This window comes from Taudactylus pleione, unplaced genomic scaffold (assembly GCF_031769625.1).
Source record: "Taudactylus pleione unplaced genomic scaffold, aTauple2 ptg001106l, whole genome shotgun sequence".
NCBI classification, from domain to species: domain Eukaryota; kingdom Metazoa; phylum Chordata; class Amphibia; order Anura; family Myobatrachidae; genus Taudactylus; species Taudactylus pleione.
The window spans coordinates 1771243-1843331 of NW_028285507.1; positions in this window are offsets into that span (position 1 = coordinate 1771243).

Sequence of the window (72089 nt, forward strand, 5' to 3'; positions counted from 1 at the left end):
TCGCTCCGTCTTAGCTCCTCCTCCACTTTCTCCAGCTGATTCTGCAAAAGCCTGATGAGGGGAATTTCCTGAGTCAAGCTGGCAGTGTCTGAACTGACTTCACGTGTGGCAAGTTCGAAGGGCTGGAGAACCTTGCACAACATGGAAATTATTCTCCACTGCGCTTGAGTCAGGTGCATACCCCCTCCTTTGCCTATGTCATAGGTGGATGTATAGGCTTGAATGGCCTTTTGCTGCTCCTCCATCCTCTGAAGCATATAGAGGGTTGAGTTCCACTGCATCACAACCTCTTGCTTCAGGTGATGGCGGGGCAGGTTCAAGAGTGTTTGCTGGCGCTCCAGTCTTCGGCACGCAGTCGCTGAATAGCGAAAGTGGCCTGAAATTTTTCGGGCCACCCAAAGCGTCTCCTGCACGCCCCTGTCGCTTTTCAGAAAATTCTGCACCACCAAGGTTATTGTGTGAGCAAAACATGGGACATGCTGGAATTTGCCCAGATGTAATGCCCGCACAATATTGGTGGTGTTGTCAGATATCACAAATCCCCAGGAGAGTCTAAGTGGGGTAAGCCACTTGGTGATGATTTCCCTCAGTTTCTCTAAGAGGTTGTCGGCGGTGTGCCTCTTACTGAAACCGGTGATACACAGCGTAGCCTGCCTTGGAATGAGCTGGCGTTTCTGAGATGCTGCTACTGGTGACGCTGCTGTTGTTGCTGCTTAAGGTAATACATCTACCCAGTGGGCTGTCACAGTCATTTAGTCCTTAGTCTGCCCTGTTCCACTTGTCCACATGTCCGTGATTAAGTGGACATTGGGTACAACGGCATTTTTCAGGACACTGAGGACACTTTTTCTGACGTTTCTGTACAGTCTCGGTATCGCCTGCCTAGTGAAGTGGAATCTAGACGGGATTTGGAACCGGGGACACACTACCTCCATCAATTGTCTAAATCCCACTGCACTAATGGCGGATACCGGACGCACGTCTAACACCAACATAGCAGTCAAGGCCTCAGTTATACGTTTTGCTTCAGGGTGACTGCTGTCGTACTTAAAGGACTGTTGGAGGGTCAATTGTTTAGTAAAAATAGTGGTGTTCCTACTTCCTCTCTAGGATGATGAATGACTCCCAGCAGCAGCAACAGCAGCAGCAGGAGGTGTAGCAATGCAGGATCCTCCGGAGGAATCCCGGATAGGAGAGTCAGTCATGCCAGTGACATGGCCTGCAGGACTACTTCCGATCCTGACTAAGGAGAAAATTGACGAGGAGGGAGTTGACGGTGTGGTTTACAGGCACTTGGATACAACAGGACAACGGGATTTAGGTGTCCCTGGACTGCTTACGGTCTTAGCCAAAGTTTCTGAACTTGACAGTAACTTTTTATGAACGCGCTGCAGGTGCCCTATAAGTGAGGATGTTCCTAGGTGGTTAACGTCCCTACCCCTACTTATTTCACCTTTACATATGGTACATATGGAAGACAGTTGTTGTCTGGATTTGGATAGAAATATTGCAAGACCAAAGAGGTGGAATGTTTGGTCTTCTGCCCAGGCATGACCGTGATTGGCTTTTTCATCCCACGGACAACAACTGTCTCCCCCGGAGCCTGATTTAAATAAACCACATCACCATCAGAATCCTCCTCGCCAACTTCCTCCTCAGCGCCAGCTACACCAGTATCCTCATCCTGTTGTACTTCAACAGTGACATCTTCAATTTGCATATCAGCAAGTGGACTGTGGGTGCTCCTTTCAGCACTTGCAGGGGGCGTGCAAATGGTGGAAAGAGCCACCTCTTCCCGTCCAGTGCTGGGAAGGTCAGGCATCGCAACCGCCACCACACTTGGACTCTCCTTGGGGATTTGTGATATCTTCTTAGAACGCACAGTTCTTCACTGTGCTTTTGCCAACTTAACTCGTTTGATTTTTTTAGCGGGAGGAGGGCTTCCATCATCTTGTGAAGCTGAACCACTAGTCATGAACATATTGAAAGACCTTAGCCGTTCCTTGCCACTCCGTATCGTAAATGGCATATTGGCAAGTTTACGTTTCTCCTCGGATGATTTAAATGTTTTTTTTAAGGTAATTTTCCTGAACTTTATCATTTGGGATTGTATGTGCCCTCTACTATGACATTGGGCATCGGCCTTGACAGGCAACGTTGATGGCATGCTATCGTCTATGTCATGACTAGTGGCAGCAGATTCAGCACTAGGAGGAAGTGGTTCTTGATCTTTCCCTATTTTATTTTTATCGGAGAAAGTTTGGTCCTCCATTTATGTTATATTGATATATACGTGCGGCTAAGGCGCACACAAACACAGAAAATAATTTTTTATTTTTGTTGGAGACTAGTGCACTTTGTGGGTTACACCACCCTTTAAGAAATGAGCCAGCCGGCTCTTTACTTATGGGACACAGGCACACGCTTGGCGCTGCTCCTTTGTTGATGCACGTGCAGCTACAGTGCACACAATTCACTAAGACAGAAAAAAAAGAAGAATTTTTTATTCTTTGAGGAGCGCACTTTGATGGTCACACTACCCTTTAACAGACAGACGCACTCTTGGCGCTGCTGCTTGGAGGATGCACGTACAGTGCAGACAATTCACAAACACAGAAGAAAATATTTTATTTTTGTTGGAGTGGACTTTGGGGGTTACACCACCCTTTAACAGACAGCTGCTGCTTTGAGGATACAGGTACAGCTACAGCCCACACAATTCACAAAGACAGAAAAAAAGGAGAATTTTTAATTTTTTGTGGAGTGCACTTTGAGGGTTACACCACCCTTTAATGGACAAGCCAGCCGGCCCTTTACTTATGGGACATAGGTGCACGCTTGGCGCTGCTCCTTTGTTGATGCACGTGCAGCCACAGTGCACACAATTCACAAACACAGAAAATATTTTTTTATTTGGTTTGGAGTGCACTTTGGGGGTTACAGCACCCTTTAATGGTCAAGCCAGCTGGCCCTTTACTTATGACACAGGCGCACGCTTGGTGCCACTCCTTTGTTGATGCACGTGCAGCCACAGTGCACACAATTCACAAACACAGAAAATATTATTTTATTTTTTTTGGAGTGCACTTTGGGGGTTACAGCACCATTTAACGGTCAAGCCAGCCGGCCCTTTACTTATGAAACAGGCGCACGCTTGGCGCTACTTTCTTGATGCACGTGCTGCTACTGCGCACACAATTCACAAACACAGAAAAAATATATATTTTTTTTGCACTTGGGGAGAACACCCCTGATTATTATTATTATTATTATTATTTTTATTATTATTATTATTATTATTATTATCGTTTATTTATATGGCGCCACAAGTTTTCCACAGTGCCTTACAAATTACATAAACAAATAGATTGATTTACAGTGACTTACAGTACAGTACAATACATTACAGGACATGGATAATATACATTGCTACATTCATGACCATAACACCCAGATAAGCAACAATGCAAAGCAACCAAGTGTTAGGTGCCCTGGTAGAGAGTAAGAAGTAGATGAAGGTATAGTAAGGAGATGCAAAAGAGGGTAGAGGGCCCTGCTCATAGGAGCTTACATTCTAAGGGGGAGGGACAGACAAACAGGTGTGACACAGATGGGGTAGGCATGGAGGAAGGAGTATGTAGCAGCAAGGTAGGATGAGAGCTGGAAGGCTGTGATGAAGTAGTGGGTCTTGAGAGCCCGTTTGAAGGATTGTAAAGAGGTGGAGAGTCTGATGGGAAGTGCGAGAGAGTTCCAAAGGTGGGGAGCAGCACGGGCAAAATCTTGGAGGCGGCAGTGGGAGGAAGTAATCAGCTGGCATTAAAGGCGGCATTTGTTGAATGAAGAGGGCGGACAGGAGAGTGAAGGGAGATTAAATCAGAGATGTAAGTGGGAGAGGAATGGCTGAGGGCTTTGTAAGTGAGCGTGAGAACCTTAAATTGGGTTCTAAAGGGGAAGGGGAGCCAGTGGAGGGCTTGTAGGAGAGGGGAGGCAGATGCAGAGCGTTTTGAGAGGAAGATGAGCCATGAAGCAGCATTAAGGACAGACTGGAGAGGAGAGAGATGGGATTTGGGGAGGCCAGATAGGAGGAGGTTACAGTAGTCCAATCTGGAGATGACCAATGAGTGTATGAGGGTTTTAATGGCATCCTGGGTGAGAAAGGGTCTAATCTTGGAAATATTTTTAAAATGAAAGCGACAGGACTGTGAGAGATTCTGGATATGTGGTTTGAAGGAGAGGGTGGAGTCCAGGATAACTCCAAGACAGCGCACTTTGGGGCTACAGGAGATAGTTGTGCCATCTGATGGACAGAGCACCCCCTGGACAACACTACAGCACCCCTTTAGGACTGGGACACTGCACAGGACTTTGGAGTGGACACAGCCCCTATGGACAACTGACTGCACAACACAGTCCAGCCAGCCCCTATGGACTTTGGAGGATTGGACAGTCCCTATGGACAACAGCAGCACAGCACAACACAGCCAGCCCCTATGGACTTTGGAGGAGTGGACACAGCCCCTATGGACAACAGCAGCACAGCGCAGCACTACACTACACTACACAGCCCAGCCAGCCCTAACTCCCACCCTCCCTCTTCACTGTCCACAGCCGAGTGAGAAAATGGCGCCGACGCGGGTACCTTATATAGAATCCAAAACCCGCGAGATCCAGAAGGCGGGATGATGACGTTTAGCCTCGATTTCAGATCCGAGTCAGGCGGGAAAAGTCGAGCCTGACTCGGATCGGGGGGGCTCGGGGGGGTTCAATTTCAGAAATCCAAACCCGCTCACCCCTAATACATATACACATAGACTCACATACATATGCACATATACACACATATACATATACAATATACATATATGCAATTTTGTACGCTAACACCGTGGTACACATGCACTGCACGACTAATTAGCGACTTAGACACAGGAGCTGATGAAAACATTGACCATTTGCGCGAATATCCGCACTGCGTCTGCCTCAGATTCATTCTCTAAAATGGGACACACAACAGGCGAAGTGGGCGGGGCTAGAACAACCTGTCCAACTGTTTCAGTGTTAACAGCAATACAGAATATTTGAGCTCATCCATTTGTGCTATGTGGTAAGGGTAGGCGAATATGTACTGTATATATTGAAATATTTTATTTTAGCAACAGAATAGCGATGGGAGGCTCCTATCAGGCTCAGTTGTTTCTGATAAGCCCCCGCTTGTACGCACAATAGTCACAGACTACAAAGATTCCTTATCTATGGGTCTGATTCAGAGATCGATGCAGTACAAACGGGTTTGGACACAGCGACTGTGCGTACGTATGCTATGGCCTCCTGCCAGCTTCTGTGATCCGCTGCTGCGCCCGAGGACAAAGCCTGGGATCATCTGCGGAAACATCGGCCATCTGAGTGACCCTCGGGTAACGCAGGATGGACTGGTGTATGCACTCTGCCGGAGCCAGGAGATCGGTGTGGGAAGACCCTAGCCTCGGGACACGCCTACAAAACAAGGACAAAGTGCCCCCGTTTAGTAAAACGCTTATTGTTGCCGCCCCTGTCCCATCCCCAAATGGCTGCAGCATGTCAATGAGACTGTGGCTTCAGGGGCACTGCGAGGAGACTGCACGTGCGCTGTAATGATCCTGCATGTAATGATCCTGCGCATGTACAGATCTCTCACCATCAGTATTATATGCAATCCATCGGGTTTGCGTGCAGCACTGAATGAGCCCCTATATCGCTCATCACAGGTCAATTGCAATATTTTTTCCCTTTAACCTCCTAGGCTAATTTGTCCTCTTATAGTTACTTTCTTATTCAGCAGTCCAACAATCTCGCACCAGTCACCTAGCGCTCTCTTTTAAATTAACGCTGTTTTTTTATTTCAGCCATTTGTAAGCTTTCAGAAGTTGATGTTGCGCTGAGCACCTGGATTAGACGGGGAACTGCTGTACTTCATTTCACTTCTTTTGATTCTACTGGGGAATAAATTTAGTTTAGCGCCGTTTCACTTAGGGTTCAAGTCTTTAGGCGCCAGTTAACAGCGCTAGATGGAGGTTTACTGTATTTCTACAAATATACATGTTCATAATTGTTTCATTTAAAATTTAATTTTCAATGAAAATCTGCTCAACGAAGATGAAGATAACAGCGTGCCAGTATTCAGGCCGGCGATATTCACGCTGGCGACATTCAGGTTGCTGATATTGAGGCTGGCGATATTCAGAATAGCGATATTAAGGCTGGCGATATTTGGGCTGGCGATATTCAGGCTCATGGCATTTGATCTGACTGCACTGAGCTGGTTACATGGCTCTTTAAGGAAGAAGGTAGTTTTTAAGGTATTTTTATGCCTTGCTGATACCTTATTATTAATACAGTTGATACAGTATTCTAAAAGACAGAATGCAGAAGTCAATCTTCATTAAGTGCGCACGCTTGGTACCTTTATAAAACGCTAGTGAGTTCTCTCTGTTTTGTTGAGCTGGAAAAGGTAAATTGCCATTTGACATAATTGCCTCTCATGATAAATATTCTTATATTTGACATGTGCATTGAGCGGTCTAATAAATAAACGGTGTTGTCAGGCTTTAAAAATACAGATAAAAAACCCCATCTATTAGGCGTTCTGTGCTGGAAACTTATTTCACGTATTCAGCAGACTTCAAGACCGCTGAAGATTTAAAGGGGCTGTGCCAGAGATCTGACGCTTATGGCAGCCATAGTTACGCAGATTTACAAATTATTTGTGAATAATAAGCATAAACTAAAGTTGGTTCAAACCTATGTACTTCTGAGCTGGAAATAGAATCTGATACGTATGAGATGAGTTTGTGACACCTGGTTTAGTCAGAATTGTCCTAGCACTGTCCCTTCCTCTACTGACCATAATAGAATTTGATAGGCGAGATCAGAGCATCTGTTCTTCTGTTCAGTCATGTGCAGAGTGGCTCCAGGTCTACTAGTACCCTGAAATGCTGTCAAACCCCGAAAATGCGAGTTTGACTGCATTTCTCATATGCACCAAGCCCCGGAGTGCGATGCCTAGTTTCTTGTTGACTCTTTGTACCTGTGTTAAGTCCTGGCGGCATCCTAGTACCGGGTAAACTTACTCCAACTGGGAAAGGCAGCTGTTGTAGGTGAATACCATTATTACTTTATTCTTTAGGAGGTATGTGGTGATCTAGGCGTGCATAACAATACCCAATTAGATAATCAGAATTCTCACAGCAGCACAGAGTATTTGAGAATAGAAATATGCTGCTAGTTGTGGGAAGCAGTGACTTGTCTCATTCTGTGATTGTGGTGACGGGGTTGCATGTAGTGTTTGGGTCATGGAGGAAATGAAGGTAACAGAAGGCCACAGCCTGAGTGTTAGATAGTGGAAAGAACAGAGGGCCTGATTCATTATGGATCGCAACTGCGAATGCAATAGTGATTACACACGCAGTTCAGCTGTGATAGTATGCTAATTCATTGCGATCGCAATGCCGCTGCAGCACCACATAAGGACGCCCCCTTTACCTTACACACATCCGTAATGTTTAGCAAAACTGCGAAACCATCGGTACAATCGAGGACCATCACAGCCTCATGCACACTTGCACAAGCTCTGACCTAACTCAGAAATTGCTAACCTCGTCGCACGCTATTCAGGCCTCAGATTGCGTAGGGCATCGCAGCGGTGTTCAAGCGCACTGGCACGCCTGTGTTTCCCCGACCACCCCCCCTGTCACCACCCACAAATGGCACTTCCTGTCAATCACTCTGCGATGAGTCTGCATAGCCGCTGTGATCGCCGTCCCGACTGCAGTGGCCAGTTCGCGCATGCGCAGTACGCAACAATCGGCCGATTGCGTGCGTATTATCAGTTTTGTTCCTTGCTGAATCAGGCCCAGAGTCTTCAATACTTCAATACGACATCATCTCGGCCCTCCTACTGCGCAACGGGTGATTTCAGGAAAGCTCCTGTTTTATCTGTTCTCCTGCTGGGCTAGCAATACTTTGGGGCGTATTATCAAAAACACATCCCCCCCAAAAATACAGTAATAAGCGTGTGATAAAATGCAGGTGCAGCCTACTTTCCACACCTGGGAGCCGCCTCTGCAAACGGAAAGGGCGACATGATGCGCAGGGATGTGGACAAATCTTTAGGAGGTGTACGGTAAGCGTCACGTCAATGCCCACCCCCCTCCCTTTAGTATCAACCCATCGAAATAAATAAATTTTTCCCTTTTTGTTAAAATACTCCTCAGCTTAGCCTCATCCATTTGTACTAACCGCCGAGCACGGCAACTGCAACAAAGACAGCCCCCATGTAAAGTCAGTGTCATCCTCTCCCAACATCTAGCAGTAAAAGCAGTGGAGAAGTTACCCATAGCAACCAATCAACTTGGAGGTAGCATTTATCAAGTACTGTACATTCTATAAAATGATAGGTAGAAGCTGATTGGTTGCTATGGACAATTTCTGCACTTCTCCACCCTTTACACTGCGTGACACATCAACCCCTTAATACTCAACTAGCCCAAATGTACATTAGCCTAGGCTTGTGCCTAAAGACAGGGAGAAGATCACAGGGGTGCCCCTACTATAGGGAAACCAAGCAGCAGGGTGGTTAGCACAGGGCTAGTGCTTCTATGGGCCCCTTCATTCTAGAACATGCCAGCAGTGCTCTAGAAATGGCTGGGATTTTCCTGACCTGCATGTGCACTATGGGTTAGATAAATGCGAGAGAGGTACCAACCAATTAGCTTCTGTCATTTTTCAAACACAGGAGCTGATTGGTTGGTACTTTTCCTCTCTCCACTTTATCTTTCTCTCTCTAGGCTTTGATATATCTCCCCCTATATGTCAAAAAAATACTCTAAGTGATACTCAGCTCCCCAGGCAACACCGGTCTGGAGCAGTAAGGACAAAATTACCTCTTCACCAGGCAAGTCCCTACAGACGTGAGCATGCATGAGTGGACTTTCTGTTCACGTCTGTAGGGACAGCCAACGCCGATCCTTCATGCCCATAATTAAGCTGTAGTGGTCTGGTCATAGAGGTCTCCTCCACATTGCCATCATGCACATGAGATACTCGTCAGCATTGGTGGGTTGGCTTGAGGGCTCTCAGAATGACCAGGTGTATCTGCCTCACCAGGAAGAGCTACAGAGTTTTCCGGACCTATTAATGCTGTAGTGAGTAATGGCATAATGGAGACAGATTGCTAAAATACATTTACTGTATTGCAAGTTAAATGTAAAACCAGCTAAAATGCATATAAATGAGGACGGTAATTGGTGCAGTCAGATTTTAATGCACAAAAGAAAAATAAAACATTTTGAAATTTTGGAACTTACACAAACTCCTACAGTACATAAACGATGTAAAACAAACCAATGCTGGGGCTGGGTCTGGTCATTTGTGCAGTACAAGACATGAACATACAGTATATGGTGCAGCAGTAGCTGCCATACAGCAATTTTCCACAGTTCTCTAGTGGAGTTAGGGCCTGATTCAGAGCCGGGCGCTATTTGCGCTCGTTCATTCAGAAAAAGGGGCTGGCTATTTAAATTGAGCGCTCGCTCTTTGCGATTTGTTGATGCCTCTATGTCTGAGTGAGCGAACTAAACATGCGCTCGCTATTTTGTAAAGACGCCCCCTGGCCGCTCGCATCACACGTCATCTCCGCTATTTATTTGATTAATCGACTACATCAAAAGTAGGGGTGAGCGGGTTCGGATTCTGAAATCCGAACCCCCCCGAGCCCCCCCGATCCGAGTCCGATCCGAGTCAGGCTCGACTTTTCCCGCCTGACTCGGATCTGACATCGAGGCAAAACGTCATCATCCCGCCTTCCGAGTCTCGCGGGTTTTGGATCCTATATAAGGTACCCGCGTCGGCGCCATTTTCTCACTCGGCTGTGGACAGTGAAGAGGGAGGGTGGAGTTAGTGCTGTGTAGTGTAGTGTAGTGTAGTGCTGCTGTTGTCCACTACTTCAAAGTCCATAGGGGCTGGCTGTGTTGTGCTGTGCTGCTGTTGTTAATAGGGGCTGTGTCCACTACTTCAAAGTCCATAGGGGCTGGCTGGACTGTGTTGTGCAGTCAGTTCTCCATAGGGGCTGTGTCCACTCCAAAGTCCTGTGCAGTGTCCCAGTCCTAAAGGGGTGCTGTAGTGTTGTCCAGGGGGTGCTCTGTCCATCAGGGGTGCTCCCCCCAAGTGCTAAAAAAATAATATATTTTCTGTGTTTGTGAATTGTGTGCGCAGTAGCCGCACGTGCATCAACAAAGTAGTGCCAAGCGTGCGCCTGTGTCATAAGTAAAGGGCCGGCTGGCTTGACCGTTAAGGGTGCTGTAACCCCCGAAAGTACACTCCAGTCCAAACCAAAAAAAAATTATTTTCTGTGTTTGTGAATTGTGTGCGCAGTAGCCGCACGTGCATCAACAAAGTAGTGCCAAGCGTGCGCCTGTGTCATAAGTAAAGGGCCGGCTGGCTTGACCGTTAAGGGTGCTGTAACCCCCGAAAGTACACTCCAGTCCAAACCAAAAAAAAAATTATTTTCTGTGTTTGTGAATTGTGTGCGCAGTAGCCGCACGTGCATCAACAAAGTAGTGCCAAGCGTGCGCCTGTGTCATAAGTAAAGGGCCGGCTGGCTTGACCGTTAAGGGTGCTGTAACCCCGAAAGTACACTCCAGTCCAAACCTAAAAAAAAATTATTTTCTGTGTTTGTGAATTGTGTGCGCAGTAGCCGCACGTGCATCAACAAAGTAGTGCCAAGCGTGCGCCTGTGTCATAAGTAAAGGGCCGGCTGGCTTGACCGTTAAAGGGTGCTGTAACCCCCGAAAGTACACTCCAGTCCAAACCAAAAAAAAATTATTTTCTGTGTTTGTGAATTGTGTGCGCAGTAAGCCGCACGTGCATCAACAAAGTAGTGCCAAGCGTGCGCCTGTGTCATAAGTAAAGGGCCGGCTGGCTTGACCGTTAAGGGTGCTGTAACCCCCGAAAGTACACTCCAGTCCAAACCTAAAAAAAAATTATTTTCTGTGTTTGTGAATTGTGTGCGCAGTAGCCGCACGTGCATCAACAAAGTAGTGCCAAGAGTGCCCCTGTGTCATAAGTAAAGGGCCGGCTGGCTTGACCGTTAAAGGGTGCTGTAACCCCCGAAAGTACACTCCAGTCCAAACCAAAAAAAAATTATTTTCTGTGTTTGTGAATTGTGTGCGCAGTAGCCGCACGTGCATCAACAAAGTAGTGCCAAGCGTGCTCCTGTGTCATAAGTAAAGGGCCGGCTGGCTTGACCGTTAAAGGGTGCTGTAACCCCTGAAAGTACACTCCAGTCCAAACCAAAAAAAAATTATTTTCTGTGTTTGTGAATTGTGTGCGCAGTAGCCGCACGTGCATCAACAAAGTAGTGTCAAGCGTTCGCCTGTGTCATAAGTAAAGGGCCGGCTGGCTTGACCGTTAAGGGTGCTGTAACCCCCGAAAGTACACTCCAGTCCAAACCAAAAAAAAAATTATTTTCTGTGTTTGTGAATTGTGTGCGCAGTAGCCGCACGTGCATCAACAAAGTAGTGCCAAGCGTGCGCCTGTGTCATAAGTAAAGGGCCGGCTGGCTTGACCGTTAAGGGTGCTGTAACCCCCGAAAGTACACTCCAGTCCAAACCAAAAAAAAAATTATTTTCTGTGTTTGTGAATTGTGTGCGCAGTAGCCGCACGTGCATCAACAAAGTAGTGCCAAGCGTGCGCCTGTGTCATAAGTAAAGGGCCGGCTGGCTTGACCGTTAAGGGTGCTGTAACCCCCGAAAGTACACTCCAGTCCAAACCTAAAAAAAAATTATTTTCTGTGTTTGTGAATTGTGTGCGCAGTAGCCGCACGTGCATCAACAAAGTAGTGCCAAGCGTGCGCCTGTGTCATAAGTAAAGGGCCGGCTGGCTTGACCGTTAAAGGGTGCTGTAACCCCCGAAAGTACACTCCAGTCCAAACCAAAAAAAAATTATTTTCTGTGTTTGTGAATTGTGTGCGCAGTAGCCGCACGTGCATCAACAAAGTAGTGCCAAGCGTGCGCCTGTGTCATAAGTAAAGGGCCGGCTGGCTTGACCGTTAAGGGTGCTGTAACCCCCGAAAGTACACTCCAGTCCAAACCTAAAAAATAAATTATTTTCTGTGTTTGTGAATTGTGTGCGCAGTAGCCGCACGTGCATCAACAAAGTAGTGCCAAGAGTGCCCCTGTGTCATAAGTAAAGGGCCGGCTGGCTTGACCGTTAAAGGGTGCTGTAACCCCCGAAAGTACACTCCAGTCCAAACCAAAAAAAAATTATTTTCTGTGTTTGTGAATTGTGTGCGCAGTAGCCGCACGTGCATCAACAAAGTAGTGCCAAGCGTGCGCCTGTGTCATAAGTAAAGGGCCGGCTGGCTTGACCGTTAAAGGGTGCTGTAACCCCTGAAAGTACACTCCAGTCCAAACCAAAAAAAAATTATTTTCTGTGTTTGTGAATTGTGTGCGCAGTAGCCGCACGTGCATCAACAAAGTAGTGTCAAGCGTGCGCCTGTGTCATAAGTAAAGGGCCGGCTGGCTTGACCGTTAAGGGTGCTGTAACCCCCGAAAGTACACTCCAGTCCAAACCAAAAAAAAAATTATTTTCTGTGTTTGTGAATTGTGTGCGCAGTAGCCGCACGTGCATCAACAAAGTAGTGCCAAGCGTGCGCCTGTGTCATAAGTAAAGGGCCGGCTGGCTTGACCGTTAAGGGTGCTGTAACCCCCGAAAGTACACTCCAGTCCAAACCAAAAAAAAAATTATTTTCTGTGTTTGTGAATTGTGTGCGCAGTAGCCGCACGTGCATCAACAAAGTAGTGCCAAGCGTGCGCCTGTGTCATAAGTAAAGGGCCGGCTGGCTTGACCGTTAAGGGTGCTGTAACCCCCGAAAGTACACTCCAGTCCAAACCTAAAAAAAAATTATTTTCTGTGTTTGTGAATTGTGTGCGCAGTAGCCGCACGTGCATCAACAAAGTAGTGCCAAGCGTGCGCCTGTGTCATAAGTAAAGGGCCGGCTGGCTTGACCGTTAAAGGGTGCTGTAACCCCCGAAAGTACACTCCAGTCCAAACCAAAAAAAAATTATTTTCTGTGTTTGTGAATTGTGTGCGCAGTAGCCGCACGTGCATCAACAAAGTAGTGCCAAGCGTGCGCCTGTGTCATAAGTAAAGGGCCGGCTGGCTTGACCGTTAAAGGGTGCTGTAACCCCCGAAAGTACACTCCAGTCCAAACCAAAAAAAAATTATTTTCTGTGTTTGTGAATTGTGTGCGCAGTAGCCGCACGTGCATCAACAAAGTAGTGCCAAGCGTGCGCCTGTGTCATAAGTAAAGGGCCGGCTGGCTTGACCGTTAAGGGTGCTGTAACCCCCGAAAGTACACTCCAGTCCAAACCAAAAAAAAATTATTTTCTGTGTTTGTGAATTGTGTGCGCAGTAGCCGCACGTGCATCAACAAAGTAGTGCCAAGCGTGCGCCTGTGTCATAAGTAAAGGGCCGGCTGGCTTGACCGTTAAAGGGTGCTGTAACCCCCAAAGTACACTCCAGTCCAAACCAAAAAAAAATTATTTTCTGTGTTTGTGAATTGTGTGCGCAGTAGCCGCACGTGCATCAACAAAGTAGTGCCAAGAGTGCGCCTGTGTCATAAGTAAAGGGCCGGCTGGCTTGACCGTTAAAGGGTGCTGTAACCCACAAAGTACACTCCAGTCCGAACCAAAAAAAAATTTATTTTCTGTGTTTAGCCGCACGTATATATCAAATCGATATAACATAAATGGAGGACCAAACTTTCTCCGATAAAAATAAAATAGAGAAAGATCAAGAACCACTTCCTCCTAGTGCTGAAGCTGCTGCCACTAGTCATGACATAGACGATAACATGCCATCAACGTCGTCTGCCAAGGCCGATGCCCAATGTCATAGTAGAGGGCACATACAATCCCAAATGGCAAAGTTCAGGAAAATGACCTTGAAAAAGACATTTAAATCAGCTGAAGAGAAACGTAAACTTGCCAATATGCCATTTACGACACGGAGTGGCAAGGAACGGCTAAGGTCGATCCCTAGTATGTTCATGACTAGTGGTTCAGCTTCACATGACGATGGAAGCACTCCTCCCACTAAAAAAATCAAAAGAGTTAAGCTGGCAAAAGCACAGCGAAGAACTGTGCTTTCTAAGAAGATATCACAAATCCCCAAAGAGAGTCCAAGTGTGGTGGTGGTTGCGATGCCTGACCTTCCCAGCACTGGACGGGAAGAGGTGGCTCTTTCCACCATTTGCACGCCCCCTGCAAGTGCTGAAAGGAGCACCCACAGTCCACTTGCTGATATGCAAATTGAAGATGTCACTGTTGAAGTACAACAGGATGAGGATACTGGTGTAGCTGGCGCTGAGGAGGAAGTTGGCGAGGAGGATTCTGATGGTGATGTGGTTTGTTTAAATCAGGCTCCGGGGGAGACAGTTGTTGTCCGTGGGATGAAAAAGCCCATCACGGTCATGCCTGGGCAGAAGACCAAACATTCCACCTCTTTGGTCTGGCAATATTTCTATCCAAATCCGGACAACAACTGTCTTGCCATATGTACCATATGTAAAGGTGAAATAAGTAGGGGTAGGGACGTCAACCACCTAGGAACATCCTCCCTTATACGGCACCTGCAGCGCGTTCATAAAAAGTTACTGTCAAGTTCAGAAACTTTGGCTCAGACCGTAAGCAGTCCAGGGACACCTAAATCCCGTTGTCCTGTTGTATCCAAGCGCCTGCAAACCACACCGTCAACTCCCTCCTCGTCAATTTCCTCCTTAGTCAGGATCGGAAGTAGTCCTGCAGGCCATATCACTGGCATGACTGACTCTCCTATCCGGGATTCCTCCGGAGGATCCTGCATTGCTACGCCTACTGCTGCCGCTGCTGCTGTTGCTGCTGCTGCTGGGAGTCGTTCATCATCCCAGAGAGGAAGTAGGAACACCACTACTTTTACTAAACAATTGACCCTCCAACAGTCCTTAGCGAGGAGGATGAAGTACGACAGCAGTCATCCTGAAGCAAAACGTATAACTGAGGCCTTGACTGCTATGTTGGTGTTAGACGTGCGTCCGGTATCCGCCATTAGTGCAGTGGGATTTAGACAATTGATGGAGGTAGTGTGTCCCCGGTTCCAAATCCCGTCTAGATTCCACTTCACTAGGCAGGCGATACCGAGACTGTACAGAAACGTCAGAAAAAGTGTCCTCAGTGTCCTGAAAAATGCCGTTGTACACAATGTCCACTTAACCACGGACATGTGGACAAGTGGAACAGGGCAGACTAAGGACTATATGACTGTGACAGCCCACTGGGTAGATGTATCACCTTACGCAGCAACAGCAGCAGCGTCACCAGTAGCAGCATCTCAGAAACGCCAGCTCGTTACAAGGCAGGCTACGCTGTGTATCACCGGTTTCAGTAAGAGGCACACCGCCGACAACCTCTTAGAGAAACTGAGGGAAATCATCGCCCAGTGGCTTACCCCACTTAGACTCTCCTGGGGATTTGTGATATCTGACAACGCCACCAATATTGTGCGGGCATTACATCTGGGCAAATTCCAGCACGTCCCATGTTTTGCTCACACAATAAACTTGGTGGTGCAGAATTTTCTGAAAAGCGACAGGGGCGTGCAGGAGACGCTTTGGGTGGCCCGAAAAATTTCTGGCCACTTTCGCCATTCAGCGACTGCGTGCCGAAGACTGGAGCGCCAGCAAACACTCTTGAACCTGCCCCGCCATCACCTGAAGCAAGAGGTTGTGACGCGGTGGAACTCAACCCTCTATATGCTTCAGAGGATGGAGGAGCAGCAAAAGGCCATACAAGCCTATACATCCACCTATGACATAGGCAAAGGAGGGGGTATGCACCTGACTCAAGCGCAGTGGAGAATGATTTCCGTGTTGTGCAAGGTTCTTCAGCCCTTCGAACTTGCCACACGTGAAGTCAGTTCAGACACTGCCAGCTTGAGTCAGGTCATTCCCCTCATCAGGCTTTTGCAGAAGCAGCTGGAGAAAGTGAAGGAGGAGCTAAGATGGAGCGATTCCGCTCGGCATGTGGGACTTGTGGATGAAGCCCTTCATTCGCTTTGCCAGGATTCCAGGGTGGTCAATCTGTTGAAATCAGACCACTACATTTTGGCCACCGTGCTCGATCCTAGGTTTAAAGCCTATGTGGTGTCTCTCTTTCCGGCCGACACAAGCCTGCAGAGGTGCAAAGACCTGCTGGTGAACACACTGTCAGCTGAAGCGGAACGTGACACGTCAACGGCTCCTTCTTCATTTTCTCCCGCAACTGGGGCTGCCAGGAAAAAACTTAGGTATCCTAAGCAACCCGCTGGCGGTGATGCAGGGCAGGCAGGACCAAGTTTGGACATCTGGTCCGGACTGAAGGACCTGGCAACAATTTCTGACATGTCTACTGTCACTGCATATGATACTGTCACCATTGACAGAATGGTGGAGGATTACATCGGTGACAGCATCCAAGTAGGCATGGCAGACAGTCCATACCTGTACTGGCAGGAAAAAGAGGCAATTTGGAGGCCCCTGTACAAACTGGCTCTATTTTACCTGAGTTGCCCCCCCTCCAGTGTGTACTCCGAAAGAGTGTTTAGTGCAGCCGGGAACCTTGTCAGCGAAAGGCGTAGGAGGTTGCTTCCACAGAATGTGGAGAAGATGATGTTCATCAAAATGAATTATCAGCTCTTCCAGGGAGACCAGCCTCCAGAAGGTACAGAGGGACCTGTGGTGGTGGATTCAAGTGGGGACGAGTTAATACTTTGTGAGGATGAGGATGTACACACTGAAGAGGGTGAGGAATCGGTGGATGAGGAGGATGAGGATGACATCTTGCCTCCGTAGAGCCAGTTTGTGCAGGGACACATTAATTGCCAGCTTGTTTTGTGGGGGCCCAAACGAACCAATCATTTCAGCCACAGTTGTGTGGCAGACCCTGGCGCTGAAATGATTGATTTGTTAAAGTGTGCATGTCCTGTTTATACAACATAAGGGTGGGTGGGAGGGCCCAAGGACAATTCCATCTTGCACCTCTTTTTTTCTTTGCATTATGTACAGTTTGGGGCCTAGTTTTTCTAACTGCCATCCTGCCTGCCACTGCAGTGTCACTCCTAGATGGGTCACGTGTTTGTGCCGCCCACTCGTGTCGCTTAGCATAGTCATCCAGCTACCTCGGTGCAACCTTTTGGACATAAAAACACTATTGTGAGGTGTGAGGTGTTCAGAATAGACTGGAAATGAGTGGAAATTAAGGTTATTGAGGTTAATAATAGCATAGGAGCAGAAAAACCTACAAATTCTGTGATTTTAGCTGTTTTTATGCTTTTTTTCAAAAAAATACAGATCCAAAACACAAAACCCAGAACCCAAAACACGGAAGGGTGGTTTTGGCAAAACCAATCCAGATCCAAAACACGAAGAAAGATCCAGATCCAAAACCAAAACACAAAACACGAAAAGTGGCCGGTGCACACCCCTAATCAAAAGGCGTCTGAACTGCTCGCAGTGCTTGTGGTAGGATTTTCCTACCGCAATCATGCGAACAGTTCAGGCTAAGAAACAACCAAGCGACGTGGTCGATGACGCTGCTTTGTTAATTATGCACACCCTTTAAAAGCCCGTTTTGACCGTTTGGCACGCCTGCGTTCGGATCACCACTCCCCGTTTTCAAGCACCTTCCCCTGTTACCACCCACAAACGCCTCATCCTGTCACTCAAATTAGCAGGCACTCGCTATTTTGCGAGCGCTCGATTTCCGACCGCAATGACTGGTTGGCGCATGCGCATTATGACCCACACGTATGCGCAGATGTGCGAACATCGCTCGGAGCGAACGAGCTGCCGCTTACGAGCATGTTCATACTAATCGTACGTGTTCTGTATATATTGTGCATGTATAGAGCTTTATTTTTTTTATTTCAGAACGTTTGGCATTTTATCTGATGAACATGTTAAGCACATAGACCGTGTTCTAATTTTACACTTCAGATCTTATAGAAATTCATGACAAGTCGCACAACAGCAATCTGAAGAGTAATTGAAGATTAATCTCCAATTCATCTTTGTTAGTTATCTGATCCTGATGGTCTTAAGACAACATAATCTTCATAAGCTATTTGAAAATTGATAAAAAATTTAAAAGATTATTCCATTCATCATTTTTCCCTTACAGTATACAGAATAATAATGAGCCCGAGCACTATTCTGGCAGAAAATCAGAGTGTAGAGCATTTCAGATATACAGCTTTTTTATATGGGTACCTGCGTGTGCACACGCGTGTGCTACTGCATGTGTGCGTGTTTGTTCATTTGTGTTTATGATGTACTGTATGTTACAATGGCTAGGATGTACTAAGGTTTTGGTGACCATTCTGCCAGTCACTGTAACCTTACTGATCGCATATGTACTAATATAAGCGATTAGTATCTCAAAGGACAGCTCTTGCGATAAGAGCTGCCCTTTGCGAAGCTGCCGAAGCCAGGTGATGGGGTCTCTGTGGGACCCCGCCCCCTCCGAGCCCTGGGAGCTTCCTGCTGGTCACCTGTACAGGAAGCCCCGGGCTCCTCCTCCTCCTGCACCGGAAGGAGATTAGGAGGAGGAGGAGGAGGAGGACCCAGGAAGAGTGCGGGCCGGCGACCATGGAGAACAGGTGAGTGGGGGCCAGCGCTGGGCGACGGCGGGGCGGCAAGACGACGGCGAAGCGTCGGGAGCCGGATGTGGTAAGAAGCCCATAGGCTTCTATAGGGTAACACCAGGTTTTTCTGGCGTTACCCTCTGCACCGATAAAAGTGTGGCCGAGGCTTAGTACATATGGAAATGTGGTAAAACCCCCAAAAGCGGGTTCTTTACTGCATTTTTCCTTTAGTACATCCCGGCCAAAATGTGTACAGTATGTGCGCAAATATGGAGCATTTTTTTTTATTAATGGATGTGTGTGCTAGTAGACTTATTTAATGCTGAATTCTGTAATGTACAGAGAACCAACGTAAGGACTGGCAGAGCGATATAGGCGTAGAAGATCCCTCAACAAGGACTATTAGTCCACCAGCTCCATTCACTGTAGTCATATGTTCACCCCAGGCCTTTTTAGATGGGTGCTTTTGTAACAGCTACCGGCACCCAGGGACAACCCCGCCCATACGCGCTCGCCCCTAGCACATTCGCTGCCTCAGCGGCCCAATCGGATTCCTCCCGCTCGCAAGCGCATAGCACTCGCAAGCGGGTTGATGGTGGCCCAGTGCGCACGCGATGGTCTTGACCATCGCGACCATCATCCTGTCCGCTCGCAATAGCTGTGGGTTAGATTTAGGGCTCCCGGGGGGAACTTAGGGTTAGGCTAGGGGGAGGGAGGGTTAGTCACCCCCCTAGGAGGTTAGGGTTAGACACCCCCCTGGGAGGTTAGGGTTAGGCTAGGGGAAGGGGGGGTTAGGTTAGGTTAGGCACCCCCGGGGGGGACTTAGGGTTAGGCTAGGTGGAGGGAGGGTTAGGCACCCCCCTAGGAGGTTAGGGTTAGGCTAGGGGAAGGGGGGGTTAGGTTAGGCACCCCCGGGGGGACTTAGGGTTAGGCTAGGGGGAGGGAGGGTTAGGCACCCCCCTAGGAGGTTAGGGTTAGGCTAGGGGAAGGGGGGGTTAGGTTAGGCACCCCCGGGGGGGACTTAGGGATAGGCTAGGGGGAGGGAGGGTTAGGGTTAGGCACTATGGGGGGGTTAGAGTTAGGCACTTGGGGGGGAGGTTAGGTTAGTTAGTACTTACCTGGGGACGATCGGGATTTCCAGCGCTGTCGGGCTCCCGCTGCCGGGATCTCTTCATCTGCCGGCCTGATGCTGCCGGGATTCGGGTTATTTACATACCGATTCCATTCAATTTGTGGCGATGATGTCATTTCGCCAGGTGGAAAAGTATCGCCATATTCAATTTAAAAGTTTTTCCTCCTAGGCGGAAAGTCAATGCAATGTAATAGGCGGAAAAATTTCGCCTATGTATAGGAGGCGGAAAAAAGTGCAGAATTGGGGTTTTGGAGTGCAACATTGCGGGAACCCCGCTGCAGCCGTCAGACAGTCCCCCTATGGTAAACTGTGTCAAAAAGTTATTTTTTTAAATATAAGAACACCCCAATAAAACACTTTGAATTTGGAGGCGAAAAAAAAAAAACATTGGGGGACAAAGTTAAAAACTAGTGAACGACTCTGGGGGGGTCCCCAAGTACGCCCCAGGTGTCTTTTTCATTGCAGGTGTTTGCGGCAGGTGGATTTTTCATGATTTTTTCAACTTAACTTTAGCAACTTTAAAATATGCTGGCCCCCATTATCAAGTACCCCAAATTTGCTGGGATAAGTTATTATCTGCCAAAAATCCTCCTGAATACTATTCTGCATCACTTATAGAAAAACGCTATTTAACAGCTATTGAGCCCGTTTAAAAACACCAAATATCTTCAGCAAGCCAAATCGGGGGGTACCATAGCGAACCCCCATATCAGGGCATCTTTTGGGGAGTGTCAGGCTGATTTCCCCAAACCTGACAGTACTTTCCGCTTGTTTAAGTTTCGCCGGGTCCCGTTTTCGGGTACTTTCAAATTGAATACGGGGATACGCGGGCACGTGTGCGATACTTTTTTGCCTGCAAAACACGCGATGTAGGCAAAAAGTCTGGGAGGCGGAAAAGTATCGCTGGTCCTTAGTTTGAATCGTGACAGTTAGGAACTGATTGGCTGGTACTTTATATCTTTTCACTTGATCTCCATCCAAGGCTTAGTAAATAGGCCCCTGAATCTCTGACCCACAAATCCAAGACAAAAAGAATCCCAATGCTGCACCTTATAGGGGAGAGCCCATTCTCCGCACCCCTTCTATGTTGGGAAGAGTACTGAAATGGGGGGTTACCACATGACAAAGCCCTCTCTCTATGGGGTCCCAGCCACAAGCCCCTTACACCCCTTCAGCCCTATACAGTCTTTTGTCTCCTATAAAATCTGGAATTGTGTGAGCAGAACTTTGTATATTCCGAATTTCCTGCAGATCACAGTGAAAAACATCAGATTTCATATCTGCTTCATCCTTAGTTACAGCGACACATAATTTATGTTTAAGTAGCGCGGCTCTGTGCGAGCCAGTGCTTCCAATTCCATCTTGAAACGTTTTCAAAGTGCCAAAAAGCTGCATTTCAAGATCTATTCACATTTGCTGTTTTTAAGTATCACTTGGAATAGACGGGGAGCTAAGCAGCTGTATTGTCTGGCTGCTAATTAAACAACAAATAACATAATAAGTGAGAATCCAGCCAACAAGCTCCCGATTTCCTCCTGATGTCTTTGAGAAATGCTGGCTAAGGCCGTCCAGCGAGCGTTATCCCATTGTGCAGAGCCAGCTGCCGGAGCAGACCTGCCAAGGACGGGGAAAGTGGCTTAGCCGTGTAGACGTGAGCAGGCCAGGTAGGAGAAAGTGCATCTGCTGTTAAATAAAACTGAATTTAGCAAAACTATGAAACTGTTTTTCTTTTTTTTCTTTTTCAGGAACAGCTGCTCATGTATATGTGTGGTGCAATAATCATGACACCATGGGGGTCACTTACCGGGTGCGAATACATCCCAAAACATGATCAGGGCTGAGTATAAGTGTAATTACACTAGATAAGTATATTTTTACACATACAGTACAGTAGCACATCTCAGTACAGTAGCACACTGACCTCAGTACAGTAGCACACCTCAGTACAGTAGCACACTGACCTCAGTAAGGTAGCACACTGACCTCAGTACAGTAGCAAACCTCAGTACAGTAGCACAATGACCTCAGTACAGTAGCACACCTCATTACAGTAGCACACTGACCTCAGTACAGTAGCACACATCATTACAGTAGCACACTGACCTCAGTACAGTAGCACACCTCAGTACAGTAGCACACTGACCTCAGTACAGTAGCACACCTCAGTACAGTAGCACACTGACAGTACAGTAGCACACCTCAGTACAGTAGCACACTGACCTCAGGGCCTGATTCAGACCCGCTCGCGAGCGCTATGCGCTCGCAAACGGGTCGATGATGGCCCAGTGCGCATGCGATGACGGAGCCGGGTCCGTCGTGCGCATGCGCGAGACCCGGATAGCGACAGGCAAACCGTCGCTCCGGTTCTCGTTACAAAGGGGGCGTGCTGTCGATGTTGAGTGACAGCACGGCCCCTTTGTTGGGCGGGCTGGGGGAGTGGCTGCCCAAACGGAGGCGCTCCCATGTGAACGCCTCCATTTGGGGCCGGCCCCACTGACATCACGAGTGATGTCAGTGGGAGAGATTTCGGCTCTGTGAGAGCCGAAATCTCTCTGGGGCTTGCGGCAACGAGACCCTACCACAAGGGTCTCGTCGCAAGCCCTATGGTCACGATGGTGTTGACCATCGCGACCATCTTCCTGGTCGCTCGCTATAGCTGTGGGAGGCCGCTCTAAAAAACAAGGAGGCCAGCAGTGAATCAGAGCGAGCCCTCTGTCAGATAGTCCGGCTCTGAATCAGGGCCTCAGTACAATAGCACACCTCAGTACAGTAGCACACTGACCTCAGTACAGTAGCTCACCTCAGTACAGTAGCACACCTCAGTACAGTAGCACACTGACCTCAGTACAGTAGCACGACTCAGTAGAGTAGCACACTGACCTCAGTACAGTAGCACACCTCAGTGCAGTACAGTAGCACACCTCAGTACAGTAGCACACCTCAGTAAAGTACAGGAGCACACCTCAGTACAGTAGCACACCTCAATATGATTAAAAAAAAAAGAAAAGGTTTTGCAATATGTGGTACACTGTGAGATTAGTAGATGCTATGCATGAATGTATATTTGTACCAGGGTTCTGGCTAAGCCTGTATACTACAGGGGATTTGTGTAGTATATTAGAACGGCTTAGCTCACGTACAGTAAGAGCTTATTTATTAGTTCCCTGGAGTGAATGGAGTAGAGACGGCATATATACATATTTGAATACATGCACTGAGTAATATTTTTCAGCCATAAACTTGCGACTGTCCGATGATGGGACCAGGGCGGCCGCTGGAATTTTAGAGGTGGACACTGGACAAAGAGGTGGCCAAACCACAGAAATACCCTTTCTTATGCCACGGCTAAAAGCTGGGTTATTGGCGGGTTAACCCCGGTTGCTGCTAGGTGGAAAAGGGACTGGGGTTGGATTCCCGGGTAGTTGGCAGGGTGTAACGTGGGAACGACCCGTGTAACCCTGCAGTGTAAATGGGTAACCTCGGTCGTCCGGCACAGGTCCTGTTTACAAGATGGAGAATTCTGGATTTTCCGGCGCTTGGAGATGATGTCACCTCCAAGCGCCAGCAGACAAGTTCCACTGCACCCGCGTGCAGTGTGAACAGCGCCGATCCTGGATAATCTGGGTCGGCCCCGCGGTCTGAATGGGGTATGTCCCAGGTCTGACCCAGTTTGGAACCTTGTTCCAAATACCAGGTCAGACCCGGGATATTAGTGTAACAGTGGTATAACAGTGTGCCATGGGTGCTTAGTTGCAAAATACGACTAAAATGGCCACCGAACAGACGCGTCTACCTGGAGGACCCTGACTTGTGAGCGCTATAACCTTGGTGTAAGTTGTACGTGGGTGATGGCGATGGAGCCTGCTGCTGATTGGTTGAAAATGCCTCAAACACACCCATTTATGCAAATATATTTAAACATCTGCAAACGTGTTTTACAAGTCAGAACAGAAATAAAGTCATGAATTTACACAGATAAAGTGTGCTGCATACTAGTTCTGAAGGCAGAACATTCAGTATGTTGACATTCACTATGTCGGCAGTCATAGACACCATAATGTCAATAGTTACAACGTCTTCACACATAATGTCGGCATGTCCAGAATGTTGACAACTTCCAACTCACAAAATGTTGACACTGACAAAATGTCGACACATCAACTGGTACATAATATCAACAGCCAATTTTAAGCCTAACTCTAATGCTAACCCTAAAATTGACATTGTCGACATTTCGATTGTGTCAGCATTTCAAGTGTCAACATTTTTCAGATGTTGACATTTAACAATTTTGCATGGGACATTATGGTGTCGACATTTCATTACTTGTTTACATGTACTGTATACCAAAACAAAATGTAGAATGTATTGTTGTTTAAATAAATATTATTAATACTATTATTTTTATTATTTCATTTGTATTATTATTGTTACTATTATCATTATTATTATTACTATTATTATTATTGTTACTATTATTATTACTATCATTATAATTTGTTTTATTATTATTATTATTATTATCATTATTATTATTACTATTATTATTATTGTTACTATTATTATTACTATCATTATAATTTGTTGTATTATTATTATTATCATTATAACTATTATTATTGTTACTATCATTATAATTTGTTTTATTATTATCATTATTATTATTATTATTATTATTATTATTATTATTATTATTATTATTATTATCATTATTATTATTACTATTATTATTATTATTGTTACTATTATTATTACTATCATTATAATTTGTTGTATTATTATTATTATTATTATTATTATTACTATTATTATTACTATTATTATTAGTAACCTCGCTACTCATTAAGTGTAGGGCTATAGTAAACAGCCACACAAACACAAGTTAATACAATAACACCAATTAGTAACCCTATATTTTACTTTGCTTTTAATGATCACATTAATTGGCAGCATCAAAAGGTTTGTAACCAAGACAAGAAATGTAGAGATTATTAATTTTTAGTACAAATGATTTACGGAATAAATGCGCTCTTATAATGATTACCTACTTGTTTTCCTCAAGTGTAAAATGTTAAGTTCATTACAGATTACTTTGAAATCCACTTCTGCGGAGATATTAGACACACGAGTATCTTGAAGGGATAGGAGAACACTTCACTCTCGCTGCCATTGGCTAATTACCCATAAATTGTGATATTGTAGAACATAGGTATTTTAGGATTCCCAGCATGAACTGTCTTATCCTTAGCTATGTGTTTAATCGGCATTTATGTGCGAGGAAAATATCAATGATTGTTCTCAACCATATACCCCAAGGTCATGATATGCGATGTCATTGATCTATGTATTAAATTACTTGTTTGTATCTGGACTCCGTCCTCCATGCCCACCATTTGCTGCTCATTTGCCCCTATGTAAATCCCCATGACTCTTATTTATCACATACTCAATCACTGCTGGATAAAATGTGTCAGTGGGATTCTCCTTTATCTAGACATGACGATGCCTTAAATAACATGATGCGAATGGCTCCAGTTTTCTATAACCCATAGCAACTAGAAGACTCATCAAGGCCAACATTACAGAACAGGATTACATCATGTGTGATACCTTTACCATGTGTTTGAACAGGTGGCATATCATGCGGTCTGCATGTAGATGTGTCTGCTTGTACTGACCTTACTAATAATACTATTAGGGCATACTTTCCTACACTCCTGGAATGACCAGGAGGCTTCCGAAAATCAGGTGGAGCTCCCAGGTGCCCAGAAAAGTGGGCAAGTCTCCCGGCCACCAGCTGCCCGCTGTCACGACCAGGGTTTCTCGGCATGGTGGTCGACGGGTAATATCTGTGAGGTCACTGTGGCGGGGGACATCTGGCGGTGGCGTTGGTGCTTGGCATGGGGCATTGGCTGCGCATGGTTCTGTGCGGGCACATTGTCACTCTGGCTGGTGGTTTTGTTCTGCTCGGCATGGGTGCTGCCATCTTGCCTCCGGCCATGTGATTCAGTTGTCCAATCCTGGTGGGTCATGTGCTCTCTCCGGCCAGTCACGGTGCAGCACTTGGTATTTAGGAAGGTCCAGAGCCTCCCTTCTTTGCCAGTGCAACGTGTTTCTCAGCAGCAGCTCAGAAAGAGACTTCCTGAGCTCGTTACCTGCCTCCTTGGAAATGCTACCTAGCCTGTTACCTTACCTGCTCCAACCACTGGACTTTCCCTGCACCCTCCCTTTACCTTCCTCCTGCCTGAGTACCTGAGTCGGCTGCCACCCTGCACCTTGCCTCCACACCCTGCTGGACTCACTTCAGCCTGCAAATTAATTTCAGCCTCACCACACCTGCATACTGGACTGTTCCTGCCTGTCACTATCTGGACATTCTCCCATTTGCTTCACTACAGTTCCAAAAGTGCACTTTAGTGCTATACCTGGAGTTTTACTTTTGCCATATTCATGTCTACTAAGTCACTCATTAAAAGTTCCACATTTTCATTTAAATCTGCTTCTGTGTCTGCTCCTGTCACCATCCCAGGTCCACAACAAAACCAGAACCTCACACCCACATACCTCTGGACACCCCCGCACCCCCCACAGTAGCAGGGGGGGCTTAAGCGCAACTCGCACTGAACCATATCATTGTGGCCCCACCCCCTGCTTCACAATGCCAGTAATCTCGGCCTTGTGCACCAGGGAAGGGCCATGCCACTCGCTCTGCCCCTACTGCCGGGTAATGTCCCCAGCAATGCCCCCATAAGCAGCGTCACGCCCCCCCCATTGTGACGACCTGGCCGCCCCCTCCTGGACGGGGCAGCAAGAATGTTGGCAAACGTGATAGCCTGTGATTTGCGGGAGCTGACAACATTCCGGACAGTTAGTCACTAGTCAAATCAACATGGTTTTGCCTTTAAACCATACTTGCCTACCCTCCCGGAATGGCGGGTAGGTTCCCGTAATTCGGGTGGTGCTTCCGGCCACCCGGAAAGGTGGACAAATTCCAAGGGGATGGGGTCATTACATTTGGCTGTATGACGCCTTCAATATACATTATGAAGGCACATGCAGAACACACAATCGTATACAATGGCTGAGTACATATGGCTACTTCTTTTGGTTGTTTCTCTATTCAAATGGCAACACACAGGGAAGATTGTGGGATAAACTTTAATGTGACCAGAACAGGTTTTACAACCAATGCACTGTCACAGCTTAAGAAACACAGCACCACCGACTGTTCCTCAAGTAACACCTATCCTGCAGGTTTTGCTATACTCCAGTATTGGTAAGTTCACTGAAACGACACAGTCCCAAACCACCAAGTAAATATTTAGCTTCAGAATGTTCTGCTGTGGTACAAATCTTCTCTTCCTCTGCAAATTTTACTTTTCCATGAAACTTCCTTATTTGAAACGATTAAACTTTCAGAAGGTCACAAAGGATGAGAGGTTGGATATGGTATTGTGGAGCAGTAGGCTTTGAGAAATTGCTTGAAGGATTGAAAGTCAACGGAGACTCTTGTCAGGCAGGTTATGTAGTTCCGTAAGTGGTGATCAGCACAGGAGAGGTGGTTACCAGAGAGGAGGAGAGGTATGGGTGAGTCCGATCAAAGATGGCAAGAGGGCAAGTATCTTGTGATTAGGTCAGAGATTTATGAAGGGAAGCTAGGATGAGGAGCTTGTATTGAATTCTGTCAGGAAGTGTTGTTCCGATGTAGGGATGTGCAGAGGATGTTGAATGGCAAGAATCAAAACCAGTGTTGTGGGCTATAGAATGGATTGTAGGGGAGATACATGGGTGTAGGGAAGGCCAGATAATAGGGGGCTCCAGTAGTCAAGGTGGGAAATAATTAGAGAAATGTGAGTGGGAAAAGGGCATAGCTGTCAATGTTTTGAAAGAGGAGCTAAAAAGAGAGTGCAAAAGGACTGGAGTAAAACAGCTAGCAGAGTCTAGGTGGATGACACAATGAGTGAGGAGAGCTCAGCATCTGGGAAGAGAGGGAGGTCATAGCCGCCCAAAATGCTCATGATGAGGGGGTGGGTGTGTTACAGAGGGCAATCGCCATAATCGCCCCCCTCTGGATCTGCTATGGGCAGGGCCGCCATCAGGGGGGGACTACCGGTATTCGAGTCCCGGGCCCGGACACTGGCAGAAAGGGAGGGGCCCCGGTGCTGCTCCTGCAACTGCTGCATAGTCCCCCGCAGTGCCCGCACTACCCCCTTGAGTGAAAAGGGAGTGGGGCGCTGCTACCAACCTGACGAACGCCTTCCTTCACGATTCCCCTACTTCCCCCTTCAGTCAGCTTGAAATGGGGGCGGAGCCAGTGTCAAACCCATAATGCAAGATGCCCGCCACCCATTAGCAACCATGTGCTGTGCAGAAGTGTAAGTAATAAATATTTTTGTGTTTGTCCGTGTTAGTGTGTATATATGTGTATGTACTGTATATGTCTGTGTGTTAGTGTGTATGTACTGTATATGTCTGTGTGTTAGTGTGTATGTACTGTATATGTCTGTGTTAGTGTGTATATACTATATATGGGTATGTACTGTATATGTCTGTGTGTTAGTGCGTATATATGTGTATGTACTGTATATGTCTGTGTTAGTGTGTATGTACTGTATATGTCTATGTGTTAGTGCGTATATATGTGTATGTACTGTATATGTCTGTGTGTTAGTGCGTATATATGGGTATGTACTGTATATGTCTGTGTTAGTGTGTATATATGGGTATGTACTGTATATGTCTGTGTGTTAGTGTGTATGTACTGTATATGTCTATGTGTTAGTGCGTATATATGTGTATGTACTGTATATGTCTATGTGTTAGTGCGTATATATGTGTATGTACTGTATATGTCTGTGTGTTAGTGTGTATATATGGGTATGTACTGTATATGTCTGTGTGTTAGTGTGTATATATGGGTATGTACTGTATATGTCTATGTTAGTGTGTATGTACTGTATATGTCTGTGTTAGTGTGTATGTACTGTATATGTCTATGTGTTAGTGTGTATATATGTGTATGTACTGTATATGTCTATGTTAGTGTGTATGTACTGTATATGTCTGTGTTAGTGTGTATGTACTGTATATGTCTGTGTTAGTGTGTATGTACTGTATATGTCTATGTGTTAGTGTTTATATATGTGTATGTACTGTATATGTCTATGTGTTAGTGTTTATATATGTGTATGTACTCTATATGTCCGTGTTAGTGTGTATGTACTGTATATGTCTGTGTTAGTGTGTATATATGGGTATGTACTGTATATGTCTGTGTTAGTGTGCATATATGGGTATGTATTTCTTTATGTGTTAGTGTGCATATATGCGTATGTATATATCTGTATGTGTTAGAGTGTACATATGTGTATGTATGTTTGTGTGGATGTAAGTGTATGTACATATGTTAGCGTGGATATATGTATATGTGTTATATATACATGTACATGTGTGTTATGCTGCATATATTATATGTGTATGTGTGTGTTTAACAATATATATATATATATATATATATATATATACACACACACACACAGTATATATATATGTATATATATATATTTATTTTATTTTAATTATTTTATTAGAAACCCCCTCCCTCTCCCTCAGAAAATCCTGTATTTTCCCCCTGCACTTGTTTAATAAATTTTCTTTTCCTTTGGCGTTGGGGTGCATGACATCACACCACTGGATGGGAGATGTCAGATGAGCCGCGGCGTGTGAGGAGCAGCGCCAGCCAGCCCTGGAGGAGAAGAAGTCAGAAGGAAGAAGCACAAGGCGATAAGGTAAGTCATAATTAATTAGACCTAGCAGTAGCGGGAGGGGGGGCCCAGGGGCCCTGCCTATTTTGTCAGTCCTGGGTCCCACAATATCTGATGGCAGCCCTGGCTATGGGACACAAAGCAGCAGGTTGGAGAACAGGGGACAGTGTTAGTTATATAGAAGACTATAGAAGGAGCAGGGACATTAGAATTGGGGAAGATCATGAGCTCTACTTTGGATATTTAGTGCATTACAGTAGGTAGAATTTACAGTAGGTGGAATTCTGACGTCCTGCTGGAGATGGCTGAGTGGCAGTTGGAGACTCGGGATAGGAGAGAAGGAGAGAGGGTGGATCTGTGTGTCATCTGCATAGAGTTGGCAAAGGAGGCCAAATGAGTATATTAGTTCACCAGGAGAAGGGGTATAAAGAAGGCTGAGAACAGAACCCCAACAGATGGAGGAAGTGGAAGGGAAGTTGCGTCAATTGTAGATACATTGAAGGAGAGTACAGAAACGTACAGTAGGAGGTAAGCCCGGGGAGAACAAAGCCGTGAAGACTAAGGAAATGAGGGGTGTTGAGGGGAACTGGATTAAACTGTATTAAATGCAGCAAAGTATGGGAAAGCTACTCTTTTATTTAGCCATAAGTAGATCATTGGTCAATTAGTAATGGTAGAGAAGAAAGCTGACACCCAATAGCAGAGGGTTAAGAAGAGAATGAGCAGAAAGATAGTGGACAAAGAGGTTGTAAACAAGCCAATCAAGTAGTTAGGAAACAAAAAGGGATGATGGAAATTGGGTGGCATCTGGTTAGAGAGGTAGGGTTAAGACTGTACTCAACAAATCCAGGTCATGAGGGCAGCCAAGTTTATGGACCTGTCAACTAGATTTTCCAGTGGTGGGTGGAATCCTCTGATGCTCAGCGGTCCCAGCAAACCCAGTGGTCCTGGCATCCCTAACGGTCTCAGGTCCTAGCATTTCCAGTGGTCCCAGCATCCTCGGTGGTCCCAGCATTCCCGATGATCTCAGGTCCCAGCATCTTAGCAGTTGCAAGCTTAGGAAACCCTGGCAGTCCCAGGCTCAGGCATCCCTGGTGGTCCCAGGCTCAGAAATCCCTGGTGGTCCAAGGCTCAGGTAGTCTGAGGTACAGGCATTCCCGGCGGTCATAGGCATCGCCAATGGTCCTAGACTTAGGCATCCCAGGTGAGCCTAGGCTCAGGCATCCTCAGTGAAGATGGCGTTACACACTGCATCCAAGCTCCAGAGTGCATTGCATTCCGGGGCTTGGTGCATATGAGAAATGCAGTCAAACACGCATTTTCGGGGTTTGACCGCATTTCTCCCTTTGCTGAATCTCTGCAAATTTGTGAGAACATATAAAAATACAGGAGGGAATGTGATGAAAATTGATAATTGTGAGCAAAATATAAGAAAAACTCCAAAGTTCACTTAATCTGCGACTCCTCAGTATTTATTGTGCAATATAGTATGTAGTATATATAAGATGAAGGTAATAGCTAATCTACATCGGTTCTTACCTCTCATCAATCAGCGTCACATTTTATCTAAGATCCTCGAGCTACATATAAAACATTTATCTTTATTTTTGTGTTAATTTTTCTCAATCTCTCCAAGGACAACAGCTTATTCTGGAAAATGAACTTACTGCATGTTGTACCGACCCGATTTATCCTGAACTTGTTAAAAGGAAAAAAAAGTTAAGTAGATATTGTCATTTTTTTCTGCTAAAGTGGCTGCTGGAAAATACGTTGACCTTGATTTCAGAAGATACATTTTTTTCTCACAGATACTAATGTGTCTGATATATTCCACATAAGAAGCGACTGTACGAGAATGCAGAAAATGTGCCCTGACAATTACCAGGGTGGACGATTACTTTACATCCAGTCCTTCGCTAGCTTTTTAAACAGATTAGTTAAATGCAGAAAAATAAGTTGCTGTATTTTTACAGTGACTGGAGCTCATTTACTGACAGTAGGATATGAAAATCGGAAGAAACCCACAAAAAACACTGTATTGAAAAACAAAACATTACCCTACCCATTCCGTGTTTACCCATTTATTGCTCATTCATGTAGCATCCCGGATCCTGGCATGGAAAAAAAACCAAACAAACCCTCCCATAGGACGACACAAGACTTGCGCTGAAGGAAACAGCAACGCGGATGACAGCATTTTAAAGCTGTCATTGTATACAAAAGCCATGTCTTCGCTCTGATAGGTCAGCTTGTGATAGAAGAAGCTCTGATTGGTAAAACGCACTGGATCTTAACCAATCAGAATGGCTTCTTTCACGGTCTGACCAGTCAGAGTGAAGCCACTGAATTTGCATACAATGACAGCAGGTTGGGTACCGGATGCTGGCGCTCAGGTTACCGGCAGCCACCAATCAGTAGAGGCTCCAGAGGCGGGGCTGCAGCACAGTCCAAAATTCAAATAGGGGAGCCACACCAACTGCCAGTGAGTCCTGGCTGGCGGTGTTTGGCAGCGTTTAGGGTGGCAGTTGGTGTGGCTCCCCTATTTGAATTTTGGACTGTGCTGCAGCCCCAACTCTGGAGCCGCCATTGGTCACAATCCCAACTCTGGCATCCCGACAGAAAGAGGTAAGTATACTACCCTTCCCCTACACCTAACCCACCATCCCCATAGCCTAAACCCAAACCTCCCCCCCCTGCAGCCTAAACATTACCCTCCCCCCTGCAGCCTAGCACTCTCCCTATAGCCTAACCCTAACGCTCCCCCTAACTCCAATACTTACCGTCAGGATGCTGGTGCCGGGATTCTGACTGGTGTTAGGATTCCCGCGCCGGAATTCTGAGGGCATAGCGACAACAGGGTTAATAACTACATCCCAATGACAGCCTTAGATGCTTCACTCGTGATGAGGATCCATTGGACAAGTCTTGTGTCACCCTATATTTTTTTATTTTATTTTTGCCAAGCCACGATCAGGGAACAGAGGCGCCTCTCCCAGCCGTATTATTTGTGGGAGCCTGAGGACAGGTGCAATTACACGATGATGGTGATGGGTCGAGACACCCGCACTAGCGATGCCCCTTGTGATTGGCTGACTGCGAATGTCCTGCTGAAGCTGATCGGTCCCTTCTATGTTGCTTATGCATATATTATGAGTATTTCACAGCACGGTGCAGAAAAAGTTGCTTTTGAAGATTGTATCACGGTAACTGGAGATGTGCGGTTCGGATTTCCTGAAATACAAACACAACTGAATTTAGGGGTTTCCAAGTCGAATCGAGTCCCAGTTTGGAATCACTTTAGGGTTCCGTGTCCCAGCTCGGGTCTGCTGTCACTTTGGGACTCTGATTTCAAAACCAAACTCGGGTTTTGGATTGCATGTAATCAGGCCCAAGTCACATGGTTTTAGCTGTTTTTACCTATTGTTTTTTTTATCTATTTTTAGTGATTATTATTGAGGGATCCAAATCCAAATCTGAACCAAAACTCGAAAGTGGTTTAGAAGAATTAGAACCAAAACCCGTGGGTCTGGGCAAATCTCTTCATACATATAATATAGTTATATAATTTGTTCCCCTACAAAACTGGATTCATGCAGAACTTTGACAAAACTTTGCACTTATCCCTGAGTTAGACAAGTCATTTGTCACTGCGCCTTTTATCCCTATACTATATATGTCTTTGCATTTTCTCTTCTTCTTTGTGAACCTTTAATGCATCTAATAGGGCAGCTTTCTCTTTACCTCCCTCTGCCAACCCGCACCGCCTATACTGTATGCTCTGCTGCTTTTAAGTACTTAAAAAATGTTTTGGGATTCGATTTGCATTCAGTTCTATCTGCGCTAACCTGTTTTACATATTATTTTGTTACCTTTTTTTTTTTTTTAATGCTGCTGTATTAGCATATAGCACATAATAATGTATCACTTCGAACACTTTCTTATACAACCGCAATAGTTTATTTTCATTTCTTCAACTTCAGTTTCCTTAATGTCTTTATCTGCAGCAGGTACTGTACTTATTTATTATGCTTTCTGAAAGTGTGTAATTTGGACTCTTTGCCTCTGCTGGTGAGTGCACTGTCCCAGTCTATCAGCTTTAATGCTTCTCTAAGGAGATTAATTGCAACTCAGCTCTCTGAAATGTTTTCTTTTTTTTGCTTTCAGGTAATATGTTATTTACTACATTACATAAGAGTGTGTGTAGCTACTGCAGCTGTATCCAGCTATGAGTTAACCTTGTCAGGTATTTCATTGGTTGCCTTGTGCTGTTTATATGAACTTGTGAGGATGCTGGGCCAGTCTCCTGATGAAGTCTCATTGACGAAGTGCATAGGGGCGGGGCCTAACGTCAGCTACAGGGACGTGCAGTCAGGGTAGGCAAGTGAGGCAGAGCCTCCCCTGTCATACATGAGATTGTATATATAAATGATTAGAATAATACAAAGAAGATATTTATAACTTATAAACATCCTCTTTGTTTATTGTAATAATTTTTATAGCAACACTCACCAGCTTTATGGAGCTCCCTGGTACTGCAGGGAGATAGGAGATGAGGCAGCAACAGCTCAGCCTCGCTTCTGTATAGTCACACACTGCTTGCAGAGCTGGGAGTGGGGCCACACCAAGGGCAGTAAGCGGCACAGAAAGAGAGCTAATAGAGGCATGCCTGGGAGTATGGGGGGTGTGCCTTGAGCCCTGATGGACACCTTGGATCTGTCATGTGACCAGGAAGTGCACTGCAGTGTTTAGAGATTGGAGCTCAGTCAGCAGCAGCAAGAGAAGGCACAGTGCTGCAGGTAGGATAATCAACGTACACTGAAGCTTAGTGTAGTGAGGGGAGAGTTACAGTGAGTAGGGGGTGAGACAGGCTCCCCGCACTCAGACCTACAGTATCTCCATGTGTGCCTTCCCATCCACTAACCTCACCGCACCTCACCTGTCAGCTATGATTCCTGTGTGAGAAGCCTGGTGTTCATGCCAATGGTATCATTTTTCAAGCTTGCGGTGGTTTATAAACGTCACCCTGGGTAAGCATGCCAATTTCTGTTTTTGTCCTGATTGCTTATTAAATATTCCAACAGTTTATGCCCTATGTGGGTGAACCAGAAGGCTGTTGACATCTCACCATTAGTGGGGCTACACTGCATCTTTTTAAAGAGTTATGTAAGCACATTATTTATGTCAATAACTCTTAGTAGTATGTAATGTGTGGCCATTGGCCCCCGTTTTGGGTGTTTTTTTTAGTGTGAGGGTCTGATTTCAGATTCCATTCTTTACATTCAAGAAGATTCCCACATCACTGCCTTTACTCCCACAGGAAGAGTTTTGCATGTAAGTATTTATTATTATTATTATTATTATTATTATTATTATTATTATTATTATTATTATTATTTTATCATCAATAATATTTATTGAAATGTTTCAAAACAGAAGGGGGAAGGATACAGAACAAAAAGAAGGGTGGGGCAGAAAAAGAACATATCGGGGGATGTAGACCATAATACTAACAACTTAAAATACAATAAACAAATCTGTAAAAAAAAATAAGAATACAAATTATAACAATAGAGTGTAAAAATGAATCATAATCACAAACATAGAGAGTATCAATCAGGGGAATCGGTTTCAATTAGGCTAAACGGTAAAGGATCTGACAAAAGATGGGTTATTGACAAATTGCGCCCCTCTCCGTCAGTTACATGCTTCGGCCACGCCATCCACTGCATTATTGGGGAAGATTTACAGAGAACGCATCAGTCTTAGGGCCGTATTCAATATTGGAGCGAAAAGTCAGTGCAGGACTTTTTGCTCTACATTAGAGGTTTTACAGGGATAAAGTATCGGGCGCGCGCCCACTTTATCTCCGCATTCAATTAGAAAGGAGCGAAAACAGGACCCGGCGGAAAGGTAAGTATCGGGGAAAAATAGGGAATTTTTGGGAAATCATCCAGGTACCCCCTTAATGATGTCCTGATATGGGGGATCACTATAGGTACCCCCGTTGTAGCCTGCGGAAGGTAAGTATGGTTTTTAAATAGCCACGGCAGGTGTTTTTTTTCGCCTGGGAAGAAGGGGTGAAGAAGAGAACTTAGTTTTTTTTTTTTACAAAAAAAAAGTAGGTGCATCAAATTTGGGGTACATGAAAATGGGTGCAAGCATATTTTTAAGTCCCTAAAGTGCATTTTTAAAATTCTTCAAAAATGCACCTGCTGCTACCATCCGCATTCTTTAAAACACCTGCCGCAAATTTGGGAACCCCCCCTGAATTAATTTTGTTAGGTTAAAACTTTTTTACCCCAAAATTTCACTTTTTTTTTGCGGTGTCCCTATTTTTTTTTTTTACTTTTTTTATGCAGATGATTTGTAGGGACCATTCCCAGGGGTGCAGGCTATTTTATTTAAGCTTGCACCCCTAAATCCCAAGTGTTATCAGAGGCATGCCTCCCAGGGATGAACCCCATCAGATCAGGGTGTATCAGTGAAGGAAGGAGAGGAATAAGACGAGTTACAATAAGCGTAGCATAGAGTTTAATGTCTCCATTAAGGAGTGCAATAGGGCGATAATTTGGGGGATGGGTACAGAATGCCGGCATTGGGAATCCTGGCAGTCAGAATCCCGACGCCATCATCCTGCCAGGGTTAGCATTTATTATTATTATTATTATTATTATTATTATCCTTTATTTATATGACGCCACAAGTGTTCCGCAGCGCTTTACATAGTACATAGAACTAATAGGTGAACAAGAAACAAGTAACTTACAGTACATTACAGTGCAGGACAAGGACACAACTTATATACATTGCTGAAATAGTGATTAAAGCACTCACAATAAGCTGTCGGGAGTTGGCAGAGACGTGTTAGGTGCCCTTATGGGGAGTAAGGAGTAGAAGAAAATGTAAAGAGAAGCACATGAGGGAAGAGGTCCCTGCTCATGAGAGCTTACATTCTAATGGGGGGGGGGCAGACAGACAGGCGTGACACAGAAGGGGAGGGGCAGACAGACGGGTGACACAGAAGGGGAAGATAAGGAAGAAAGAGCATGAGGTGGGTTAGGATGAGTGCTGGAAGGCCTTGATGAAGTAGTGGGTCTTGAGTGCCCGTTTGAAGATTTGTAGAGAGGTGGAGAGTCTGATGGGGAGAAGGAGAGCATTCCAAAGGTAGGGAGCAGCACGGGCAAAATCTCGGATGCAGGAGTGGGAGGAAGTAATCAGTTGGCAAGAGAGGCGGCATGCATTAGTTGAGCGAAGTGGGCGGGCAGGAGTGTGAAGGGAGAGAAGGTCAGAAATGTATGCGGGAGAGGATTTGGTGAGGGCTTTGTAGGCGAATGTAAGAACCTTAAATTGGCATCTGAAGGGGAAGGGGAGCCAGTGTAGGGCTTGAAGGAGAGGGGAAGCAGATGTAGAACGTCTGGAGAGGAAGATGAGCCGAGCAGCAGCATTAAGAACAGATTGTAGTGGAGAGAGGTGAGAGACTGGGAGGCCAGCTAGGAGAAGGTTACAGTAGTCCAATCTGGATATGACCAGTGAGTGGATGAGGGTTTTAGTGGCATCCTGGGTGAGGAAGGGTCTAATCCTGGAGATATTTTTTAGATGAAAACAGCAGGACTGCGAGAGGTGCTGAATGTGTGGTTTAAAGGAGAGGGAGGAGTCTAGGATAACTCCAAGACAGTGCACTTTGGGGCTAGAGGAGATAGTTGTGCCATCAATAGATAATGAAATTGTGGAAAGTGATGTAGTGGAAGAGGGTGGGAAGATGATCAGCTCATTCTTAGACATGTTAAGTTTAAGAAAGCGCTGGGACATCCACGAAGAGACAGCAGAGAGACAGTTGGAGATACGGGTAAGGAGCTCAGGGGTGAGCTCAGGGGTGGAAAGGTAAATTTGAGTATCATCTCCATACAGATGATATTGGAGGTCAAAGGAGTTAATGAGTTCACCTAAAGAGGATGTATATAGGGAGAAAAGGAGAGGTCCAAGAACAGAACCTTGGGGAACTCCTACTGTTAGTGGAAGTGGAGGGGAAGAGGAGTCATGAGAGGACACAGCAAAGGAACGCGATCAGAGAGGTAGGAGGAAAGCCAGGAGAGGGCAGTGTCACATAGACCGAGAGAGTAAAGGATTTGCAGGAGGAGGGGGTGGTCGACAGTGTCAAATGCAGCAGAGAGGTCAAGGAGAATGAGCAGAGAGTAGTGGCCCTTGGATTTGGCAGCAAGGAGGTCGTTGCTGACTTTCGTGAGGGCAGTTTCAGTAGAGTGGAGAGATCGGAATCCAGATTGAAATGAGTCAAGGAGGGAGTGGGAGCAAAGAAAGGTGGTAAGGCGGTTGTAGACAATACGCTCAAGGAGTTTGGGAGCAAAAGGGAGAAGAGAGATGGGTCGATAGTTGGAAAGTATGTTAGGATCAAGGGTAGGTTTTTTAAGAATGGGGGAGACAAGAGCATGTTTGAATGCAGAAGGGACAGTGCTAGATGATAGGGAGAGATTAAGGAGGTGAGCCAGATGGGAACAGGCAGAAGGAGACAGGTGGGAGAGGAGATGGGAAGGGATAGGGTCAAGAGGGGAGGTGGAAGGAGGGGAGGACCGGATGAGGGCCATGATTTCCTCTCCAGAAGCAGGGGAGAAGGATGTCAGAGTTGGTGAGACAGAAGGGGAGGGGTGGTAAGGGCAAGGAGGGGGAGGAGTGCTGAGGGTCTGATGGGATATGATGTCCTCACGTATGGAGTCAATTTTAGATGTAAAGTAGGTGGCAAAGTCAAGGGCAGAAAGCGAGGAGGGAAGGCAAGGAGGGGAAGGGCAGAGTAGGGAGTTGAAAGTGGCAAAGAGACACCGGGGGTTTGAGGACAGGGAGGAGATGAGGTTCTTGAAATATGTTTGTTTGGAGAGAGACAGGGCAGCACTGTAGGAAGAAAGAATAAATTTGAAATGGAGGAAGTCAGCCTTAGAGCGTAACTTTCTCCACTGACGCTCTGCAATTCTTGAACACGTTTGTAGGTATCTGGTGCATTTGGAATGCCAGGGTTGTGGTGTGGATCTGCGAGGGTGAGTGGTTATTGCTGGAGCAACAGAATCAAGAGCAGAAGTAAGGGAGGAATTGTACAGGGAAGTAGCTTGTTCAGGACAGGAGAGAGAAGAGAGTTCAGCAGGGAGGAAAAAGCAACAGTGTCAATAGCCTCAATGTTACGCTTAGTAATGGTAGCCTTAGGAGTTAGAGGAGGGGAAGGAGAGAGGGATAGGTTAAAAGAGAGAAGGTGATGGTCAGAGAGGGGGAATGGGCAATTGGAGTAATCAGAAATATCACAACCACACTTTGTCGGTCGGTATCCTAACCCTCCTCCTCTCCCTCCCCTAACCCTCCCTCCCAAATGCCCAACCCTAACTTGCCCTCCTAGTGTCTAACCCTCCCCCTAACCCCACTACTTACCTTCGAGATTCCAACAGGTATTGGGATTCCAGCGCCGGCATTCTGACCGCCGGCATTTTAACTGCATCCCTAATTTTGACAGTAAGACGGATCCTTCCCTGGATTAGGAAGAGTCACCACACGAGCCTCCAGCATTTCAACTGGGAATGTCCCTAAATCGTTAGATCATTAAACACAGAAGTTAGTGTAGGAATCAAGGGCCCGATTCAGACCCGGACGCTAAGCCACGGACGCATGCTATGGGCAATTTTCGCATGTCTGCACATGTGAATATATCGCAGTGCGCGTGCACGAGCCAGTCATTGCGATCTGTAATCAAGCGCTCTTAAGACAAAAACTGAGTGCTACTTCGAGTGACAGATAGCGCCGTTTGTGGGTGGTAACAGGGGAAGGTGCTTGTGAACGGGGCAGTGGTGGTGCGAACGCAGGCGTGTATGGCCATCAAAACTGAGTTTTATGGGTGTGCATAATTAGCATGGAAGTGTCATTGTACATGTCACTTGGTTATATTTCAGCCTGCAGTGATCGCAGTGCTTGCGGTGGGGTAGGGTCGACCTCAAGGGCTGCATGCAGCTCCGATGGCTCTCGATGGTCAAGATTTAAGAAAGAAAATTAGGCGTCTTTATACCGGCGTGCGCTCACTCTGCTGTCGCTCTCTAAGACATACAGGGCGTCCTTACACCAGACTGTGCGATCCTGGAATTTGCATACCCGGCCCCTTTTGGCAGCGAGAGAGCGCAGCTTAGCGTCCGGATCTGAATCGACCCCTAAGTGCTCCTGAAATGTCTTTTTTTATTTATTTTTTTAAAACTCAACTAGATGCAAAAGCATTATGACTTCCATGTGCTCTGTAATGTGCTGGTGTTAGTGAGCTCTTTAATCCTGCTCTTCAAGTACTAATTGAGACATTCATTTACAATTGTTTACAATGGTCTTTTAGTAGCTTTCACTGTAACTGGTATCTAATTGAATCATTGCCTGCTTTGTATACTTAGGGTAAACCTGGCTCACAAATAGCCGATAGACTATAACTCTCACTGGCTGATAGAGCATGTTGGTTGTCATGTAGATATGACTGCAGAGCCACAAACCTATGGCTATGGAATAAGGTCATTAAAATAAAACAACATGAATTAAAAACACTGTTTTCAAATTCTTGCCAGCAATGGTGTAAGGGGCATTACTGTGTGTGGCATAATGTTATTAGGGGCATTACTGTGGGTGGAATAATGTGTTATAAGCAGCATTACTGTGTGTGGCATAATGTTGTAAGGGGCATTGCTGTGTGTGGCATAATGTTATTAGGGGCATTACTGTGTGTGGCATAATGTTATTAGGGGCATTACTGTGTGTGGCATAATGTTTAAGGGGAATTACTTTGTGTGGCATAATGTTATTAGGGGCATTTCTGTGTGTGGCATAATGTGTTATAAGGGGCATTACTGTGTGTGGCATAATGTTACTGTGTGTGGCATAATGTTGTAAGGGGCAATACTGTGTGTGGCATAATGTTCTTAGGGGCATTACTGTGTGTGGCATAATGTGTTATAAGGGGCACGCCAAATTACTGCCTTACCTCGGGTGACAAAAATCCTACTTTCAGCCCTGGCTTAGGATGCGCATGCTCGGTGAGGGTTTACGACAGCCATCTTGGTAAAGGTGGCTGCATGGCTTAAATACATGAGCAGGAAATAGCACTGGAGCACACTACTCTCTAACACGAAATATTGCTTGGTGAATCTTCAGACACCCTGCCTCAGAGCCGCACTGCATATTATTATAGTTTATTTATGTGGCACCACAAGTATTGCGCAGCATCTTACAAAGTACATAACCAAAAAGTGACTTACAGTACAATACAATGCAGGACAAGGAGATGGATAATATACATTTCTATATTAGCAACCATAACACCCAATATGCAACAGAGCATGAGCAACCAAGTGTTAGGTGCCCTAGTTGAGAGTAAGAAGTAGATGAAAATAAAGTAAGCAGAAGCGCAAGAGGGTAGAGGGCCCTGCTCGCAAGAGCTTACATTCTAAAGGGGAGGGGCAGACAGACAGGTGTGACACAGTTGGGGTAGACAGGGAGGAAGGAGCATGTAGCAGCAAGATAGGATGAGGGCTGGAAAGCACTGATGATGTAGTGGGGTCTTGGGAGCCCGTTTGAAGGATTGTAGAGAGGTGGAGAGTCTGATGGGGAGAGGGAGAGAGTTTCAGAGGTAGGGAGCAGTGCGGGCAAAATCTTGAAGGCGGGAGTGGGAGGAAGTAATCAGTTGGCAGGAGAGGCGGCATTTGTTGAACGAAGAGGGCGAACAGGAGAGTGAAGGGAGATAAGGTCAAAGATGTAAATGGGAGTGGAGTGTGTGAGGGTTTTGTAAGTGAGAATCTTGAATTGGGGTGTGAAGGTGAAGGGGAGCCAGTGTATGGCTTGTAGGAGAGGGGAGGCCGATGTAGAACGTTTGGAGAGGAAGATGAGCCAAGTAGCATTGAGCACAGACTGGAGAGGAGAGAAATGGGAGTTGGGGAGGCCAGATAGGAGGAGGTTACAGTAGTCCAATCTGGAGATCACCAGTGAGTGTATGAAGATCTTAGTAGCATCCTGGGTGAGATAGGGTCTGATCCTGGAAATATTCTTGAGATGGAAACGACAGGACTGTGAGAGGTTCTGGATATGTGGCTTGAAGGAGAGGGAGGAGTCCAGGTTAACTCCAAGACAGCGCACTTTAGGGCTAGAGGAGATAGTTGTGCCATCAATTGATAAAATAAATAGTGGGATGATACAATAGTGTATATGTGCCATTATGGCCTTGCGATGACAGTTACAGTGTGGATTAGGACCAGGGCCAGCACTAGCCCAAATTTTTGGGTATGCGGGTATATTTTTTGGTGCCCCCCTATGCAGTGCCCCTTTACAGTGCCCCCGGTAGTGGTCCCCCATGTGCAGTGCCCCTTGTGCCCCCAGTAGTAAGCCCCTTATATAGTGGCCCCAGTAGTAGTCCCCCTATGAAGTGCCCCCAGTAGTGGTACCCCCTATGCAGTACCCCTTATATTGTGCCCCCAGTAGTGGTCCCCCCTGTGCAGTGCCCCTTGTACCCCCAGTAGTAAGCCCCTTATATAGTGCCCCCAGTAGTAGTCAAGCCCATGCAGTACCCCCAATAGTGGTACCCTTTATGCAGTGCCCTTTAAACAGTGGCCCCAGTTGCAGTTCCCCCTCATATGCAGTACCCCCAGTATTGCCCTTTATATAGTGCCCCCAGTAGTGGTCCCCCCTCTTGTAGTGCCCCTAGTAGTAGTCCCCCCAGTGGAGGTTCCCCCCTATGCAGTGCCCCCAGTAGTAGCCCCCCCTTGTAGTGCCCCCAGTAGTTGTCCCCCCGTTGCAGTGCCCCCAGTAGTGCTCCCCCCTTGTAGTGCCCCCAGTAGTAGCCCCTCTTGTAGTGCCTCCAGTAGTAGCCCCCCCTTGTAGTGCCCCCAGTAGTAGTACCCCCTGTTGAAGCTGGATTATTGGTTGAGACAAGATCAATTTAAAATTGAATCGCAGCGACGCCATCTTGCGACTGGTCGCAAGACGCTATCTTGGAAATGAGATCGCAAGACACCATTTAGATAAACTCACAATTAAGTACATATGGCGATAATACTATTAGCACCATGCGATTGCATCTTTCACCATTTCTCATATACACATTAATACGCACAATTGCGCTGTTAACTAGTCGCATATTAGCGAATGCATAAGATCCTATATGAAAACGCTGCTTATTAGCTAAATGCGCTCGCATCTGTCCCAAGTTAACTAGCGTCCTCATATCAAACCCCGCATACTCACACATTAAATATTCACATACAAGGTTCCATAAGCTTTAAGGTATAAGATTTAAGTTAGTTCATTTAGTATAAAAGCTGTGAAATAAAGATTATTTGGTAACTAAGGTTTTATACATGCTAAGTAAGCCGTGTTTGGTATTGTACTGATGCGTACTCTTTCAACAGAATTCCGGTATTATCGGTGTGGAGATCGCATCATGCATTCTCGACTTATGGACCGCAGAGACATCAAGCAACAAGATGTATATGATATGAATAACTGTTAGGAAGTTGCATGAGGCGGGAATCCAGAGACCCCCAGTTGTTGGAGGCTGGGTTGGGTCTATTTGAAACAGCCTGTTAAACGCTCTGTAACAGATGCATCCCCTTTGGGAACCAATGGCATCAGCAACAAACTTCTCTATTGTTTTGTCTATTGTTTTGTCTATGTGTGCTTCAACACTGGGTTTTTAGTCTTCGCGCTGAATGCTGATTGACGAAGGGGTTTCTTGCTGATGCCTAACATCTGGTCCGGAAGCGCTGCGTATGTATACTGTACTTGGGTCTGTATAATTCCTTTGTGCCGAATTGTGGGCCTGATTCAGAGCCGGATGCTATTTGCGCTCACTCGTTCAGAAAAAGGGGCCGGCTATTTAAATTGAGCGCTCGCTCTTTGCGGTCTGTTGACGCCTCTATGTCTGAACGAGCGAACGAAACATGCGCTCGCTATTTTTTAAAAAACACCCCCTGACCGCTCGCATCCTACGTCATCTCTGCTATTTATTAGATTAATCGAGTACATTGAAAGGCGTTTGAACTGCTCACAGTGCTTGTGGTAGGATTTTCCTACTGCAATCATGTGAGCAGTTCAGGCTAAAAGACAACCAAGTGACGTGGTCGATGACACTGCTTTGTTAATTATGCACACCCTTATAACGCCCATTTTGACCGTTTGGCATGCATGCGTTCGGATCTCCACTCCCCGTTTTCAAGCACCTTCCCCTGTTACCACCCACAAATGCCTCATTCTGTTACTCAAATTAGCAGGCATTCGCTATTTTGCGAGCACACAATTTCCTGGTTCGCGCATGCGTATTACAACCCATACGCATGCGCAGTTGTGCGAACATCGCTCGGAGCGAACGAGCGGCTGCTTACGAGCGGCTCTGAATCAGGCCTTGTGTCTGGATCAATAGTGTGTAACTGACTGTACATTTTACTTGAATAATACTTTGTGCTTTGGAACCACAGATTCCAGGTCTGAAGTCTTTATTTACTGTATGACTGCGTACACAAATTAGCCTCATCCTTAGAAGGTATAGGCAGGATATTAGAAGGTATAGGCAGGATATTAGAAGGTATATGAAGTAGTGTATAGAGGTTCTAAGGCAGTATTGTTAGTTGGGGGCTCGTAGTGAAGTCACTTACCTACTCACACGGTACATACGGCTATCGATATCTCAACAAAGGGTGGAGTGGCCACATGCAGGGTTTACCTGCAACCGCTTTGTGCTGAAAGATCACTATCCATTTCCGTGTGAGCCAAGGAAGTTGACTAGAATCCAGGGACAAGAGAGGAAAAAGTTTGTTTTCCTTTGTTGATAGAACCTAACGTTTAAAGGGGTGCCGCAGTATTGAGTATGCGGCTGAGTCGCAGTTTTGTGCACAGCAAAGACGCACTTTTGCATACGCAGCTAAAAAGTCATCATACGGTTGTGTGGTAGTCGCATTATTGTGTATGCGACTGGTTGCACAATAGCGTATACGTACTTCCGGTTGTGCTGCCAAAGCCGTTGAGGTTTACATTTTTCATTTGTTATCAATATCTGGGTTAATGTGTATTTTTCTGCGCAGGAAAAAGTGTGTAACAGTGAGTATTTGTTGGTAGCGGTAACTTGTTCCCGACAGTTAAAGGTACCGTATGACCTTTAAGGGCTAAGTGCTAGTCGCTCATTAAGCAGCTTACCGTTCTATACACAGTAGCAGGTGTACATGTTGTGTTTGTTGTAGAGAGGTGCGTGGAAGTAGCCGACATACAAACTTCCATAGGTGTGGAAGTTGCCTTACTAAATCTTATCCGGGTGTGGAAGTTGCCTTTTTCAAATCTTATACAGGTGTGTGGGCGCTGCCGATTTAAATCGTCCACAGGTAAGTAAAGTATCTTGATTGTCTTTCACCAGTTTAAATCTTTATTGAAAAGCGTAGGATTTGTCTCAGAATGGGAGCCGCGCAAACAGTAGAGATGTTAGACAATGATGTGCTGCTAATGGAAGTGCTGATTGGAACGGCCTGTCGTATTATGCATACTAAGTACGGTACTTATGCGATAAGGCATTGTGATGTATTGTTTAAAATGACGATGAAGAGTGTTAGACCATTTCCCAGAATTGGTAGTTTTGATAAAAATGTATTAGATAATGTCCGGGATCACATCAGTCTGATGCGCTCACAAGAGAAAAAGGTGAAATATTATGAATGTTTAAAGTTGTGGCAGCATGAAGGGGATGCGTGGCTTAAAAATGCGCAAGTGACGCAAACTAGCGTCGCGAGCGCATTGCCAGAGAATACGTCCGCGATGCTAAATTGCAATACGGGCGGGCCGCAAAATGGCGTGCACGTGCGGCAAGGTAGCATTGTGGAGAGTATTGCCAGCAGTTCACGCTCACCTCCCCCACCTTATATGGATGGAGGTGCAAGTACAGTTACCAAAAATACCCATAAAAATGTAAAAAGCAATTTGTACCCTCTCTTAAGCAACCATAAAGAAAATGTTTATGATGTGGATGATGAGCCTATTGTAATGTCTGCCATTTCCCATGCTGTGCAAATGATAGATGCTGCATCACCACAATCACGAGTGGTGGTGCCATCTCCATTGGTAACAGCAAGGGAAGTGTTAACACCCTCTGCACCCGTAGAGGAAGTTGTTAATACCATACGTAGCAGCAACAGATTAAACCCCCAGCCAGGTAACAAGGTCAAAGGTAGCAGTGCTACTGGTCTGCATCCCATTCGGACAATAACTGTTCCGAATGGAAATGCAGATGCGAACGGTGTAGTGCCCACGAGAGAAGTAGTTATGCATTGTCCCTGGACAAGAGCAGAACTAAATTCCATCATAAATGATTTCCCCGATCCCAAAAAGGAACTAGCCAAATGTCAAAGATTTTTGAGAAATTTGGGTAGTTCACATGAACCAACTAATAAAGATTGGCGTGTGGTGTTAAGGGCCTGTCTACCACGCAATACCGACGTGACAAAATTTATCACAGATTGTGTATTGGATGGTGACGTTCCCTTATCAGACCAAGTAAACCAAGGTAACATTTCCCGCATTATAACTCAATTGGGTATATATTTTCCTGTAGTAGTTAACTGGAACAAAATTTTCACCATTAAGCAAAAGGAGAGTGAATCTGCTGAAGATTATTGCGATCGGGCTCTGCAGGCTATCACCCAGTACACTGGGATAGAAGATATTAAAGATAGCACTCACCACAGGGGAATGATAGTCACGGAACTCATGGATGGTCTGAAAGAGAATTTAAAGACTCGGGTTCAGACCTCACAGCCTGGCTGGAGGGGACTTACAATAGATACCCTCATAGAATCCACCATAGAACATGATAAAAACATCTCAAAGAAGAGAGAGACCCAGAGCGAAAAACTAATGGCTGTCAGTATCCAAGCTCTGAAAGGAATGACGGTAATATCACAGCCAACGGCTACACTCGCACCTGCACACACACTTACATCTGAACAGATATATGCCCTCACTAACCCCACGCAACAACAAACACAGCTCTATTCCACTAACCCAATACAACCACAGGTCTCACAAACTTCATATCCCCCACAATACCCTTACCCTCCCTATCCTTACCCATATCCACCACCTTTACCCTCTGCTCAAACCTCACAACAACACATGTCTTCACCCGATTTACGAACATGTTTTAATTGTAAATGAACAGGACACTTAAGTAGAAATTGTACAGTAAAAAGAGTAGGAACCCCGAATCAAGGAAGACCTGGATATCCCCATAAGGGATATGCACAGAGACCAGCAAATGTCCAGCAGGCACCAGCTCCAATTGTGGCCGTAAATGCTTTATTGGAGAACGGTAGCCAACGCTAGGGGTCAGGTCATACCTGTAGTCTACAGATAGTCAGGTTAACGGGAAGTACTAGGGAAGAACCGGTCATGATGGTTGATGTAGCTAGTACTGAATATCCTTTTCTTGTAGACACAGGGGCGACCAGGTCAGTGATAAAATCTCCTGTTAATTTACAGGTGACCAATGAGACAGTACCAACAATGGGTGTAACAGGTAAAGTGGAACATTATCCTTTAACAAAGTCCACAGAGGTTAAAATTGGGCCATTGCATACCAGGCATTCTTTCCTTCTGGCTGCTGCGACCCCTACTAACCTGCTGGGTACAGATCTGTTATATAAAATGGGATGTGTTATATATTGCACCCTTGATGCTGTATTTTTAGATATCCCAGAGAGAGTTGCACACGAGGTGCGGGATATGTTGGACACTCTCCAAAGGATAATGTATCACTCTACAAGTTTAAATGAAAATCCATCCCAGGTAGATGAAATGTTGTCCCTAATTCCAGATTCTCTTTTGACTAAGGATGGACAGGACACTGGATTAATGGCAAACGTAAGCCCAGCAATGGTAAATTTAAAAATCGGTAGGCAAGCTCCAAAAATTCCCCAGTACCCACTAAAACAGGAGGTAGAATTAGAGTTTTTCCAATAATTGAGCGATTATTGCAACAGGGAATTTAGTTTGTACAGCTAGTATAGTTAACAGTCCCATCTTTCCAGTGAAAAAGAGTGGTGGGAGGGGTTATAGGCTGGTACAAGACCTTAGAGGTGTTAATAAGGTGGTAGAGAGCCAATTCCTGTAGTGCCAAATCCAGCTGTCATCCTGATGCAAATCCCACTAAGTGCAACCCATTTCACTGTCATTGACCTCTGTTCTGCTTTCTTCTCTGTGCCTCTCCACCCTGACTGTCAGTATCTATTTGCATTTACATACAGAGGTCTATAATATACATGGACACGCATTGCACGACTGTTTACAATCTTTTCAACCTGCCAATGGATCTGTTCTAATTCAATATGTGGACAATTTATTGCTATGTTCTGACTCGTTTATGTCATGTTTGAATGATACTAAACTTTTGTTACTTCATCTCTCGCATACAGGACACAAGGTGGCTAAGGACAAAATACAGCCGTGCCAATCCAGAGTAAAAAATTTGGGACACTGCCTAACCCAGGGGTTACGACATCTTACAAATGATAGAATCCAGGCCATACAGAACATGACACTGCCGCAGAATCAACAGCAAATTCGTACCTTCTTGGTAATGTGAGGATACTGTAGAATGTGGATCCCAGGTTTTTCTATTTTGGCCTTGCCTTTACAGGAATTAGTCTCTTCCTCAAAGCCCGATCGTGTCATACACACAGAGGAATCAGAGCAGGCTTTCCTTAATCTTAAGGATAGTCTGACAAAAGCTCCTGCATTGGAAATACCTGATTATGAAAAACCTTTTGATTTGTATTGTATGGTTGTGCTGCAGGTGTCCTTACACAAAAACATGGTGATGCCAGTAGGCTCGTAGCATACTACAGTGCCCAATTGGACACTGTAGCAAGATCACTCCCCACCTGTTCGAGAAGTGTAGCAGCTACCGCTCTATTGGTGAGTAAAAGTGAGGACGTAGTACTGGGTCATGATATGATTGTCTACACTCCCCATGCTGTATCTGCTCTGTTGAACTCAGCTCAAACCCGACACGTCTCTTCGGCTAGGTTTACCAAATGGGAACTAGCTCTAATCGCACCCGCAAACATCAATGTTAAACGTTGCAGCACGCTGAATCCAGCAACGTATTTACCATATGTACAACATGATGTACAAAGGGTGGAAGGAGGTGAGTTGCTGGCGGGAGGTGAGTTCAGCAGGCATAATGATACGCACGATTGTATGAAATATCTGAATCAGACCTTTACTGCTAGATATGACATACATGACACACCTTTAGAGAATGTAGATGTGACTTTTTACACGGATGGGAGTTCTCATAGACAAACAGACACAGGTGAATTATGTACAGGTTATGCTGTTGTAAATGACACAGACATCATAGAAGCTAAACCTCTTGGTCCTCCTCACTCAGCCCAGGTGGCAGAGTTAGTAGCACTAACTAGAGTGTGTGAACTGGCAGCAAACAAATCTGCTAACATTTACACTGACTTGAGGTACACGTTCGGGGTGGTGCACGATTTTGGGGCTCTAAGACGTCTGAGAAATTTTATGACAGCAGCAGGCACACCAGTTGCACATTCCCGACACATAAAACATCTTTTAGAAGCAATCCAACTGCCCAAAGTGGTGGCAGTAATTAAATGTAAAGCCCATACATGTGAGGATGATCCGGTGTCACTGGGCAACAACAGAGCCGATGAAGCTGCAAAATGGGCAGCAGGGTTAAAAATGTTTTCTCCAACTGAAAAAATTATGTATTTTCAAACAATTGATATGCTGAAATTAATTGAGATGCAAAATTAGTGTTCAATTCAGGAAAAATCCATTTGGAAGTCCAAGGGATGTGGGCAAGAGTCCTCCGGGCTCTGGAGGGACGGACAAGGTAAATCAGTAGCCCCCAAGGCATATTACCGCAGCCTGGCTGAGGCAGCACACGGTTTGACTCATCTGGGAAAACAAGGTATGTGCAAGTTGGTGAGAGCATACTGGTGCGCACCAGGTTTTTCTTCACAAGCAGAGAAGATAGCAATGTCCTGCCTGACCTGCTTGAGGAAGAACATAGGGAAAGCTATCCCTACCGAACCGTCCCACATTCCACCGACCGATGGACCTTTCCAGGTGATACAAATTGATTTCATCCAATTACCACCCTGCAGGAATCTTAAGTATGTATTAGTGTGCACTGACGTATTTTCTAATTGGGTTGAGGCCTACCCAGCGGCCACTAATACTGCTGCATTTACTGCCAAGAAAATAGTTCAGGAATTTGTATGCAGGTACGGTATCCCTAAAATCATTGAGAGTGACAGGGGTACTCATTTCACAGGTGATGTTTTTCAAAATATGTGTAAGCTGATGGGTATTAATAGCCGACTTCATACCCCCTACCAACCGCAACCCAGTGCCAAGGTAGAGAGGATGAACGGTACTATTAAAAATAAGCTAAGTAAAATCATGGCAGAGACTGGATTAGGATGGCCAGAAGCGTTACCTTTGGTCCTACATAGCATAAGGACCACCCCTAGACCCTCTCTAAATCTGTCCCCATTTGAAATACTGTTCGGTAGACAACCTCATTTGATTATAAGTCCACAGGAAGACTTGAAAGGTAACAACGAGGTAACAGTAAAGTATCTTATATCAATGAGTAAGCAGTTAAAGCAACAGCAGCAGAAACTGAAATTATTGTCTAATGATATGCCTGAAACTAACTGTCACGATGTTGAACCAGGAGAATATGTTATGATCAGAAATCTCTTGCATTCAGGTTGTTTGACTGATCGGTGGGAAGGTCCGTAGCAGGTGCTGCTGACAAGTACTACATCTTTGAAGGTGGCCGAAAGAGATACCTGGGTCCATTCCACTCACTGCAAAAAGGTCAATCAACCGGTGGATTAACAAGTCGGAGACAAGGTTGATAGCGTGGACCTGTCGCTCACGAGCTTGTTCCGGGAGGATTGAAAAGGTCGTAGTGAGATACCTGAACTAAGAGAAATGTGCAGGTCTTGTTGTGACAATGGACGGGCCTGCTGTGTTCATTTTCATATTCTCTTTTAGAGTGTTCACCATCCTGGTCGGTTTGGGAATATCCAGTTTCTGTGATGGGAGACCGATTGAGGAAATGGGAGCTGATGGCAGTGCTGATGGAGTGGAGTCAGGAGGAGTGCAATGCCAATCAGGGGAGTGTCTGACCAATCTTACTACTGTTATTGTTAAGAGAGCTGTCATTCCAGATACTCGGGGACGGTGTGGAGGTTTATCGTCTGAAGATTCCTGTATTTGTGAGCTTTGTGGGTCCCTAGTTGATGAGAACTGTATCCAACGGTGCCAACCTAAATATAACCCGTACTGGGGTGGGTATCCTTTAGAGGATTATCATAGCATGGTAGGCAAAGTGTTAAATCAAACTGATTGCTGGGTGTGTTCACATGTGCCACAGGGACAGCATAACGTAGGGTTGGTGCCATTTCCACTGAATATCGCGGAAATTTTAGAATTACAAAAAGGGAAAACATTGGATGGAAAATTCCTCTCATCCAAACCACCTCATTTCAAACTCTATCAATTCCAAGTAGATAGATCACTTTTGTGTTTAAACATAACCAACCCCAATAAACCTGGGAGTTGGGAATAATCAGACGATGACCTTCTCACAAAGAGCTGATAATGAGTCCATAGACCATGATCTGTTACGCTCAATTAAATCTAGTGGGAAACATTTTAGGTATCGGTATATATTGAGTTCCACCAAAGAAATTATTGGTAAGGTGCCAGATGGTTATTGTGCTAAAATAATACAGCCAGAGACTTGCATGAACCAGATGGAAGACCCAGAAATAGGATTGTTTGCAAGGGTAATGTGCTTAATGATAATGATGCATACCATTCCTTATGTTCTCCCTGATAATGTATATTTTATATGTGGAAGAAAAGCGTATAAGTGGCTCTCCCCGAGTTCCGAAGGTTTGTGTTATCTGGGAAGAGTAGTCCCAGAAGTTATGACCCTCACACATGTTGAAATGCTTAGTATACATAAGAACACACCATCACCATATCTTCACACACAATATGAACACAGAGGCAAAAGAAATATGATACCTGGTGACGTGCATAAAGCCACTCAGTTAATTAGTGAGACAACTGGCTTTCAAGTTTTAGTCGCACTGGATCCCACCAGGATTGCTCGGGGTACATTAAATTTTGGATATATTCAGGAACTTGCTAAATTGATAGATAATATTACCGAGCTGTACGATGACACATTCAGGTATACATGTAGAGAATTGCAAGCGTACAAGAAAGAACTGGTGCAACACAGGCTAGTGTTATTAAGGAAGTGATAGACCGGAAGATGGATGAAATTCTGCAGCTAAAATGGGAGTTTCGTAAGAACCATAACGCTTCAGTGGCTGAAGTAGGGGAAAAGATAGAAGAATGGGTTTCATGGCTGAACCTAGTGAAATGGTTCTCAGGTCTAGGGGAATGGGTTCAGGAAGTGATAGCCAGCATAGGCAAATTATTGATCCTTATACTGATCGTCATCATAATAATTGGCATGTGTCCGGTGTGTTCCTATTGTGTTGAAGTGTGGAAAATGTAAAAATAGAGTAAATGCAAGAACGAAACTATGATGGTGGTCAGTAATGACAATATGAATACCTAGGTAAATATAGAACTGCATTACAACCCTGAACTAGGAAATACCATAATTTAATGTATTATATTTAAACGTGCATAGAATGTATTATTGAAATGATATTTTTAAAACACCTCAGATAATGTAAAGTCTCAATTCCCCTTCCAGACTGCCTTTATAAGACTGGTGCATCCCCACACCTTTCACATGATCTTCCAAGATCCGCAGTGTGCGTATAATAGTAGTTTTATGTCCCCACCCAGAGACACATTATTGATAGATTAAGAACCACCTTGTGCCATCCCATAATAACACTAAATAGTATATAAATGTAAGCCTAAATTAAATTTTAAAATCAGATTGTGATAGCATTTTGTTCGCTATCAAAGGGTGGACTGTCGAAGCTGGATTATTGGCTGAGACAAGATCAGTTTAAAATTGAATCGCAGTGATGCCATCTTGCGACTGACTGCAAGACGCCATCTTGGAAATGAGATCGCAAGATGCCATTTTGCGAATGGCCGCCCAAGCGCCATTTTAGATAAACTCACAATTAAGTACATATGGTGATATTACTATTAGCACCATGCGATTGCATCTTTCACCATTTCTCATATACACATTAATACGCACAATTGCACTGTTAACTAATCGCATATTAGCGAATGCATAAGATCCTATATGAAAACGCTGCTTATTAGCTAAATGCGCTCGCATCTGTCCCAAGTTAACTAGTGTCCTCATATCAAACCCCGCATACTCACACATTACATATTCGCATACAAGGTTCCATAAGCTTTAAGGTATAAGATTTAAGTTAGTTCATTTAGTATAAAAGCTGTGAAATAAAGATTATTTGGTAACTAAGGTTTTATACATGCTAAGTAAGCCATGTTTGGTTTTGTACTGATGCGTACTCTTTCAACAGAATTCCGGTATTATCGGTGTGGAGATCGCATCATGCATTCTCGACTTATGGACCGCAGAGACTTCAAGCAACAAAATGTATATGATATGAATAACTGTTAGGAAGTTGCATGAGGTGGGAATCCAGAGACCCCCAGTTGTTGGAGGCTGGGTTGGGTCTATTTGAAACAGCCTGTTGAACGCTCTGTAACAGATGCATCCCCTTTGGGAACCAATGGCATCAGCAACAAACTTCTCTATTGTTTTGTCTATTGTTTTGTCTATGTGTGCTTCAACACTGGGTTTTTAGTCTTCGCGCTGAATGCTGATTGACGAAGGGGTTTCTTGCTGATGCCTAACATCTGGTCCGGAAGCGCTGCGTATGTATACTGTACTTGGATCTGTATAATTCCTTTGCGCCGAATTGTGTCTGGATCAATAGCATGTAACTGTCTGTACTTTTTACTTGAATAATACTTTGTGATTTGGAACCACAGATTCCAGGTCTGAAGTCTTTTTTACTGCGTACACAAATTAGCATCATCCTTAGAAGGTATAGGCAGGATATTAAAAGGTATAGGCAGGATATTAGAAGGTATAGGAAGGAGTGTATAGAGGTTCTAAGGCAGTATCGTTACCCCTTTGTAGTGCCCCCAGTAGTAATCCCCCCTTGTAGTGCCCCCAGTAGTAATACCCCATTGTAGTTTCCCCAGTAGTAATACCCCCTTGTAGTGCCCCTGTAGTAGTCCCCCTTGTAGTGCCCCCAGTAGTAGCCCCCCCTGTAGTGTCTTCAGTAGTAGTCCCCCCTGTAGTGCCCCCATTAGTAGTCCCCTCCCTTGTAGTGCCCCCAGTAGTAATCACCCCTTGTAGTGCCCTCAGTAGTAGCCCCGCCTTGTAATGCCCCCAGTAGTAGTCCTCCCTTGTAGTGCTAGTCCTCCCTTGTAGTGCCCCAGTAGTAATCCCACCTTGTAGTTCCCCCAGTAGTAAAACCCCCTTGTAGTGCCCCTGTAGTAGTCCCCCCTTGTAGTGCCCCCAGTAGTAGCCCCAACTGTAGTGCCCTCAGTAGTAGTCCCCCCCTGTAGTGCCTCCAGTAGTAATCCCCCCTTGTAGTGCCCTCAGTAGTAGCCCTCCCTTGTAGTGCTAGTCCTCCCTTGTAGTGCCCCCAGTAGTAGCCCCCCCTTGTAGAGCCCCCAGTAGTAGCCCCCCTTGTATTGCCCCCAGCAGTAGCCCCCCTGCAGTAGAGACGTAATAAAAATGAAAAAAAAAAAACTTACCTGAAACCCCGCTCCTGCTCCTGGCCTCGCCGCTGCTATCAGCTCCTCCGTCAGTCCTCCGGGCCACTTTGCATCATGGGAGAGACGTCATGACGTCTCTCCCATTACCCACTGTCGGAGCCAGAAGATGCCCAGCTCCGACAGTGGGAGCAGCAGCCGATGAGAGTCTGTCTGACTCTCATCGGCTGCTAAAACAAACACGCAGCTGGCGGCGCTGGCGGCTGTGCGTTTGGCACTTTGTACTGCTGACCGAACTCTGTCTGGTCAACGCTACACATGCGGTGCAGCTGTGTCACAGAGACACAGACTGCCTGCGGCCTGCATGGTAATTGGAGAACCGGCCCTGATTAGGACCCAGGGTGATTGACTGACAGCGACTGTTTAGGGGAAAGTAACAGAGACAATCGGTGGACCTGAGAAGCAGGCGGTGAGAGTCTTACAAAAGACAGCGGCTGCACAATTTGCATAACTTCTCAGATCCACTGCATAAGAGGATGCAGCACTGAAGGCCTCTTGATCCACCTCTAATTCAGGCCTTCATGCGGGTAGCACCGATATATAAAGGCATTTTTTTTTCTACCTATGACCAATAGTGAATTATGGCCCTCATTCAGAGCCGTACGCTCTGAGCAGAGCGCACGCTCTGAATGAGGGCCGGGCTCCATTTTCATGGAGCGTCCTCCTGGACGCTCGTATAGCTGTGGGTCACCACCCACAGGCTATACGAGCGTGCATTGTGATGGTCGCGATAGTCGAGACAATCGCGACCATCGAATTTGCGAGCCGGAGCCTGCGGTTGAGGTTTTCAACCTCAAGCTCCGTAGTGATTTTGGCTCTATCAGAGCCAAAATCACTCCCACTGACATCACTAGTGATGTCAGTGGGCCGGCTTTTGACGGGAGGCGTTCCCGTGGGAACGCCCCCGTCAGGGAGGCACGCCCCTGGCACGCCCACCAAAGGGGGCGTGCTGTCAATCAACATTGACAGCACGCCCCCTTTGATCGGACACAACGAGCGAAGGACTTTCCTTCGCTCGTCGCGTCTGGTGCATGCGCACGACGGAGCTCCCTCCGTCGTGCGCATGCTCAGTCCATAACATCGACCCACTTGCGAGCGGTGAGCCGCTCGCGAGTGGGTCTGAATCAGGCCCTATGACCGATAGGGAGAGCGACCTCTATGTTTCTATTTAGCAATCTCTTTAGTAGTATTTCAACCTCATTTACTACAAAACACCCAGTTGTGCTTCATAAAAGTAGTTCCTTGCATGTGGCAGGGTAATATATGTGCGAGCTGTGATTGAAGGGGCAGAGCTGCACCTGAGGTACTGTACAGTATTTCCTACACTCCCTCTCCCTGGAAAACACCAGCAATGTTTATACTGGGAGATTGATACCCATGAAAAGGCGGCAGTTGGAAGGAAGATAATAATCGCTGCGCATATGCTGCTCTTTCATCCCACATGAATATTATTCCTGCAGGTTCTCCGGCTTTCAGTTCTCATTGAGGACCCTCACTCTAAATGCCATTCCTTTCCATATGCTCTGTGTATTGTACCCAAATATGCTGAGTGAAGGAGGTGTAACTGGCACCATTCCCGTTTCACACTGCGGGCAGGAACAGTTGCTGTGGGGGTGTTTAATAACCTGGCTTTTGAAGAAAAACTTCCTCATTTTTTTGTTGTTGTTGAAATAACACTAGAAAGAGTCCAATCAGCCCCCTCTTTCATGTGAGCAAAACTGACCATATGGCAGCCAAAGCGGTCATATAAATCAAAGATCTCGTGCGATGCATGATCCAGATCTGACAGAGAAATATACGGTATATCTAATTATTTATAGCTTGTCACCGACCTGTAATCTGCAGATGAGGCCGCTAGGCTCTAACTCCGAGCACTAAAGCCACAACCCGTACATCAGACCTTGCAAACAGCACAAATTAGTTATGATGCTACAACAGTAAGTAAGGTGATTGATCCCAAGGAAAACAGCAGGGAAGATAATTGGTATTAGAACGTTCTCTTCAGAATCTCACTGAAGTTTGCAGCCTCATTTACCCACAGAGAACACAAAAGAAAGACTCCTGTCCTACAGGCCACTCCGCCAGTGAAGTGCTTTAGCGCTTTGAGGTGTCAGGCGTCAGGACAAGTAGGAAGCCATTAAATGAAAATAAAGATTCGAGAGGCTGCGGAGCCCGCGAGAGCGACGCACAAACCAGCGGTGACATGCATTGCAGGACGGCTATTCTGATTATTTCATGTGAAATGGAAAATGCTGGCAGCCAACAGAAAACTCTGTATATACCAGACATCGTATGCCTCATGCAAATCCTGCTTTTGTTAGTCATTTACTATAAGTACCTATTAGCATAAACACTCTAAGCTGTATTCTGCCAGTACTGCAAAAGTACATTATCTCACAGGGATAAATAGAATTAATGGCTTTCAAAAGAGGGAAAGAAACCTGTCTGGATTCGGAGGTGTCACCGGATAAAGGAAGTGCTGCAAGTACTGAAATGGCAGCTTTTATTCACCAGCAGCGCTGATTTAGCACCAAATTAACCTAATATTCATTTTTCTAGTAGGCACAGTTATATAGTAGAGATGTGCGCCGACCCCCATGTTTTGGTTTTCAATTTGGTTTTAATTCGTCATCAGGCTTTGGATCTGTATTTGATAAAAACAGATAAAATCACATTATTTGGGCCTGTTTTTGTCCCGACAGTATTACTAGCCTCAATAACATTATTTTCCAGTCATGTACAGTCAATTTTGTCTACCTAATAGCTCACAATATTGTTTTCATCAAGTTTAGGCCAAAAGGTTGCACCGAGCTAGCTGGCTGAATAAGCAAAGTGACAGCAGTGGGCTACACAAACATGTGACAGTTCAACTTCAAACATGGCATATCTAGGAAACAGACTGGCACTACAGTGGAAGACAGGATGGCAGTTTAATTAGCTATACGACCCCCTAGAAACTAAGAATGTTTTCATTAATCAAGAACTAGATCATAGGGGAGCTGGAGTATGTATGTAGTGGAAGTTAGGTAAAGGAAGGATGGAAGGATTGATTTGTAAGTTAATTTAATAGTTTGAATCTGAAAATTTTAATTTAACATTGGGGCATTGGGGACTGTCTTTTTTGCATAGAGCAACATTTTTTTGGTTTTATTGTGGTATTCTTTTATGGCATTTTCTCTCAGTTACTGCAAAACCGGCTACAGCTATTGATTTAGGCCTTACACATGTTAAGTCGATCATTCTGGTGTTCTTTTATGGCCTTTTGCCTCCTCAGTTGCAGCCAAATAGTCCTTTTTGAAACTTAAAAAGGACATGCACAGTTTTATAAACCAAGCACTTCAGTGACAGGGATTGCCACTTTTGTGGCTGAATTGCTTAGTTTGTTTGGGCCCCCACAAAACAAGCTACCAATGAGCAGCTAACAGTGTTGTTAATGATGGGCTTAAGGTAGCTAACAGCCATAATTAAAAGAAAAGCGGTGCAAGATGGAACTGTCCTACCCACCCTTATGCTGTATATTAAAAAGGACATGCACAGTTTAACAAACCAAGCACTTCAGCAACAGGGACTGCCACTTTTGTGCCTGAAGTGCTTGGTTTGTTTTGGCTCCCTCAAAACAAGCTACCAATGGGCTTAAGGCAGCTAACAGTGATGTTAATGGTGGGCTTAAGGCAGCTAAGCTAACAGTGCTGTCAATGATCGCTACAGTGGCAAGCAATATTAGCTTAGTGAAAGAATGTGCACTTAGTGAAGGAATATGTGCTTAGTGAAGGAATGTGTGCTTCCTGAAAGAATATGTGCTTACAGAAGAGAAGGAATGTGCGCTTAGTGAAGGAATATGCACTTGATGAAGGAATGTGCACCTTGGCCCTGATTCAGACCAAGCGAGCGGCCAGGTGATGGTCACGATGGTCCTGTGGTAGGGTCTAGTCTGCCGCAAGCCCCAGTGAGCTTCCGGCTCTAATAGAGCTGGTATCTCACTACTGACATCACTCGTGATGTCAGTAGGGCCGCCCCCAAATGGCAGGCATTTCTTTGGGAACGCCTCCATTTGGCAAGCCACCCCCCTGTCCCACCTATAAAACAGGTAGAGCTGTAAATCAACATCAACAACTGCCCCGTTTGTAGCAAGACCCGGAGCAAGTGAATTTCTCACTTGATCCGGGGCTTGCGCGTGCACACTGTCCGGCCATCGACCCGCTTGCGAGCACTATGCACTTGTGAGTGGGTCTGAATCAGGCCCTTAGTGAAGGAATGTGCGCTTAGTCAAGGAATATGCACTTAGTAAAGGAATGTGCATTTAGTGAAGAAATATGCGCTTAGTGAAGCAATGTGTGCTTAGTGAAGGAATATGCACTTAGTGAAGGAATGTGAGCTTAGTGAAGCAATGTGTGCTTAGTGTAGGAATATGCACTTAGTGAAGGAATGTGTGCTTAGTGATGGAATGTGCGCTTAGTGAAGCAATGTGTGCTTAGTGAAGGAATATGCGCTTAGTGAAGCAATGTGTGCTTAGTGAAGGAATATGCACTTAGAGAAGGAATATGCAGTTAGTGAAAGAATATGCACTTAGTGAAGCAATGTGTGCTTAGTGAAGGAATATGCACTTAGTGAGGAATGTGCATTTAGTGAAGGAATGTGCGCTTAGTGAAGGAATGTGCGTTTAGTGAAGGAATGTGCACTTATTGAAGGAATGTACACTTAGTGAAGGAATGTGCGTTTAGTGAAGGAATGTGCGCTTAGTGAAGGAATGTGCACTTAGTGAAGGAATGTGCGTTTAGTGAAGGAATGTGCGCTTAGTGAAGGAATGTGCGCTTAGTGAAGGAATATGCGCTTAGTGAAGGAATGTGCGCTTAGTGAAGGAATATGCACTTAGTGAAGGAATGTGCGTTTAGTGAAGGAATATGCACTTAGTGAAGGAATGTGCATTTAGTGAAGGAATATGCGTTTAGTGAAGGAATGTGAGCTTAGTGATGGAATGTGCGCTTAGTGAAGGAATATGCCCTTAGTGAAAAAGTGTACACTTAGCGAAGGACATATTTTGAAACATTTGTTTGAGACACTTTGTAGACATGTGGACAAATATAGTGCCTAATGGTTTGAAAAGCAGCCACCTGAGCGGGAGAGAAGATTCCCTGCTTGGTCTGTTACAGAATACCAAGAAGTGATCCAGGCAGAAGTGACTCTTAGGCTACACTACGTTTGTTCCTTGTATATGACCATTTTAGTGCACAAATAGATTGTAAGCTCTCTCTGGAAATGGGCTCTCCCTATCCATTGTTCATGCGCCTACATTCATTTAGTCTTTTATGTCATTGTTTTGTTTGACCTGTTTTACCCACTTAGGGTGGGTACACACTTGCATGCTATTGGCCCGATTTGCCATATTGGAAGTTTGGAACTACAAATCAGGCATATCGTGCAATGTGTATGCCCGATTGTGCGCTCCTGCAGGTCGTATGTGATATCGTGTGATTGGCCGTGCTGCATGACCAATCACATGATATCCCATGCGGTGTGGCATATAATAATTGGTCCGTCGTTCATTTAATCTTCTTATGAGTACTGGCAAACTTGAATGGTCCGGTGCGAAGGTAAATCATCCCAACCATCGGCAAGGCTGATGGTCATACAAGTGTGTACCCGGCCTTTCTGTACAGATCTGTCTGTTTGTCCTTTATGCACGGCCAAAGTTTTGTACCTACTGTAGCTCCATCAAATTTGGCAGGGTGGTGTAGATTGACCAGGATTAGTTTTTTGCCTAGGTTTCAACTTCGTCAGGGCCACAAACTATCACACAATCACTAAAAATGGGGACACTCTTATATTACAGAGGTACCGGGGCTGGCTCAAGTGGAAATTGTCAGTCTGCCAAAAACCTGTGAGAAAGCTACAAAAGTATAATTTTACCCTCACAGTCTGAGCAAGTGTCAAACTTTATGACTCATGCAAGTTCATATTAAATCCAGAGTTAGTTCTTTTTAAATTGACTGTATATATTAGTCAGAATTGGTATGTAATGCCGGCTGTCGGGGTGCCTCCTGTCACAATACAGACAGTGGCACCCCGGTGGTTGGTACCCCGACAGGGGTTGGGTAAGTATACTTACCCTCCCCCCTTTCTACCCCAGACCCTCCCTTCTTGTAGCCTAACCCTAACCCTCCCCACCCTGCACCCTAACCCTCCCCATTAGTGCCTATACCTAAATCTCCCCCCTTCATGCCTAAAACTAACCCTCCCCCCTTAGTGCCTAACCCTAACCCTCCCCCTAGGTGTGCCTAACCCTAACCACCCCCCCAAAAACCTAATGCTAACCCTACTATTTAACCTAAACCTAATCCTCCCCCCCCACGGATAACACTAAGGACACCCCAGACTTGCCTCGTTCGGGGCAGGTGTCCTTCTGTGTTCCGGCGTCAGGATTAAGATAGGCATCGGTATTTCAATGCCTATCCTAAATCCCTTGTCAGGCTTCACTACATCCCATATTAGTCAGCCCTCTGTGTATGCATGCAAGGGCATAACTAGAACTTTGGGGGCCACATAGCAAGATCGTACAAGGCCTCCCCAGAGGTAAAAAAAACACATGCAATGCCCATGCACAGAGTCCATTTATGTTATGCCACACAGAGCCCATTCAGGTTATGCCACACAGTAGTACCCCTTATACACATTTTGCCATGTAGTAGTGCCCCTTATACATTATGCTACACATTAATGCCCCTTACACTACACAGTAATGCCCCTTACACATTATACCACACAGTAATGCCCTTTACAGATTCTGTGACACAGTAATGCCCCTTACACATTATGTCCCCCCCAGCTACTCATCTCCTCATGTCCCTCTAGCAGTCTCTCGCCTCCCCTTGTGTGCCATCACCAGCCAGCAGGTGTGGATTTGGTGCTGGGTCACTAGCTAACTACAGCTGGCGCACTAGCAGGCAGCGGCAGACATGGACAGACAGCGCCAATCAGAGCTTGCGGACCGGCAGCCAATCAGGAGCCACTGCTGCTGATTTGCTGCCAGTCCGCCAACTCTGATTGCATCATGGCTGGCAGCGCTGTCTTTTCATGTCTGCCTGCCGGTGCACCATCTGTAATCAGCTGGCGGGCCTGCACCAAATCAAGACTGAAGACACCCGGACACCCTCAGCGAGCCTGATCGGACCGGCACACCTTGTGTGCGTGACTGGGTGCAGTTTGGGCACCATAGCAGCCGCACACCTTGCACCCACGGTAGTTACACCACTGTTTGCATGCATGTTAGCAAGCAGTGTGGTCCTTTTTCAGGATCAATTGAATGGAGTTATAGGCGAGGGCAATGTAAACAAATAAAGGCTGCAGGTGTACTTCAGGGTCCAGACTTCAACCCGGGCAACGCTGTCTATCCCAGCTAGTTAGTAATAATTTGGCTCAATTTCTTTTTTGAAAGAGTTATTTACAAGTTTGAAAAGGTGCGCTCCTGCACTGACATCTGCCTTTGCTCAATTTAACCGAGGGAAGCTCACTGATTTGTGGTATAAGATGGGTTTGTCTTTATTAAGTATTTACAGGGGCACCGAGAGGGGATGGGGGGTGCGGGTACTAATTACCCGGGCTTGCTGGAGGGGCCCGGCGCCACCACCCTTCCCTCTTACATCAAAGCAGCCCAGCACACGCTGCTGTGTGTGCTGGGCTGCACTGGGAGACTGCTCGTGGCTGCTAAGTAGCAGCCACAGCAGTCCCCTATGCCTGTGGGGGGAGCGATCACACTGATCACGCCCCCCACTGGCTATGCATCGGGCTGAGGGGCTCAAAAGCGCCCCCCTCCCCAGCGCACAGCGTCGCTGCAAAAGATTTCTTTTTTTTCTTCCTAAGGGGGTGTGGCCACGCCTCCCACCATTAGGCCACACCCTCTTCTACCCCCGGGCCCGGCGCGGCTGTCAACGCCCCTGAATATGTAAATGAGACTTAACCAAGCATCATATTCAGAGAACTGGAGAAAAGCGGCAAATAGTGTGGGGGTCTTTGTAGTGTTAGGTCACTCTTTCCAACCATCTATATGTTACATTTTACGGGAAGCCTGTTAAAAAAACAAGTCTCCCATTGTTTGAATCTTACATTATGCTAATTCACTCACTTAACTACTAACTACATGGACACCTATGTGGAATTAAAAGAGGACACAGCCGAAATGTATTCATCAATTTGTAATTAGAAAGATGGTGGCAGTAAAAGCAGAGCTCCAAGGCCACAGCCCGGCAAATATATTTGACTAAATAAATAAGAGGCGGATCCCCGCCCGACGCAAACTGGCATGAGGCAGAAGCATTCTCCCTTAATTGGCATAGCCTTGACCCCTCCCTAAGATGATGGCCCAGTCCCCCCCAAGGGGAATGACCAACTCGCCGCTATCAAAAGGTAAATGCTACCCAGGCACTCTTACGCTATAATAGGCCGCCCAGGAGCGCTGCGTCCCGCCAGGCTGCACCTCCACCTGTTGGAAGGGAAAATTGAAAATTGTACAATCCAAAAACATTTTCAAGAATTGCCTACACAACAGCTTAGACGGGTGGGTGGGTGGGATTCCAGAACTGGACAAGACAAAGCTGTCTCCTCTTCCAGGCTATTTATTATGAACAGTAGGAACCCTGCCTGACTCCTGCTACACTCAGTGAGCTGCCCCGTCCATGCCTTCCCAGTCTGTGGTGTGATATTAATGTTGGTAAATATGGCGCTGCATGCTTTTGTGGTGCCATATAAATGAATAAAAGTTAATAATAATAATAATAATAATAATAATAATTAAAAAAAAAATTACTGATGTTCATTTACAGTCCCGGCGCCGGGTAGGGTGCCGAACCTTGAAAGTGGCACTTCTGCGCCTGAAAGGGGGCGTGTCTATGAGAAAAATGGGCGTTTCTTTAAAATGTGCCCCCATTTCATCACTCATAGAAATTACGGGCTGCCCCCAAGACCTCCTGTCTCTGTGAATAGATGCCGGGCACATGATTGTTTTACCGCTATTCTTTCCCCCCGCGGGACACTGTAGCCCACGGGTGGGGACGGCACCCAGCAGGTTGTTTTTTTTCCAGGGCGCCACCAAAAGGACAGGGCGCATTCTACCCTTTTGAGATCGGGCAGGGCCCCGCTGAAACAGTCTAGCGGTAACGCTAGTAACATGTTGGAACTGTTTTATCAGGGTAGTCCTTCCTTACCTGATATTAGATGCATGCTCACAAAGTCCTGATTCCAGCTGGACTTAGAAGCCAAATGGAGCGTAGCCTATCTGTAAATGGAAGCGAGATTCCTGGACCAGGTCGGGTAATTGACATTTTGTTCACTGATTATTCATTTGGAAACATTGGTGCCAACCCAGAGGTGAACACAAGTCCGTTACTGACAGATCTTGTGCGTTTTAGAACTACTCATGCAACGTAACTGGGCACACGCGTAAATGGGTAATACGCTTAGTTGTATAGAAACATCCAGATGGGAATTTTGCACCATATAAAGGGCTGGTGGAAGTGCGCTTCTAGTGTACAGGATAGGGCAGTGCGGTCCCATTGATGTGTACAGCTCTACACACTGGTTAATATCTGAATTTAGGGCCTGATTCAGAGCCGTTCGCTATTTGCGGTCGTTCGTTCAAAAACAAGGGGTGGCTATTCAAATGATCCGTTCGCAAATTGCAGTCTGTTCACACCTCTAAGTCTGAACGAGCGAGCAAAACATACGCTCGTTTATTTGTTAAAAACGCCCCCTGGCCGCTCGCACCATACGTCATGTCCGCTATTTATTAGATTAATCGAGTACATCGACCAGCGTATGAACTGCTCGCTATTCTTGTGGTTGGTTTTTGCTACCACAATTTTGCGAACAGTTCTGGCTTAAAAAAAACCCAGTGACGTGGTCAATGACGCTGCTGTTTTAAATATGCACACCCATAAAACGCCCGTTTTGACCTTTAAGCACGCCAGCGTTCTGATTTCCACTCCCCGTTTTCAAGCACCTTCCCCTGTTACCACCCACATACGCCTCCTCCTGTCACTCAAATTATCAGGCATTCGCTATTTTGCGAGCACATGAATTTCGGCCGCACTGACTGGTTCGCGCATGCGTATAACGATCTGTACGCATTCGCAGATGTGCGAACATCGCTCGGAACGAGCGTACTGCCGCTAGCGAGTGGCTCTGAATGAGGGCCTTAGTTCTGTAAACCCAATACTGATGCAACTGCAGCCGACTTTTGTTCAACTCTTAACCCACTCCATTGTGAGGTAAGTGCAAACGGTCATACTTACTGTACAAAGCCAGTTACTAAACCTCAGTCAATTTATTGGGTGTTTTTGGCTTTTAGGGCTATACTTAGGGACCCCTGTGACCACTGTAGTGGGGCATTTACTGTCCTCTGAGTCACACTAGGTATTTAGGACCATGCACCAGGATGACCGCTAGATGGTACGTCTTCAGTAAGGGGATAGGCGCTCTTGCTGTGTTGATGCTATGCGATATATGCAAATTACATTTTACTGTACAGAATATACATTTCAGAGAGCAAAAGATGTATATAATTAATGACGTGCCTGAATTTACTGGCTAAAAATTAGAGATGTGCGGTTTGTTTCTCCAGAAATCCGAATATGCCCAAATTTCGTGAATCCGGGTAAATCCGAGTCTCAGTTCTGATCTTTTTGCGGTCCGGAATTCAGATTTTAAATCCGAATTTTGGGTTTTGGATTCCATAAATTACATGATTTTAGCTGTTTTTAAAACTTTTTATCTATTTTTTTATTTCAAAAATCCAGATCCAAAACCAAAACCAAAACACTTGAGGGTGGTTTGCAAACACAAAAACCTTGAAGGAGATACTGATCCAAAACCAAAACCAAAACAGAGGGGGTCGGAGCACATCCCTACCAAAAAATGCTGGTTTTATGAAAAAAAAAAATCAAGATGAGCATCATGGTGTAAGTAATACGGAATTCGCAAAAGTAGGTACAAGCACACCGATGCGTTACATAGTACAAGGTTTACATATATAACACATAAGTTATATAAACATTAGTTTCTCTTGTGTCTTAAGCTGCACACACACGGTACGATCTGTACCACCAACGACTTGAAAGATGTCTCTCAGTGAAGACATCCTGCCACATCTCTGACCAGGCAAAGTTGACGACATTATGCAAGTTGGCCTGCATGTACGGACGATCATAGATATCGTTATCTTTACACAGCATGCTAGCACTCAGGCTGCACACCAGCGTTCCCTCCAAAACTCAGTATGGGCGCAGCCATGTTGGACTCCTCACTTTCCTCCACCACTCAGAGCACTGCTCCCAGACCAGCTGATCGTAGCATCCAATCCCTGGAGACTCAGGGGGTCATTCAGACCCGCTCACGAGTGCAGGACGCTCGCAAGCGGGTCGATGTTACCCCAATGCGCATGCGCACGACGGAGGGAGCTCCGTCGCGCGCATGCGCGAGACCCGGACAGCGACAGCCAAGCTGTCTCTCCGGGTCTCGCACCAAAGGGGGCGTGCTATCGATGGTGACTGACAGCACGCCCCCTTTGGTGGGCGTGCCGGGGGCATGGCTGCCAGACGGAGGCGTTCCCATGGGAACGCCTACCGTCTGGGTTCGGCCCCACTGACATCACTAGTGATGTCAGTGGGAGTGATTTTGGCTCTGATAGAGCCAAAATCACTCCAGGGCTTGCGGTCACCGAGACCCTACCGCAGGGTCTCGTCACAAGCCCGATGGTCGCGATGGTCTTGACCATCGCGACCATCTTTTTGGCTGCTCGCATATGCTGTGGGTGGTCACCCACAGATATGCGAGCGGCCAGGAGGGCGCTCCATTTTTAGGTAGGAGGGCACTGATTCAGAGCGAGCGCTGTGGTCAGAGCGTCCGGCTCTGAATCAGGCCCTCAGTACTATAAATTCCATTTCCTGACTGGCCCAAATTGCCAGTACAATGTCACTTCTGCTGAAGTTACAGCTTTGTGCTGAGCTCCCTGGTACACTGTATGTGTACCTGTCATCATCGGTCACAATCTGATTCTACATCATCGGCCCCAAACTGATTATACATCATCGGTTCTACATCATCGATCCCACTCTGATTCTACATCATTGATCCCAATTCGATATCTACAACATCGATACTGATCCGATATCTACAACATTGGTTCCACTTCAATATTTACTTCCAGTCCGATATCTTCTACAGATCCTGTTCAATAAAGTTTATCCTTTTTCCTGTCCACGCCTTCGGGCCAATCCACCGCAACTTCAACATCGATTCTCATCTAATCCACTACTAGCAGTTCCAACTACCTCCTCTCTACCCTGAACTCTTGCGGAAGAGCTGGATCAAGCTTCCCAACTTCATACACACGTCTTTAGACCCCCACACCTGCCCAAGCCAATCCCGACCCTCAGGCGTGACATTATTACCCCTCTGTGAGCAGAGATGCAGGTACCCAGTGCAAACGGGGCGGCGGAGGGGGGCAGAAGATTAGCGGTACTGTGCAATGGGGGCGGGGCCATGATGCGATTTGTTGAAAATCACAATGTGGTGGGTGGGATGTGGGAAGGTGACCTGCTCTCCTGGGAGTCAGTGGGGTTTCCCGGAATTCGGGGGCGTCTCCTGGATGTTACTGAAGGGTAGTTATGTATGTAACAGAGTAACACAAGCAATGCTTTAGAAAAGTTAAAACTTAGGTATAATTGTGTAATGATGTCAGCACTCCAATCCCTATTTGTGTTCCTCTGTAACACCCCAGAAATGAGGACATACAGAAAGGGGGATTATAATTATGCAAACTCCTATAAGAAGGTGCAATTGGCAGGATAGTTACAGTGAGTATCTGGCTTTCAGTCTCTCGTGGACCGGTGGCATCGTTTGGTTTCATGTATTTAATGATAAACTAGTTTCATGTTGCAGCATCTAATTACAGGCAGACATCATCTTCAATCCGTTATATGTTTATTTTTGTTACTGTCATCGGAGTGAAGCGCCAATTAGTAGGGATGGAAATGCTTGGGGGATATAAAGGGTCTTAACCTTAGCTTTTATTACGGTTTGTTTTCTCTTTGAACGTGATTTTATGCTATGTATATCTCTGATTTTGACAGCATAACTAATGAATATAATGATATCCGTGGTCGGGGAGTGGTTGCCAGCATATATTAACCGCTAGTGATTTGGGAAACAAACTTATAAATTGAACTTTATTTCAAAATAGTTGCTCAGTGGGCATCACTTATAAGAGGGAGGGGGAGAGTGAGGGGGCACAGATAAAGTTATCTTTTTTTTTGCTATGTGAATTATACTTATTCATTATTTGCACAAGAATGTGTCAATGTTTATGTGTGAGAGTGAAAAAATCATTTGCAACAATAAAAAAAAACTAAAAACTTGCTATTTTGCTTTTCCATACTAAAATTTGAATTGTAACTTATAACATCATATTTACCAACTATCCCTCATTGTCAGGGAGACGCCCTGACATAGCAGCAATCTCTCTGTCTAATAATCTCCCTGATTCCACCTTACCCCAATTATGAAGCTGTTATATAAAATAAAATAAAAAAATATATACACTCAAATGGTATCATTAGCATAATTAGTATCATTTCCCTGCATTGGGTTAAGGCACAATGGGCCTGATTCAGAGCCGCTCGCTCTGACAGAGTGCTCGCTCTGAATCAGGGCCGGGCTATTTTTTTTTGGATCGGCCTCTTGGCCACTCGCATAGCTGTGGGTGACCACCCACAGCTATTGCGAGCAGCCATGATGATGGTCGCGATGGTCAAGACCATCGCGACCATCGGGCTTGCGATGTGACCCTTGTGGTAGGGTCTCGTGGCCGCAAGCCCCAGAGAGATTTCGGCTCTAACAGAGCCGGAATCTCTCCACTGACCATGACTCGTGGGAACGCCTCTGTTTGGACAGCCACCCCCCCGGCCCGCCCACCAAAGGGGGTGAACTGTCACTCAACATCAACAGCTCGCCCCCTTTGGTGCGAGACCCGGAGCGACGGATTGCCCGTCGCTAGCCGGGTCTCGCGCATGCGCACAACGGAGCCGGCTCCGTCATGCGCATGCACTGTGGGCCACCATCAACCCGATTGCGAGCGCTCAGCGCTTGCAACCACGTCTGAATCAGGCCCAATAATCCCTATGGCTACATGTATTTTCTGAAATGTATCAGTGTGAACACAGAGATCTTACTAACTGCTTTGGGACTCATTTACATTTCGCTGTAAGTCAGGTTTATGACACACCTCTCACATGTAGCAGTACACGCCCATCACATGTATGACACACCACTCAGATGTAGCAGTACACGCCCATCACATGTATGACACGCCTCTCAGATGTAGCAGTACACGCCCATCACATGTATGACACGCCTCTCAGATGTAGCAGTACATGTCCATCACATGTATAACACGCCTCTCAGATGTAGCAGTACATGTCCATCACATGTATGACACACCTCTCAGATGTAGCAGTACACGCCCATCACATGTAAGACACACCTCTCAGATGTAGCAGTACACATCCATCACATGTATGACACGCCTCTCAGATGTAGCAGTACACTCCCATCACATGTATGACATGCCTCTCAGATGTAGCAGTACATGTCCATCACATGTATGACACGCCTCTCAGATGTAGCAGTACATGTCCATCACATGTATGACACGCCTCTCAGATGTAGCAGTAGACATCCACCACATGTATGCCACGCCTCTCAGATGTAGTAGTACATGTCCATCACATGTATGACACGCCTCTCGGATGTAGCAGTACACGCCTATCACATGTATGACACGCCTCTCAGATGTAGCAGTACATGTCCATCACATGTATGACACGCCTCTCAGATGAAGCGGTACATGTCCATCACATGTATGACACGCCTCTCGGATGTAGCAGTACACGCCTATCACATGTATGACACGCCTCTCAGATGTAGCAGTACATGTCCATCACATGTATGACATGCCTCTCAGATGAGCCGCGCTTATAGGTGTTGCTTTCACAATCTCCCTGACATGCTTTTTGTTATGAAGATGTCGCGGACGTGTCAGTGAAAGTGGCTGCATACACAGGCGCACAGCTGCGGGCACAGGAGGTAATGGTCAGACGGAGACGCTGCCCCTGTTATAGGACTGGTGTAGGTTTAGATGGTGCTACTGATGGTGGTATATAAAGACGCACCGATCGGTATTACAGCGTGCACAGAGGCTAAAAGTCAGCGCCTCAGTACTTGGACATTCGCCCAAATGAAATCTAATTTTCCCACTCATGTTCAGAATCAGGCAGGGAGACCCTAAAAACGCCCCTTCAGGAACATGCATGATACATAAGAGATGTGCGCTATACTTTCGCAGTTGAGCGATTATCGGTGAACTGCTCATGCGTCTAAGTTGCGCCACGCCTGCGTCGTAGAACATTACTGTACGTCTCTAAATCAGGCCCATAATTAGTAGAGAGGTGTTGGAATGCCCTTTCTGACCTCTGTCTGCTCTGTGTACTGTAAGACCCCTCCCCTTACGTCTCTTCCTTCACGTGACAGGGTGAGAGCTGTGCGCTTGTGTCTGTGAAACTGGCTTTTATATATTTTTTGCAATCTCCAGAGAGATTTTGAAAAGGAAATAATGATTTGTGGATGGAATGCTATTTAAAAGAAAAAAACAAACAAACATCTATAGTAAATTGCGTTCCTGTTACAACATTCCTTATCAGAAAAGTCAGCACTTTAAGAAAGTTTTTGTAAATGGAAAAACATATATAAAAGCCTTAGAAGTTTCTTCCTAAAGTCATTTCTGTTTGCTATTCCCAAAGCACATAAGATTGAACGCATGAATATATTTAGTAAAAATGTCTGGAGATAATAGTCTACAGATAATCTCATTAACAGTTAACGTGCAATTTTTGCCTTACAAAATAAGAAAACATTGAGATAAAAAGGGAAATATTGTATAATATTTACATATTCATGTAAAAATTATAATGAAGTGTAATTTGCAGACAGAGCAATGTGCCAATATATGCAGCGCATCACATAATATCATACGTATCACTTCATTTTTTCCTTGGATATTTACATAATAAACCAACACGTCTCTTTCTGTTTTGCTCCCACATTGTACATTGTTCAAAATATTTCTATCTGTATAATAATTTCCTAAACCCTGCTCCGTCTCCTGAATGCGCGCGCTGTGGAAGACAGGGCTTCCTGTCCCGCCATTGGCTCCTACTGCGAGGAAGACGGCGGAGACCTACTGTAGCACTGCAGAAAAGGAATGGGGACAGGGTGAGTATGGGAGCGGAGGGTGGGATGGAGGGACGGGATGGGAAGCAGTCAGATCTGGGATGGACAGCAGAGGTGGGGGGCTACGCATGGCAAAGTGGGAGGGGGAAGGCTGAGATGACATTGCTTATGTGATGGGGCTTTCTACTAATTATATATAATCTGATATAGAATTATATCAGAAGAAAATGTGCAGCATCTGTCACTGGGGGGATCCCGTCAAAATCCCGACTGTCAGGATGCAGACGTGTAGAATGTCGGCGCTGGAATCCCGTTACCTCCCGGCTCCGGCATCCCAGTGGTAAGTACTGCGGTTAGGCACTAAGGGGGAGGGTTAGGGTTAGGCATTAAGCGGGAAGGGTTAGGTTTAGGGTGTGGGGAGAGGGGGGTTAGGTATAGGCACCAGGAAGGAAGGGTTAGAGAGTGTCAGTATCCTAACCCTGTTGGGATGCCGGCTTCCGGTTTCTGACCTGGGGAATCCCAAGCGCGGGCATCCCGTACCCAACCTGTCACCGGCACATATGGACTCAGGGCCTGATTCAGAGCCGCTCGTAAGCGGCCGCTCGTTCGCTCCGAGCGATGTTCGCACAACTGCGCATGCGTATAGGCTGTAATGTGAATGCGCCAACCAGTCATTGCGGTCGGAAATCGAGCGCTCACAAAATAGCGAGTGCCTGCTAATTTGAGTGACAGGATAAGGCGTTTGTGGGTGGTAACAGGGGAAGGTGCTTGAAAACGGGGAGTGGAGATCCGAACGCAGGCGTGCCAAACGGTCAAAACGGGCGTTTTAAGGGTGTGCATAATTAACAAAGCAGCGTCATCTACCATGTCACTTGGTTGTTTCTTAGCCTGAACTGTTCGCATGATTGCGGTAGGAAAATCCAACCACAAGCACTTCAGACGCCTTTCGATGTACTTGATTAATCTAATAAATAGCGGAGATGACGTAGGATGCGAGCGGCCAGGGGGCGTCTTTACAAAATAGCGAGCGCATGTTTCGTTCGCTCGCTCAGACAGAGGCGTCAAGAGACCGCAAAGAGCGAGCACTCAATTTAAATAGCCGGACCCTTTTTCTGAACGAGCGAGCGCAAATAGCGTCCGGCTCTGAATCAGGCCCTCAGCCTTTTGTGAATGACTTTCAATTCACTGGCAACTAGTGATGTTGCTGAGCTTACCTTAGGCTACCCAATCCTGCTTCAAGATGTCACTAGTCCCTGTGAATGTGGTTACTGCTGTATATGGAGTTAATGTTATGCAGGGGCTGGTGTGTGTGTGTGTGTGTGTGTGTGTGTGTGTGTGTGTGTGTGTGTGTGTGTGTGTGTGTGTGT